The 71,628-nt window shown below is 40.1% G+C and overlaps 3 protein-coding genes across 6 annotated transcripts in view; 1 reads left to right on the forward strand and 2 right to left on the reverse strand.

Moving 5' to 3' along the window:
• Positions 1-6,068: 6,068 nt before the first annotated feature.
• Positions 6,069-19,280, forward strand: rgma (repulsive guidance molecule BMP co-receptor a). Its single transcript, XM_022191332.2, has 4 exons — positions 6,069-7,073; positions 10,902-11,017; positions 12,625-13,142; positions 16,246-19,280. Exons 1-4 carry the CDS (start codon positions 7,060-7,062, stop codon positions 16,948-16,950), a joined length of 1,353 nt encoding a protein of 450 aa, XP_022047024.2. The 5' UTR covers positions 6,069-7,059; the 3' UTR covers positions 16,951-19,280.
• A 3,142-nt stretch (positions 19,281-22,422) lies between these two features.
• chd2 (chromodomain helicase DNA binding protein 2) lies at positions 22,423-51,547 on the reverse strand. Of its 4 annotated transcripts, XM_051952610.1 has the most exons (43): positions 51,398-51,547; positions 49,923-49,989; positions 49,720-49,780; positions 47,245-47,301; positions 43,891-45,835; positions 42,346-42,380; positions 40,186-40,420; positions 38,956-39,042; positions 38,714-38,775; positions 38,125-38,259; positions 36,677-36,847; positions 36,399-36,538; positions 36,069-36,294; positions 35,877-35,977; positions 35,736-35,777; positions 35,432-35,610; positions 35,171-35,295; positions 34,863-35,079; positions 34,693-34,782; positions 34,405-34,595; positions 34,122-34,310; positions 33,828-33,990; positions 33,508-33,660; positions 32,272-32,343; positions 31,759-31,908; positions 31,522-31,670; positions 31,324-31,420; positions 31,158-31,250; positions 30,864-31,037; positions 29,349-29,518; positions 29,197-29,238; positions 28,402-28,541; positions 28,184-28,322; positions 27,921-28,071; positions 27,543-27,665; positions 27,301-27,423; positions 26,713-26,856; positions 26,409-26,525; positions 26,122-26,300; positions 25,939-26,038; positions 25,665-25,857; positions 24,707-24,953; positions 22,423-24,301 (listed from the first exon to the last, which is right to left on the reverse strand). In XM_051952610.1, the coding sequence occupies exons 8-43, from the start codon at positions 39,040-39,042 to the stop codon at positions 24,016-24,018; spliced, it is 5,160 nt and encodes a 1,719-aa protein (XP_051808570.1). In that variant the 5' UTR covers positions 40,186-40,420; positions 42,346-42,380; positions 43,891-45,835; positions 47,245-47,301; positions 49,720-49,780; positions 49,923-49,989; positions 51,398-51,547; the 3' UTR covers positions 22,423-24,015. The 4 variants fall into 4 exon arrangements, with proteins under 4 accessions (XP_051808570.1, XP_022047026.2, XP_022047025.2 ...); XM_022191334.2 differs by lacking the exon at positions 42,346-42,380 and having other exon boundaries at positions 26,713-26,853; XM_022191333.2 differs by lacking the exon at positions 42,346-42,380.
• Positions 51,548-63,363: 11,816 nt separating this feature from the next.
• Positions 63,364-71,628, reverse strand: part of st8sia2 (ST8 alpha-N-acetyl-neuraminide alpha-2,8-sialyltransferase 2) — a 14,553-nt gene continuing 6,288 nt past the window's right edge. The window contains exons 5-6 of the mRNA XM_022191337.2: positions 71,272-71,565; positions 63,364-66,045 (exon numbers count right to left, since the gene is read on the reverse strand). Of these exons, the coding sequence (XP_022047029.1) occupies positions 65,733-66,045; positions 71,272-71,565 (607 nt within the window). The 3' untranslated portion in view covers positions 63,364-65,732. The remainder of the gene's footprint in view (positions 66,046-71,271; positions 71,566-71,628) is intronic.

Here is a 71,628-nt window from a genome sequence, read left to right on the forward strand (position 1 = left end):
TTAGGACACATGATAGCTGCACATAAAAGGTAACCTATTTTACCTAATATATCATTTGTCATATTACTGAATTTTCAACAGCCCAAGGTATCTTTCCTCCTCAGTTTGCTTTGATTGGCACAAATGAGAGGAAATGTAGACAATACTGGGGCAAGTAGCGGCAGACAGACTGGAGCAGACTGTTCATATATTAGTCATTAGAACCACCATTCACTTTCACTGCATCCACATACAAAGAGAGACACAGAATAGCTGCAGCTTGAAATGGAGAGGTCATAAATCAGATGCAAATCATTTCACTTCTATTCCATAGTGAGGGTTGTTACACCAGAGTAGATTTTAAACAGTCATGGAGAAATCCAAACTCAGAGCTTCCTATGCAATTTAAGTAGACTGAAAAAAAAGAAAGATTTTTTGGAATCAGACATATTAGGACTGTGCAGACACATTACGATGAGGTTAAATATGTGGTGACTCCTACTTGAGCTTTAATTAAAGTTACTGGTAAGAGGACCAGCCTGCAAGTTGAGACAGAGAAGATAAAGTCAGCGTGGCCTGAAGGCAACTATGACTCACGGATGTTATTTTGGCTCTGGTATTGGGATTTTTTTTTCTTTTCAAGGGGTGCTCGAGTCTCCTCCTGTTTCACAACTTTTCAGGAGAGCCGCTGTGTTCGAGGCGTTGCCACAAAGATCCGTCAGTAAAACATCAACAGCTTCCATCATCATTCCCCTGTGTAACAAACACCTGACCAAACACCAGATGTGAGCTCCTCTTCTTCCGCTGCAGCTCTGCACCCGTTCAACTTACTGTTAATTAACCTCACTGCACACGCTCCTAAAGCTAAGGCTTCTCCATAACAGATCAAACTTTTATAGCTTGTTCAGCACCAGTGTCTTTTTTTCCTCATTAGGGTCTGATCCAATTAACCTGCCTCAATTACAGCCGATACAAAGAAATTACAGTATCATTTTACATATACATACACAATCGATAACAGCATCATTTAGCCCCGGAGGGAAGGTCCACAGTCTCAGAGGGCTGATATTTATCTCTGAGTCTTTCTCCCTGTAATTAGACATCCAACAGCCCTTCAATTAATCTGAACCCAAAGCGTTGACATTTCCAAATCTCATTAATGAACCGCAGCGCACTTTACAAAGAGGGAGCGGACGAGGCGCAGGGATACGAGCTTGGATGACACGCCACGCTACACAACTGCCGTCTTTTTCCAAATGTTAGGCGGTATCTAAGGGGAAATGGTTCCTCTTTTGGGCCAGCTGAGAGGACAGCATACATCTTAATGAGTTTCAAATTAAACTGTTCGTTCAGCCACCACTGAATTCCACTCTTCAACAATTTTAAAGAGACTATAAATATTTCAGTATGGAAATGATCTCTTTTCTAGGCCCTGAATTGCAAATGCAGTTATTTCCATCACTTCAGGATAAAACTGTGGTCTTGGATGGATTGTTCTACGAGCAACTGACCCATGATAATGGTTTCAAACTGAACTGCTATTTTGATTAGAAATAAAATCTCCTTCACTGATATTGCAGGGAATGGCTGCGAACGTTGCCATCTAATAATTGTCATATTTGCCTGAAATAATGAAAATGAATTGGAGTATTAAAATGTGAAACGGAGCAAGTTGTGAGGTTTGAGGCCATCTCGACTGGGGAGCTTTAAAGTCAATGTGTGTGGTCAGAGTAATAAAGAGAGAGCTCAAAAGCAGCGAGGGCTAAAGGTGCTCCATGAAAACCTGCAAGCCAACTGTGTCTTAATGCTGAATATTTACTGTCTAGAAGCTCAATTTTTGCAAATTCCTCGAATTTTCATCAACATTTTCTGCTGTTATATTGAACGCTGTCCCTTGTGCAGCTCAAAGAAGCCTGTTTCTGTCTCTCAGCAGAGCATGAGGGTTGCAGAGTCATTTTGGGCTGCCAATAATTTGCTCGCACCTGCACCGGCTTTTCGCTGCAGCTATTGTGACAAGACGGGACAAAAGCGAGGGCAGTACGAAGCCCCTGCAGCTGTGCATACATGACAACACTGCAGGACACTAGTAAAGTTCAACAACCAGGCAGAAGAAGGCATGAAAGAGCTGTGAGGAATTCAGACTGGCTGCCTGTTTTCCAAAACGGAATCCTCACACAGTGTTAGCATTCAGTTAGATCTCCCTTTTAGGAGCATTTAGATCTAACACGGTGGGTCAGTTTATTGTGATAGCGTCTATATGTTTCTACTGCGCTCATATTTTTCTCAGTGTTATCATTGTTCTGCATTTACACAGGTCAAGGATGGATACCTTGAGTTTAAATGGAGGGGAAATAGTGGTTTTGACAGGAAGCCATTCAAAGACAGAGTTGTCTTTTACTGTGTCTCTGCTGCACAGAAATACAGTCAGTTAGAAGCATATAGACTAATACAGCAGTGACTGTGAAGAATAAAATGCGTCTCGTAACATAGAGATGTTAGTTTAAAAAATGTTGTATTAATCCATGTAGCCTGATGAATTAATATAATACACAGAAGTTCAGAATTTTAATTATAGTCTACTGAGGGTCAGAATTTTTCCCCTATTGTCTGTGTAAAATGCAAGACAAAAAAAATGGAATAATTGTTTTAACGACAGTGGAGACAAGCGCAGGCACAATGCCAATATTTTCATTTTTTCCACAGCATGGAGTTAAAGCTTATCTAATTCTATATTCATAAACTGAATATATAAATAGCCTTCCACTTTTTTGTGCAGAATTTCAGAGGCAGGAAATTAAAAAGGCATCTGTTTTATTGAGATAAGCCTCAGTTGTCTTCCATGCATTTATGGCATCTTGCATGCAAATGGAGCCATGGCTGCTCACCAGCGTGTTTTTGTCAACCCTGTCAGGTGCTAAATTGTGATGATCACTCACAGTCTAAAACAGTTATCCAATGTTTCTGCCTAAAAATTTGGCTCCATGCGATGTGTCTTTCACTGACATCGGTTCTGTTTAGCGGCAGAGATAATTATTTGTCTAGCAGTCTGTACACACTCTGTCTAGTTTGGTCCATGTCTGGAATTAAGCAGTGTGTATAATTCGCACTGGATAGCAGTCTGGCTTTATAAAGAAAAAAAAAGAGGGGGGGGGATTCACCTTCTCTGCTCCAAATGTGAAAGGAGATTCTATAATGAGGGTTTACACATTCAACTCCCTTCCTCTGTGTGCATGAACAGGCCAATTTGCAAGCTTCCTGCATTCATGCTGTTACAGACCGTGGCAGTAATTCCACACAGTATCTGAGCCCCACATATCACCCCTTAATAGAATTTTTTGAATTCGTGCTCACTCCTTATTACCGAAGACAGTGATGTTGTGTGCACCACCCCTTCTTTTTAAATGCCAATCATGTACATGGAACATTGATCTTAGTCTAGTTGTATTTTCTCAGACTACTAAAGGGACTCTCACTGGTTAACACTGTTCTACTTTCACAGCCTTTCAAAAAAAAAGAAACCTCTGGCAGTAACAAAAGTTCAGTCGTAGCACAAATAACTGCTCTTCAGTCCTGTTTGATGTGGTCAGAATCATAATACAATGCCAGCAACAGTCTATACAACCGGATATGCGTGTATAGCACATGTATGGTCTACAAATGGATATTAGTCCTTGATTAATGATTTTATGGGGTACAATAAAAGCATTGTCTCCTTTAAAAGAACAGGCACTAGTGGACGGTAACAGCAATGAATATTAAAGTGAACAAAGCAGAATCTTTTTTATATAGAATACAAGATGCACACAGTGTTTGCAACACAACAGGTTTCTTCTAAACCCTGCAAGACCAAAATATAGAAAAAAATGGGCAAAAAATAAAATAAAACAAAGCTATATATATATATATATATATATATATATATATATATATATACATATATATTAGGAAATAAAACTAAAAAAGTAAATTTAAATCTATAAATAAATGCCAAATGTATTTTTATAATAATAATATAATATATATTATACAAAAAAACGAGCAAAATTTTTTTTAAAAATCATATATATATATATATATATACACACACATACATATATGTATATAGCTATCTCTCTCTATCACTTTCTCTCTATATATTTTTTTTTGCAAAATATACACTAAAAATATATTCTTAAATAATGTTAATTTTTTCTATATCTGGGTATAGCAGTGGGCTTTACAGGGTTAAATATTTCGCTAAACTGCAGCACAGATCCTTAAATTAAAAATATCTGCTATGATTGCAAACTGTATGGCAGTGAATGGCAATTATTTTCTTCATTACTTGGTCTATTACTGTCAGAAATAAAATTTAAAAATGCACAACACAGTTTCTTACAGCTCAATGAGAAGCCATCAGATGCCTTGTTTTGTCAACCAGAACCTAAAGAAACTTAAGGCAGCAAACGTTTGATGTTTCTGCTAGCGAAACTATTGAAACAATCAATTAATTAGTAAATAAATGGATGCTGTAATGGATTAATTTCTTAATTGTTTACAGCAGTACTACAGGTGAGGGCACAGAGTTGTTAATCAGCTCCACAGGAAACAATGATATTTTAAATGAAGTGAAATCAGGGGAAAATTAGCACGTTTCTGTGAGGTGATATAATAATCACAGGCCAATGGGTGTGTCTCAAACAGTTCTGTCCAATCTTTCAGAGATGTGTGGACACCTGCACCTCCAAAAAAACATTGGATGATCCAATAAGAGCATATGATGCTTACTAATCCATGTGTCACTCTGAAATACTGCAACAGATCCACCCAACATGTGGTCAGTTGCTCAAGGACACTTCTTAATGTACTTTATGCGCCTAGGAGGAAAAAAAATCACCTCAAGCTCTAAAAAAAAAAAAGGTTATTCTCATGAAACCATGACAGAACAGAAAGAAACAGGTACTGGAACTGCTTCTTTCCAACTAAATTCAGTCATTGATTCTCAAGAAGTTTGGATCCAATAGAGGAACATGTGACAATTTGAGGAAGTCATCGGATTGTGAAGCAAGATTTCAGTGCCTCCTCCACATTTGTTGAAATTTCAGCATGTGCTTTGTGATCAGTCATGTTCTTACATGTCTTACGAATCAGTCCGACTACATCTCAAGGTTTGAAAATGAGCGTTTTTAGTGGAATCAAGGGCCTTGTAATCTTTTCTTACATTGGTCTCACAGGTATCTTCTGCTCCCCATAAAGATGTTTCTTCTGTATTTATCTGTATATAGTTTCAGCAGAGGCCACTTTAACCCAAGAGGTCTTTTGTAATGGACTACATCAGAGGCTGCTAAAGGAAATGAGAGACAGCCTCGAGTGTACACGCATCACTGAATGCTTATTTGCTTGCGATAACAGTTACATGCCTGATTGTGTCTGATTTGTTCAGTAAAATGAGGCAGAAACCCATCTGCAGCACACGCTCCCGCACGATCGAAGTGCTTTATTAATCCAATGACATGTAAAGCAGGTCTGTTGTGTTAACTCGCCATAATACCTCAGTGAGGCAGCGTGTGCACCAGCTGTGTTTGAGATGGGGCCAGTATCCGGCACCTCCAAAGCCATTCTTTTCACACTGGGGTGTCACTCTTTCATGTTCTTCTGTTACATCGATGTAAAATATGCTGCCTCTCAGTGGCCATCTGCAGACAGCAGATCCGGGCTGCGGTGGTGTAAACGAGTGGATTACGGGGGTCAGTTTCTTGCTGGACGCGCTGAGGGGGTGATGTAATGTGACAGCTCTGTTCAGCAGCTCCATGCAAATGACATCTACAGCTCCTAATAGAGGGTGAAGCTCACTGGGAAAGGATTCCACAAGCTCTGCATTTTCTTTTTGGTTACATTTTGCAGAATAATTATGAGCCTGGCAGAGAATCCTGGTCATTTTGCTGCTTCAAGTGAGAGAGAAACTGGAGCAGCAGTTGTGTTGTAAGGAGTGCAGGCTTGAAAAGCTTCAGAGGAGGGAGGGAGGGGAGGAAGGGAGGAAGGGAAGGGGGGTTGTGGTGGTATTTTCCTGCATGCAGTCTGATCCTAAAACACAGGTGCAGCCTCCTTGCAGCCCTTGAGCATACCCCAACCCCCTCCTCCTGCCTGCAAAGTGTTTGTCCATCTGATCCTCCATTAAATCCTGATTATTATGGATTTGTCCTGTGATTTGCAAAAGATGAGGGACCAACAAAGGTGATCTGGCTAGGGGGTAGATTGGACAAAAAAAAGGGGCTATTTGTTGGCCATTAATGACACAGTGTTGTTTTTGTGCAGAAATGGGATGCATTGCAGAAAATAAAGCACCACATCCCAGCAACATGGCATTTGATTTAAGTGAAAGCAATGCTGGGTTTAGTTGCATGTGAAAAAAAATAACTGTCAAACTCATTTCTGGCTTGTTTTTCAGCTGCAGCTGCGACCTATTCTGTAAACTCCCCTCTCACCAGAAGCGTCTGAGAGGAGAACTAGTTGGGAAAGGAGGGGATCTGAGATTTGGGGGCTCCCATGCGGCGTCATGCAGAGCCGATCATTGTCTCTCTCACACTTTCTAACTAGCCATTTCACAACATCCACACAGCGGATCGGGCTGTACGCAGCAGCAGCAGATTTACCCCTCAGGGCTTTTCTCTCTCTTCCCCGACGTCGACCATAACCAACTATTTGGATTCGGCACGCGGATGAGGCCAATTACTGGACTTAATCTATCATAATGTCTCCGCTCAGATCGACTGATAGTCAAATGAGTTAAGCAATGGCTGGAGAGATCCGCCGGCTGCGAGAAGAGGCTGTTTAAATGAACTAACAGAAAGAAGAGCACTTTGATTTGCAGACTTTTTTGTTTTGTTTTTTGGAGAAGCTGATCGAGCGGACCATCATGCGCAGACTGGCGGGTTTTACGCACGGAGAGCCGCTGAGCGCGTTTGATTTGGGATTACTGTGACACACTGGTCGTGTTTTTTAAAAGGGGGAGATTTAAAAAACGAAAAAAATATTAGGAGTCTGCTTCCTCTCGCTCCTGTTCGCTGTCCTCCGGGTTCCTGCAGGACTCCAGAGTCGCCCATGCAGTCGCCAAGGTTGGTTTCTTGCATGTTTTGGATTTATTCACCGGTATTGATTGAGTTTATTTTACACAGGAGTGCTTGTCAAACTCTGTGCTCTGATATTTGTCTGTTTTTGAAACCATCTGCTATCCGGACAGAAGGATTTCTGCAATATTAACCACCTTGATCCATTCAGTGTCACAGAAGAAACACCAAATTTCTACACTTTACTCACTCCTTCTAAAAAAAAAATCCTGCAGCTCTATTTTATTTCTACTGTCAGGGTTTATTATTAGTCTACAACCCCCCCAGAAATGCCGTGAATCTGACATGCCATAAAGGATGATCTCCTTCAGAGCCGGGACAAAATGCGCCTGTCGGCTGCAGATTCTCACCTTTTAAATCCTAAAGTGCATGACAGCTATAATTAGACCAATAACCGAGCTGTCCGTAAAGCTCACATTTAATGACAGGTTTGCTTGTCCTCATAATGCCATGTGCGTTTGTGTCATGATTTGAGGTTTCATATCAGAGCTCATAACAAGCGCCATCTGTTGGAAAAGAGGATCAGTCCACATATCCATGCAGAGGAAATAAGAAGAACTGTAGGCTGGAGCACACAGTTTAACAGATGTAACAGCTCACAAGAGGAAATATTATTTACATTCGAACATAATGTCATCAAAATGCCAAAAGTGTGACGGCTGATGTGACAGATTTAGAGCAGCAGACTGTAAAACATGACTGGATTTATGGAGGTGTTTTATTGTTGCGTTATTCCACCTTTACCTGTTACAGCATGTGGAGCACAGCGGATGGCAGATGTGTCTATATGATGTTAAATATTTCCTAATTTTTAGATTCATGTCATGGGAAATTGGGGATCTGTCCAAGCGTACAGATTATACGTAATCAGGTAAAATTAATCAAACATTATGCTAATCAGGGTGCCATCATATTATCATCTGAAAGTGACTTTCTTTATTGCTAAAGACAGCATCTGACAAGAGGTCCTAACTTCATTTTGATTGGTTATGTAGCCTTTATGAGGAGAATTACAGAGATGAAGCTAATTATTTCATTTTATTTTTGATTAATCTAAAAAAATGGCAGAAAATTGTTTACTAAAATGGTGTTCTAGTCTTTTAAATGGCTATCAAAGATGATCCTTTTACATGTGATATTCACACAGTCTTTTTTGGCTCTTTTTTGCTAAGTAAATGATCCTAACAATTTAACTGCTTATCAGAATAGCTGGCAGTTAGTAGCAATCTGTTATGTTAATTGGAATAAATACAACTTTTGGGTTTAAGCAATACATAGATTTGTCCTGAACAAAAAAAAAAAGATCTGGGGCTTTAAATTAAAGCAGATTTTTCATTGATATGCATGAAAAAAAAATCTGTCAAATAATTAGATATCACTGGCCATGATCAATAACTTAAAATCTCTGACATCTTAATGCTAATCTTTAGACGTCATTATAATTTATTGACAGTCATTTATCTGCTTGTTTTCTATAAACAGGTCACAAAAACGACAAATCCACTAAAACATTTAGCGACCTAATCACTGACAGCAATCCTGCAGCTATTACATGAGGGAAAACTATGCAAAAAATGTAAATGACACTACATGTTGCACCCTTGTCACTCCAACAGGTGAATACGTTTGGTGCTTTGTCACATTTGTGTACGGCTGCATTGATTCTGAGGGTTTTCTTCCCCCACGGTCAACCAGCACTCGATAGAGATACCGGCATCAAAGCCTTCAGAGTGTTACGGGGCAATTTCACTCCCGCTGCAGCCACAGTATCTGCACCACAATCCAAAAATATTCCACAATTCATCACAGCATTTCACCGAGCAGCTTATACCTTTCAGCTGCAGTCATTCATTTCAGATGTGAAAAAGCCTGGTACAGTGGAGTAAGTCTGCGCGGGGCCACCCTTGTTGAAAACATGTGTAGGCTCAGACCTCATTGTACATGAACGAATCCATCACCCACGAGAGGGACAGCAACCACAAAGACATTCAGCACTCGATGGAAAAATACTGTACGGCCGGCCACAACCTGAGCGTATGCAGCCGTTTGTCTGCTTGTATTTTGGTTTAAATGGCAGTGAAAGACACCAGCGCTGTGTCATTTGTGCAACTGAAAGATAATCAAAAGAAAGGCGTATTACGACATATGGAGGAGGAGATCAACGCCTGCTCTGCTGGTTATTCACGGAAATGTGCTCAAATCCATTCAATCAACATGCAAGAACATACTCATATAAGAAGTAAAAGCCCAGCTGTGTGAATTTTACCAAAGTAAACAAGCAGCAGTAAAATATTCATTCATTTACTGACATATAAACCATCAAGTATAGTCATTGGCTTTGACTTTCATGTACTTAGGGTAAATCTATACATGCTGGGTGAACTATTGCCACAATTCCATCAATAAACACTTCAATATTTCCATTAAAAACACATGGTTCACACTCTCATTATGTTTTTTTTTCCAGAGATTTCAGTCATTTGCCAACCTGACGATGAGTTTACATCATATAATTACAGACATGTCACACATAGTGAGTGATTAAACATTAAATCTGCTATTGATTTGGGACTAAAGTCAATTTTTAATCAAAATTAAGGACCTCTAAGAAGATTGGAGCTCAAACAATATAAATGAATGGTAAAGGAAAGCGTGTTGATGTCCATAAAACATTGGTTTAACTCACTGTTTCTAAAAGGATGACTATGACTGTTTTAATTATAAACATCTGTCTCAGTAAAGGCAAAAATAAAACTTTAGTTCCTCCAACATGAACGCCTGGATGGCCTTGGTTATCATGTTGTGATATTCAATTCTAATTTGATAGGGTATGTTTTGATGATTGCATTTCTTTGTGGCCCTTTAATACCCAGTGTTTTATATTCCTGAAAGACTATTTGTGATCATTTCATACCCAGAACTGCAACTATTAGTCAGTTAAGCAGTTGAACATCAATAATTGATTGACTCTCAAGGAGAAAAGCCAAATACCCACTTGTTCCACCATGATTAACATTAAGAGGCTGTTTGCTGTTATGATCAAACCAAACAGGGTCAGTGTGGGACTTCATCATGTGTATTTTGTAACTTCTTGTTCCAGGATTTCAACGAAACATTTAAACCCACAACTGCTTTCAATTAAATGGGGATATTTTGAGGTTCAGTGCATCATTTTGTGGATCTGTGGAGATGGAGATTTGGCTTGTATCCACCATTTTAGGTCGATGTGACACCAGACATGTGTTTGTGTCAACTAGCATGAAGCATAGTTGGTAGTTTGTGTGCACTGTTGGTAATTTCCTCTGTTTTGTGTCACATTTGCCCTGTGGAGGCCGTTCGCCTCCCTACTTTCGGCTCATGTTGTGATTGCAGCAGCAGCGGATCAAGCCTTTCTTACCTGTGGCCTTGTGGACTCGTGAAAAGTCGGTCGTTGGGGCGAACAAGTGTGCACATTGAGGTGTAATCTGAGAGTTTGTGAAAGAGGGGGGGTTTCGGGGCAGAACAGGCGGCCGTGATTGGCTCAGTGTGTCCGCTTGGCCCTCCGAGGCTGCTCCTCCTCGACACTCCCCGAACACAAGACGCTGCTGCCGCCCGCTCTCAGCCGTTTGTCCTCCGCCGCCTGCTAGCTAGCTAACCGCCGAGTTAACTTCCACTAACCGGAGAGAGAGCAACCGAACAGCCTCCCACAGGGGCAGTGATGAGAGAACCGGGCTTCACACCTCTTTCATGGACTTTTTCTGTCTTTTCTCCCCAACGAGGACTTTCCGGCTGTAGCTAACTATTCACTTTTTTCCCTCCTTCATCCGATTTGACCAGGGAGAGGAGTAAAGTGCGACCCCGAGCTGGATGGATGGTTATGGGGAAAAGAGGGAGACCCTCGGCGCTTGAAGTGTGCAGAGTTCTCGCCGTGTTTTTCGTACTCTTTCCTGCCGGTAAGACACAATCTTTTTTTTTTTCACTTTTAAAGCAATGTTATGTCGTGGACAGGCGGGTTTCACACCGACACGGTCCAGATACTAGCTGCAGGTTAACTTTAGAAATCACAGCTAACTTTGTTGATTTAAAAAAAAAAAAACTTTGAACAGCAAATTCGCCATATTCGAGCACCATTTTATAGCCGAAATATTTAATTGGCATTACAGTTGAGCTACAGTTACTTATACTGCTTGGAGATTGCAAAATTGCTGCAGAAATCCGCTATTTTGTAAAACAGCGGATAGACGTGCTTAATTCTCATTAGCCGTCACTTGGACTCCCACCAAAATTAATGCAAAAGCGATTAGAATCTACTAGAATACAGAGATTAGAACGATTTGGGAAATAGAGTGCAAACGTAGTTCTGTTTCTATTTACGATGGAGTAAATTTGACTGATTTGTGTAGATTTTATCAGTGTTTTATTATATTATATTAGAGAAAGACCAAGAAATGAGAGGTCCTCTTGGAGCAGCTCTCAAGCCTTGTTTTGTTTTGGGGGATGGGGGCATGTCTCAATATTTCACCTAAAAGCAATCTCTTTTCCAGCCTTTACCTTGGTTAAACTAAGAGTTAAACCACACTAGCATTGCAGTGTTTTATTTTAAAACGACTCCATAAATTTGCAATTGGATAATTATGACTTTTTCCTGTGTGGACACCTCAGCCAGCTCACTTTGCACCCTTGCCAAATCCTTATCAGTTTCCCTCTTAAATCAATTACCATCAAACAACAAAGTGATAATGCGCTGATAGCTGGAGATCAAGATTAGTTTATTGGCATCAATCACATGGTTTGTAAGTGGAGAGGCTGTGTTGGGGGTTGGAGAGAGCGGCGGTGAAGCTTTCAGGAGAAATATTGTTTAAAGTGTGACTTCAAAGTGTTGATATGGTTTCTCCCCCCACCTCCAGACACAGCCCAGTCAAATAAACGCTTTATTAGTCCAAGGTGATACTAGTGAAACGTGGTGTCGCAACAAGGCTTCCTGAGAAATGTTTGAAGAACATTTGTATCAAGAGTTTGCCGGATGTGGCTTTAAAAGCTGGAGAAAGCAATCTGCAGAAAGAAGGCGGTGTTAATTATCAGGAAAGGTGCAGATTAGGATCCTTAATGGTGCTTTTACTTAGATGTAAAATAGAAACCACTGAGCATGAAAGGAAACTACACTTCTCAGCGATAAACAACAAAGCTGCTGTATATCCAGGTGGACCTGAGGGGGTTCAGACTGCTTTATGGAGTTGTTATATCGTGTAAAATGTACAGATTCTAAATGGATATAGATGTTGTTTGTTTTTTCTGCATAAAATTTTGATCAGATGCCAACAAAGTCTCTGGCAAAGCATAAGAATTGGTATGCAAGAACAGTAAGACTACATTTGGCACCACAATCTTTAAAAGTAGTTGTAATGATTGGTAAAGTCTTACATTTAGTGCTTTTAAATGATCATCCATCAAGTGTTTGTGAGGCGTTATCTGTGTGCCTGCGAGTGTCATGTTTCTAGATGACATGGTTGCCTCTGGTTTGCTTCTTTTGTTCAAACCCTATCTTGTTCCTCCCTGACAGTGAGCCTGCAGTGCAAGATCCTCAAGTGCAACTCTGAATTTTGGGCCTCCACCTCGAACACTGGACCGGAGGAGGAGTTCTGCACGGCGCTGCGAGCGTACAACAGCTGCGTACGCCGGACCGCTCGTACCTGCAGGGGTGACTTGACGTACCACTCCGCCCAGCATGGCATAGAGGATTTAATGAGCCAACACAACTGCTCCAAGGAAGGACCGACATCCCAACCACGTGCCCGAACCCCGCTTCCTCCTCCACCGCCGCCGGTCCTCACCGACAGCCAGGAGCGCTCCGACGGCCCAGAGGTGTGCCACTATGAACGCAGTCTTTCACGCAGCACAGCAGCGCCCAACTACACGCACTGCGGCTTCTTCGGAGACCCGCACCTCCGAACGTTTGGTGACGACTTCCAGACGTGTAAAGTGGAGGGAGCCTGGCCACTCATCCACAACAAGTATCTGTCTGTCCAGGTGACCAACACTCCTGTAGTACCAGGTTCCTTCGCCACCGCCACAAGCAAGGTAAGAACCCTTCTAGTCATTCTGCATGCGTATTTATATGATTTAGCCACATAATCAGTCCACTGGGATTGCAGCTAGCAGTTGTTTTCAATATTATTTTTCTAAAAATAGCGATAGAAGCATTTCCTAGAGTCCATTGTGGCATCTTCAGATGTCTTGCAGATGTGTCTGACTCCCAAAATACTCGTGTTGCTGTCACTTAATGCAAAGGAAAGAGCAAATTCCTACACTTGAGAAGCTGGAACTGGGGTCTTTTTTCTTAAAGGAAGCTGACCAAGTAAAGATAGAGTCAGCATTTCTATTCCAATACACCAGGGGTGCCAAACATGCAGCTTGCGGGCCAAAACCGGCCATCCAGAGGGTTCAGTCTGGCCCTCAAAGTGTACAAATTACAGAGAAGACATTAACTGCAGATAGTAAATTTGTAAAACTACAAATTTAAAATAATTTCTACACTATGACAAGTTGTTTGGGTCATAAAGTAGAATATGTTGCTCATTTGCTCCTTTTGTTGTTTTGTGTCCCATTTTTAAAATAATTTGTTGTTTTTGTGTCTGACTTTTGTTGTTTGTTTCATGTATTTGTCGTTTTGTTTCTCGTTTTTGTCATTTTGGGTTTCCTTTTTGTCTCGCTTGTGTTTTTTGTCTTATTTTTGTCATTTTGTGTTTTGCTTTATTCATTGTTTGTCGTTTTGGGTTTTTTTTTGTCTCACTCGTGTTTGTCTACGTTTTTGTCATTTTGTTTCTGGCTTTTGTCATTTTTTTTTGTCTCGTTTGTGTCATTTTTTTGTCTTGTTTGTCGTTTGTCCATTTTTTAAACTTGTGTCAAATTTTTTGTCTCTTTTTTTGTTTTGTTTCATGTCGTTTGTCTAATTTTCTTTTTCATTTTTTCTCGTTTTTGTTATTTTGCATCTCATTTTGTAATATTTTGTCTTGTTTTTGTTGTTTTTTTGTCTTTTTTTGTCTGACCTGTCTGAAAATTCTGGTATTCTAACATAGCTATGGCTCTTTTAATGTTAAATAAACACTGTGGCTTGAATTGATTCACACAAAACTAGCATATTGTATCCATCTTTCTGCCAATATACATTCTTTCTCGTGTACGGTGAGCAAAAAGGGGAGGTGACATGAGGAGAAAGAGGGCCGTGGGAGCTAAGGATGACAGTAAATCTGGTACATGCTAACTATTTAGATATGCCAATTAGCTAAATATCAACACTCTCTCTCCAGAATCACAGAGTTCATGTTTAATTCAGTATTCAAACAAACTTTCTGATGAGTTTTCTGTGGTGGGATTGATTGAGCAGCCAAGCTTTTTGGCTCTTCAATCGACAGAAAATTATTCAGTAGCAATTTTTATGATCAATTAATCATTTATGAAGCAAAAAAAATACCACTTTCTGTTTCCAGCTTCTAAAATCTGCGTGAAATAAATGGATTTAGACTGTTGGTGTGGTAGTGACGGCTATAAAAAGGGTAATTGTTAATGTCCGTAAATGTCAGTGCTACATCAGAATATCATGTTTTTGTACGTGCGAATCTCCTCTTTCATGTGGCCTGAATGTGAGAGCTGCTGTAGTTTGCCTTTCTGTCAAACTGTGGATTCTGGTTAGTGTTTGGATGAGGTCCACAATAACAGACGAAGGAGCATAACCCAGCACAATCGCAAAGATCTTGATAAGCTTTATAAATGATATGTTAGTGTTCTAACAGCAGCTCTGCGTCAGATGTTGACATGAAGCTCCATTTTCACTTGAGCCCAGCCTGACGTTTGAGCTACTTGGAGTGGAGTCCGCAGTGAGCACAGTAAATAGTGTCTCTGCATTAAACTGCAGATATTTGCTCCACATTCTGAGGGATTTTCTTTATCAGCGCTGTTGTCTCGTTTCATGGTACAGTGGTGAGTTTGGATGGCAGCCCTTGAAATTGCTTTCAGTAAAACTCGAGGTTGTAAGACAGAGCTGGCCCAGATTTGGCAAAGTTTCAGCAGCGATGCTTGTGGACCTCAGTCACTTTACAGAGTATCACAGCGAAAGTATTTAGAGGTATAAGAGGACTTTGTCCTTAATCACATTTGTAGAAACTATAATTTTCTGTAATCACGGCTTCCTAATGATATGCTATTAAGCATTTGTGGGTTTTTTTAAGCTTTTAAAGTAATTACATTTTTATATTGCTATTCTTGGAAGCAAATGAGACGGCTTTTTAAAGATCGTGATTCTGGACAAAGGGAAAACAAAGCAGCAGCCAGTGCCACCTGTGCAAACAAGGGCCTTCTGGTAAAAGATCTGCTTTAGCATAGCTCTGTGTTGGTACATTGCTCTTACTACAGCAAATAAAACTGTCTGGTTATTTCCATCTTCATTGTGATGCAGCGATAACGGAGGCCTTTTCTTTTGTTTGTTTTCATTCAGTGTTCAAGATTAGAGCCAGGACAAAAACAGAAGTTAATGAAGGTGGGAAATGTTAGCCGACGGTAGAGGGAACTGAGACAGAACTGGAGCAACAGATGAATTGTCAAGCTAATGGTGTATTCTGTAGACCCCTACCCCCTCGTCCTTTCTCTCAAGTAAGCAGACATCGGAGTCCCTAGGCTGTCCCCGTATCGCTGCTGACAATGGCTCATTGGTGTCCTGATGAAACCAAGCTTACAGAGCCCTGACCAGTCTCACTTAATTAGCTGTAGAGTATATCGCTCTGTCCTGGCCCGACGCCACTCCCTGGAGCATAGTTCTGGGGGTTCACAGGCAGGTTTTTCAGCGCTATGAATGGATCGTCTTTGTGTCTGCAAACTGAGGCCTGATTTTACATGGCCAAGACTCGTGTTTTTTGAGGGCGTTTACCTTGGCCTCCCCCATGTCGAGCCAGCCCTGAAATGCGACACTTAAGTGGGGTGGTGGGGTAGATGGCACACATTGCACCAACTTGTTCTTAATGCAAAAAGTATAAGCACTTCCCTTTTTTAATTCTGATGTTTACATTTGCTGCAGTTTACTAGGATTCAGTGTGCGAGTGGAAAAGCACAGCCACTAATGAGCAAACACATATGATGTTTTACGATGAATGCTAATCAGATTTTTTTTTTTTCCCCACTCCTTCTGCAGCTGACAATCATCTTTAAGAACTTCCAGGAATGTGTGGAGCAGAAGACGTACCACGCAGAGACAGACGAGCTGCCGGCTGCGTTTGCAGATGGCTCCAAGAACGGAGGGGATCGACACGGAGCGAACACCCTGCGCGTGGTGGAGAAGGTTCCTGGGCAGCATGTGGAGATTCAGGCCAGGTACATTGGAACGACCATCGTGGTCCGGCAGGTGGGCCGCTACCTAACCTTTGCCGTGCGAATGCCGGAGGAAGTCGTGAACTCCGTGGAGGAAGGCGATAACCAGGACTTGTACTTGTGTCTGCACGGCTGTCCGGCCAACCAGCGCATCGATTTCAGGAACTTCAGAGCTCGAGCCACGGAGGCCCACAGCGGAGGCAGGAGCAGGAGCAGCACCGGAGCGCACGGCTTCACCTACCAGTCTGCAAAGGCCAAGTGCAAAGAGCGACTCCCAGTAGAGGATCTGTACTTCCACTCCTGTGTGTTTGACCTCCTCTCCTCTGGAGACATAAACTTCACCATGGCAGCCTACTACGCCTTTGAGGATGTAAAAATGCTCCATTCAAACAGCAAGAGATACCACATCTTTGACAGTGATCCTTTAATGAGTAGCGCGGCAAAGAGGGGCAAAGATTTACTTTCAGTCTTCCTCCTCAACCTCCTCGCTTTCTTATTGTGGAGTGAGTGTGGCGGCATTCGTCTATAGTCCCATCACAGCATGGTGTATCCGTCAGTGAGTGTTAGAGTACCATCGCTGCATCACACATCCGCTCCTCTCTTCTGCTCTCATTCTGTGACTTGACCAGTGATTTGCCAGTAGGTCACTCCAACCCAGAGTGGTTTTAGTGATAGTCGTGTCTTGACATCAGTCTAAGGACAAGACGAGTTTGCAGTCCTCCCACCTGTCATCACATGTATTTAGCTGGTTCATAGGACTGGTCTTTGAAGAGAGCAGCGGTGAGAGAGCCCAGCTACCCCAGAGCTCAGGATATCCACCTGGGATTAAATCCCGCATTCTCATCAGGGCTGCATGCCTATGGGAAGCCGGACAAGATGATCTTTTGCAGAAAGAGGAGTTTGCTGATCTCCCTCCCCTGATCCCCACATTGGTGCCAAGCCAGTGAAGCTCTCTGTGGCTCATGTGGCGAAGCGAGAGGACCTGACAGGGGCTTTTGTTAACCTTAGGCCAGAAGCAGCTCTATGTTTGATTAGTTTCCAGCTTTGGAAAAGCCTGAGTCTTTTGGAGGAAGCACTCAGCCAAAAGGATGTCAGAGCAGCGTCTCCAGTTGTCTGCTGTGGAGATTAATGGGTCATATTGTTAGGTTGTGAGTGTGTGTTTGTGTGTGTGGATGTGTGTGCATTAGTACAATATGTGTGCAGAATTCAGCATCTGTGGTTAATTTTGTGTGTTTGTGGGTGCAGAAGTTTCCAGAAAGGAGATAACAAACCTCCAGTGGGAGACATTTCTCCCATGTCTTTGTGTTGCACCCAACATTTCAGAAATAGAAAAGATGACGCTCTCGGGTCTGTTCAAACGGGCTCTGTCAGCCAAGTAGCAAACTCCAAAAGGGAACTGATAAAAATAGTCCTTTTTTCATCCGTGCGTCAACTTCAGTGTCATACAACCTCTTCCCTCCGTTGTCGGAGCTGACATGTTGATCACACAGTGTTTGTGTTTCAAGTCTGTTTTGTGAATGTAGCGAACAGGAAAGCAAAGGAACAAACTTCGTCAAGGGCACTCGAAGCGTTTACAGAATTTAGATCAATCCAGTCAAAGTATGACAACTCTGTGAGATCATTTTGTGAGTCTGAATCTGTTTCCAGTTGAAGCGTGGCGTTAGATCTGTTAGTGCTAGCTGTAATGACATCGCCTCTAGTCGGTTTAGCATTTTCTAGACTTCCAGTGCGCTGACCTGACCGTGGCTTAGTGAGTTAAACGATAAGCATATGTCTGTAGACGTGATTCCATGGCTTAAGTCGTTGCCAAAGAACAAGCCCTTGTGCCAACGTTTTCCCTCACAGCTGAATTTTCATCTTTCAGTCTTAAACGGCTCACATTTAGGCGGTTGTATATAGCTTGTGTTTTGTGGGTGAACTAGCGTTAAAAATTTACAGTAACGCATACTGTAAAAGCAACATTTGTTTCTGTTTTTTCAGTCTCACGTTTGCTTTTCCTGCGTTTCATGATGGCGCCCCTCGCGACGAGAGGTTTTCATTTGAGCTTTGGCTCTCAGCGTCTGTTAGCGTGCAAGTCATCCCTGTAGATACTGTTACTACTGGGGCATAGTCTTCTGGTCATTTATCCTTTACACTGAAGTATTTGGCAGGCCTTACTACTGCTATTTGGAATATGTATTGGTGCAGTTTGACAACAACGAAAAAAAAAAGAGTCCTACAAACAGATGATTGTAACGTTGAATCTTGTGTTAATAGATGTAATTTGTATTGTGTGTTTTACAGTATACGGTTCTACATGTGTAATGTGAGATTGTACATATGTTTTGTGCATCGTTGACTTTAAATTTGTATATTACCAGTTGTGTTTTTTTGAATTTATCACTCCAGTTTTTTGTACATGAGATGTTTTGGTGAATGTGAACCTTTTGATTTGAAAAGGGATATTTTTTTATTTTGTTTTCTTTTGCAAAAACATGAACACCACAGACCAGAATAGTATTTACTGAACAGTGTCCACTTTGATGTTTGTAGAAGAAGTGATGAAATGGTAGTTGTAGATTAAAGTAAAAATTGTAAAGTAAATGAAAGTAAAACCTGTAAAGCAGCCCGCCTTCCCTAGAAAAGAGAATGTAGGAAAAGTGATCTGGGGCGTTCATGTTTTTGAGTTTAAAGCACTTTATGTTTTCTTTTTCATTTAGCTCTTTTTTTTGTTTGACTTGTAATGGTGAAAAAGAATTTTAAAAAAATAGCTGAGTGGGAGATGCCAGAAAGATCAAACTGTGTAAAGCAAATGTGGTCCCACATGCCAGCTGTTTATAATGTAAATTATTTATTGAATAAAAGAAAATGTCTTGTTAATGAGCTGTCTTTCTGTCTCATGTGTGACATGTGAGAGTGAAGGCATTTTTTGAAAATGAGCATGTTTTCTCCTTGGACTTTAAAGAGCTTGACTGCCCCCTGCTGCAGAGATGTAGCAAGGAAAGTGAGCTAATGATACTGAAGAAATGTCCTCAACTTTGACTTGAGGTTTAGAAATTATTTCAGAGCTTCACATAAAGTAATTGAACTTTAAACACACAACACTTTAGATACAGCTTTGGAAATAAACATTGTTTTTATTATAAAACCCATAAAAAGGCTTGTTAAAATGCTATCGCATTGTTCCGTCAGTATTGGGATTACAGTTATTTCTGTAGCTGTTTGTGTCTCTAAATGAATGAGAAAAAAGATTTGTTCACTATATTGCCAAAAGTATTCACTCACCTGCCTTGACTCACATATAAATGTAAGTGACGTCCCATTCCTAATCCATAGGGTTCAGTATGACGTCGGTCCACCCTTTGCAGCTGTAACAGCTTTAACTCTTCTGGGACGGCTGTCCACAAGGTTTAGGAGTGTGTTTATGGGAATTTTTGACCATTCTTCCAGAAGCGCATTTGTGAGGTCACACACTGATGTTGGACCAGAAGGCCTGGCTCTCAGTCTCTGCTCTAATTCATCCCAAAGGTGTTCTATCAGGTTGAGGTCAGAACTCTGTGCAGGCCAGTCAAGTTCATCCACACCAGACTCTGTCATCCATGTCTTTATGGACCTTGCTTTGTGCACTGGTGCACAGTCATGGTGGAAGAGGAAGGGGCCAGCTCTAAACTGTTCCCACAAAGTTGGGAGCATGGAATTGTCCAAAACATCTTGGTATGCTGAAGCATTCAGATTTCCTTTCACTGGAACTAAGGGGCCAAGCCCAGCTCATGAAAAACAAGCCCCCCTCCACCAAACTTTACACTTGGCACAATGCAGTCCGACTATTATGGTTCTCCTGGCAACCGCCAAACCCAGACCGGTCCATCAGATTGCCAGATGGAGAAGCGTCACTCCAGAGAAGGCGTCTCCACTGCTCTAGAGTCCAGTGGCGGCGTGCTTTACATCACTGCATCCGACGCTTTGCAATGAACTTGGTGATGTACGGCTTGGATGCAGCTGCTCGGCCATGGAAACCCATCCCATGAAGCTCTCTGCTGAAGCACTGTTCTTGAGCTAATCTGAAGGCCACATGAAGTTTGAAGGTCTGTCGCGATTGACTCTGCAGAAAGTTGGCCACCTCTTGGCACTATGTGCCTCAGCATCCACTGACCCCGCTCCGTCATTTCACGTGGCCGACCACTTGGTGGCTGAGTTGCTGTTGTTCCCACACACTTCCACTTTCTTATAATATAGCTCATAGTTAGGAGCGAGGAAATGGCACGTCTGGATTTGTGGCACAGGTGGCATCCTATCACAGTTCCACGCTGGAATTCACTGAGCTCCTGAGAGCGACCCATTCTTTCACAAATGTTTGTAAAAGCAGTCTGCATGCCTAGGTGCTTGATTTTATACACCTGTGGCCATGGAAGTGATTGGAACACCTGATTCTGATTATTTGGATGGGTGAGCAAATACTGTTGGCAATATAGGGTATGTAAGAGACCATTTCATGTCATAAGCAGCACTGCACATGCAAAGGCCTAGAGTGGTTTCTTGCTTACATTCAAATTGTAGCACGACTTAGAAGTTGTCAGCTCTCACATAACGCCTAAAACAAAAGAATTATGTGAAGCCACAAAGGCAGCCATCTTGGCACTGATGGAAATTGGCATGAGTAAGAGACAGGTAGCAAAAAAACTGAAGATCTCCAAGACAGTCGTTCATTACACCAATAAAAAACAAGCAGAACATGGTGCCACCAAGTTTCTAGCTGATTCTGTCAGGAAACATCTTTCTACCCACCAGGTGACGGTACACTCATCTATTCCTGTGTCAGGAATTGTCCTCAGACCTCCAGGGACCTTAAAAATGAGTGGACACTGTGGAGGAATGTGACTTGTTCAACAAGGACAGTTGGAAAGCGACTTCTTGAAGTTGGTCTGAAGTCACACAGGCCAGGAAGAAGCCCTTCATCAATGAAAGGCAGAGGAAAGCCTGGTTACTCTTTGCTGGGATCACAAGGCCTGTTGACGATTGGGCTAAGGTTCTCTTCAGTGATCAATCCAGTTTTCAGTTGATGCTCACTCCAGCTAACTTACTGGTCAGGAGGAAGCCTGGAGAAGCTACAATTCAGACTGTCTGCCCCCTACAGTAAAACATGGGGGTGGATCAGTGACAATCTGGGGTTGTTTCAGTATGAGTGGAACAGGGTTAATGAGCCAGGTCATGTACAGGGTGACTCTTGAAAACAGTCTTCTCCCATCAGCTGGAAAAAGTCTTTTCTACCTCCAATGACTGGTAAAGTCATAAAGGTCAGCTAAAGCCTAGATGGAGAACCAGAACATTGGAACCATGCCTTGGCTGCTCAATCACCAGATCTAAATCCAACTGAAAACCTGTAGAAAATCATCAAACACAAAACGGAGAACCACAAGCCCAAAAACAGGAATGGGCTGCAGACAGCAGAACAATGTCAGAAACTGGTGGAGAGCATGCCAAGACACATGGCTGCAGTCATCAGAAACAATGGTTATGGATCAGTACTAACTCCTGTGTGGATCATGTGACTGAAACAGACAGAAAACATGGAATCCTAAAAGCTGTTTTTGGCAGAACAATGCCACAGCTATTGACGTAAGAACATGATTTTGGTTATCAAGAAAACCATAGAAAATGGCTACAAATCAGCTCTTAAATTAAACTCTTATGAGCTATTTTTGTCCAAACAAATGAACCTTTAGAGGTACCAGGCATTAAAATGAACATGAAATTGAAGAAAATAAGGGTGGTCTAATCATTCTTTCCATGATTGTATGACTAGTGTGTAGCTGCTGCCTCTTCTGGTCACTCCTGACTCACAAGAGCACAAACTGCCGTGTTTCTGAGCACCTTTATAAATACCAGCAATTAAAATTTATTGAAAGCTTATAGAGCAATTATATTTTATGCACCTTCACAGAGAAAGGTGATACAATGAAGCAGTTATTATAAATCAGGTGTTTTATCAGGCGGAATTTAACGAAGTCAGCCAAAAGGAAAATGATTTTCATTGTGTAACAAAGTTTATTACATATGTCCAAACATATGTACAGCACATTTCTCATGAAGAGTGGTTTGCCACAAATATAAATTATTTAGACTTTCTTAAAGAACATATGATACAGGAACTGTAGCTTGCTAAAGGTGGAAGAGGAGATGGGCTGTCTGTTCACTTTAACAGGTCGGTTAAGTATCTCGGACACGTCATTACTTCATATTAATGTTTATATTTCCCCCTCAAATCATCAACTCTTTTAGAAATCACAGAACCACACACGAGTAGAATCACATGGTCTCTTCATCTGTTTTTTTTTTTCATTGAGTTGGAGCGCTTTTCTTTAAAATGTGACCACATCCTGCTTGTATCAGCCCTCAGTACTGTCCATGAACCAATATACAGCATGATAATACACACATAAATAAGGCACAAACGGAGAAGCATTAAAGAAAAGAAAGAAAACAGAGGAGGGCCGGAGCAGATTTGGCACAGGAAAAGAGTGACTGAAGGGAATTAACATGATGAAATGTCAACAGCAACTTTCAGATAACCCCCTGAACAACAGCACAACCATCTGTGAATCAGAAATAATGCCAAACCATCGATTAGGAAAGAAAGAGTTTCTGTCACCTAGCTTTTTTCAGATGCAACTGAGACTTTGCATGAGATGGGTGGACTAACAAAACTACACCCAAGTACCTTGATAATACTGAAAGGCTAAAATAAAGGATAGTTTTTAAGAGTAGTGTTATGAACTTTTGCACAAGTTGTCGCAATAAATACTGCTTACAAAGCTTCCAATTCATTGGGCCCACAAAGAGGAAAGTGGTTAAAGTGAACAGAGTAATGACTTATACAGCTACACAATTACAGAAATCATGATTATCTGTACACATGAGAAATGTGAATTTGTTAAAACCATTATCGAACATTCTGCTGAGTTTATAGAAGAGAGATACTGGCTTGTTCGATCATTCAGATCCCCCCCCCCCCACATGGTTGAACTCCAGGATTCGGTTCAGCTACATGTTCAAGACAAACACTTTGAAGGTGCAGATGATAACACATTACACATTCTATTGTATTGAAATCTTCTAATGACATCATTTGCAAGACTTAAAGCTAAACACAAAAACTAATGTTCATGTCATGGTTCCTTTGGGAATAATCCCATACATTTACCATTCAAAAAGGCCAAAACCTTCAGGCACTTTTAGGATTGAGATCAGTCACCAGGTCACGTATCCTAAATGTTCCGTATATAATAGTCCATGGGACTAAGCATCCGGAAGTGTTCCACTCAGTCTTACCATGATCAACTGATGAGTCAGTTCATTAAATAAAGATGCATGTTTTAGTTTGTCTTTTTTCATCTTGAAGACAGAAGGAAACGCCCTTCTTTCTTCCTTCAGGGCACAAATCATTTGCAGCCACAGTCACTGGGAGGAAAAGAGCAAAATAGTTTGGTTTTGCTGGTAAAGAAGGTACACGTTGATTCCCTTTTCAACTGTGAGCTTATAATTGGCGAGTCCAGACTTGTCCATCAGCAGCAGCGTGTGGCTCTGACCCTGGACCAAACACTCACATCAGTTTTTTTTATGTTTTTCTGTTGTTCCAGTTTGGGTCTGCCATGGTGTTGGGCTCTACGGGTCGCTCCAGGGGAGAGCGGGAGTCCTGGGGAGACTTCTGAGTCTGCGGGGAGCGAGGGTCCAACAGCGGGGGCGGTTTGTCGGGGTGGAAGGGCCGGCCGTAGTGCTCGGGCCCCGGTGGACCTGCTGGTCTGTGGTCCGGCATCCTCCTGAAGTCCTGGATGGGGCCTTCTCTTCCATGGTGGTAGTTGGGACGGAAATCATCAGGACGTCTTCTTTTGGGGTCCGGATGCCTGAAATACCATCATCGCAGATTATATTTTTTAAAATAAGTCATACCACCATGGTTCTGATAGTATTTAAAAATAAGTTTAGCATTGTCCTTATGTTCTTATTTGGTACAGAAACAACCTAACTGGCATACTTGTAGGAACATGTCAGAATTCTGGAAACTCTAAATGTACATCATGATGTTGTGCATTATACTGGTTTATGATTTGCTGTGCTTTATCCAGACAATGATGTGGCTCCCACTATCTTTATTCTATTATTCAGCTGTAAGATTATTTTTAGTAACATCAGAGATCTATTTGCTGACTCACGCAGTCTTATTGTTTAATAGTGGAAGTGTGTCACATGGTGATACTCTCTATACATCTGTCTGGGCACAAGAGAGACAGTGTTTTTAAAAAACTCACCGGTCATAGTAGGGTCGATGCCCCCTGTGGTCCCGGTCGTTGCTGTACTGGTCATACGGCCTTTTTCGAGGGGAGTTGTTGTTGCGGTAACTGCCTGAGCTGCGATACGAGTCTCCATGAGGGCGTCGGTCACCATAGTGATCCTTGTAGCGATGAGGGTCGTACGGATGATGCCGGTCTCCCTGCCACGACTGGTTGCTGTTACCTGGATAGCTGTGTTTACGGTCTCTCTGCCAGTCTCCTCGATCTGCCAGAAAAACATCAAACGGTTATTACTGATGACCAGTGTTTGGTATTTCTAGTTTAAATGGTTTAAACGTAATATACCGCTCGGGCTGGCCCAAATAGAAATTTCTAAGCTCCAGATATTCGGCCCCGATTAACGACGAACATGCGAATATTCGGAATACCGAACACGCCACATCGTCCGACGTTAGAAAAACTATCAAAATGTTAGTTGCAAAACAAAGTGACTGTAAATTAAATGTCACCATTTTCTGCTGAGAAGCCATATTTTACTCAGCTGCAACCAACAGTCATGTGACACAAATTCAAAGCCGTTTTGGCTGAACTGCAGGTTGCGCTTCCACACAGCAGACAGAAGCATGGACACAAATTACAATGTATGCAGTAAAATGTCTATCGTATGCAGAGTCACTGTTTTTGGGACACTTGGAAAAAGTGGTGCATCTGGCTCTAGATTTTTCCAATTTTTGCAAAACTAGTAATTATTCAAGCTTCATTAATTTCTCTTTCATTATTTTTGGCAATACAACTTTGTTATACGGCACAAAAACCATCATTTAGTTGTGTTTATTTCTAGCTATGGTTGTGGTGTTTCCATAGAAGTGCAGGACTTTAAGTCAGTAAAAGATGAACACATAGTGAATAAACAGGAGTGTATGATGCAAAAAAACTGGCTGGGGTTCAGTGGGTAAAAGGAAATCTATCCACGTACCATCGTTGCCAAAGTGCCGCTTGTTGGCTGCGTTGTAGGGTTCTCTGTGGTGTCCGTGGAGTCCTGGCTGGTTCGGGTGAGGTCCAGGTTTGGAGGATGGCTGAGTACCCAGCGAGTCTCGACTGGAACCAGAGGGTTCTGGTCTGAATGATTTTACTCTCCCCGTGGCATCCTCCTTCTTCTTCTGCTCCTTCTGAAAATGTCACGGGATCATTTCAGTGTTCCATACATGAATCAGATTACGTTCTCTGCCTGACACCTCTCACCAGCTTACCTCTTCCTCATGCGATCGCTTCTTTTGTGCCATTTTGTAAAGCTTATGCAGCTTCCTTGCACCAAACTCTGTAAACTTCGACACAAATATCCAGAGGTTTCTGCCAAAGAAATGACACAAAATAATTATTAAAAAGGAGATGATCATGTTTCCTTTCACAAAGATGTTATTTAATCATCTTACCGTCGCCATATTTTAACATGTTCGGGGTCGCTGTAAGCTTTAAGGCACTCTGTGATTCGGTCTCCAATCTTCAGTAGGCATGTGCGAGTGTGCTGGAGCTGCTCCTGGTCAGAAAGACCCTCGTCCGGTTTGTCCAGCTGCTTCAGGGCCTTTTTCACCGGCCTCATGCGCTCCTTACACTGGACACAAAAACAGACAAGATTATTGGAGAGCATTACTTATTGTTTTCGGATAAGCATCAATTCCTCTGGCTTAATTGTTACACCAGACTTAGAAAAGAAGCTCACGATGCTGAAAGTCTCCTGGTCAAGTTCGTCATCCTCCTTTCCTTCAATGGGAACAGGTTCAGACCCAGCAGTAATGTGAACCGGACCTTGAGGCTTCTTCCCTTTGGCTCCTTTAGCCTGAAAGACAAAAACATACACAGACATTAACACCTATACCAGCTTATTTACAGGACAGACTGGTAAAAGATCATGACGTTCTAGCTATATTCCTAATTTTTAATGCTATTATCATGCACAGCCTTTTGTCCATGTAAATTAAGAGCAATGCACGTATGTTCAGGCCACGAGTAATGTTCTGAAATACCTTTTCTTTTCTGGGCTTGGACCCCTTCTTCTCTTTGTCCCCGTCCTTCTCCTTTTTAGGAGTTCCCTGCTTTTCTTTGTTTTCTTTGTTATCCTTTTTCTTTTGTCTCTTCTTGACAGGGGACTTTTCTGTTCCATCATCCTGCTTAAGCCAATGAAAATACGGCGTAGGTTAAACAATGCAACAGCAGGTCACACAATGAGGAGACGGTCAAATACTGCACTGGTGTTTTGCACGCTAATCAAGAGCACGATTCTATACAGATAAAGCTGAATTATGCTTCTTTGTTTAGGTGTTGCGGTACTTTTTACTGGAAGCACTGCAGCTAAAAAGTCTTTGCAATCACAAGATAAAACTTGTTTGTCAAAGTATTTTTTTTAGTTCAATTGCACTTGAAAGAGGTAAGAGAAAATGCAATGCAGCCTTAAGAGACCAAAGATATCGCTTTTAGTCTCCATCCATACCTGCAGCCAATTGTAGGAACCATTTTTCTAGGAAGAGCATATAAGCGACAACATCCTGCAACATAATTCAGTCTTTTCCCTTTAGACTACAATGAGACCCCACAGAGCCCATGGTATATCTGACCTTGACCTCGCCCTCTTCTGACGGATTGTCCGACAGGCGGGGGGAGGAGATGTCATTCCCTTGCTCATCTTTGAGAATCTTGCTCTCCTTTTTCACCCGAGGCTTCCTCTTCTTCACTTTGACCTTGGAGGAAAAAACAAACCGACGTATGAGCTTGGCTGAAGGTAGGCCCCTTTGTGTACATTGTGTGCAAATGCAAACTCCAGTACGGATGGAATACTCCGTGATTAATAGCGGCATACCTCCTCCCCCGTTTTCGACAGATCTGCGCTGTCTTGTTCTTTTTTAAGCAGCTTGAGAAGATACTCAGCTCTTGCCTGCAACTGCTTGGCCTGAGGTTTCTTGCTTGGGTCATCTGGAAGAATCTGTGGAGAAGTTTGTGATTGTTAGACGGTTTCATTCGTCTTAAAAATACGAATGCACTCTTCACACATTCATTTGAGAAGTTATTTATAAAATCTTTTCAAAATACCTTGACATGCCAGTTTAGGTGAAAATGCTTATAATGCAAGTATTCATAACTGTGGGCTCATGATATTGCATTTTATTGTTCGTCAATGTTCCTCTTTATTTAAGCACCATTTTTACTTCAGTGTGGAGGGTAAATACTAGATATTTGCCTTATCAGCGAGCTTCAGGTCGGGATCCGTCTTGATCAGGTCCCAGTTGCTGAAGCCGTGCTCGTAGATGCCGAGTAAAAGCTGAATGTCATCCTGCAGGTCCCAGTCAACATCAAAGTGAGCTACTTTCACCCTGCACGTCAGCTTGAATCTGTGGGAAATGGGGTTGTCAAATTTCATCTACAACACAAGCTTTTTTTTGAGCATTCTGAGAAAGAAAACTGCTCTTTCTCGTATAAATATAACGCGCAGTGGTATCTTACTTATTTCTCTCAGCGGGGTTGGAGGGCACCGCTTTGTGCAGAGGTTCAAACTCCTCCTCATGCTGGATGATGGTCTTGGCATTGACCTGCACTCCTGAGATCTTGATATTTATTCCTCGCCGTTTCCCAGGACCTTTGGCTGGAAGAATGACAGGCATCATTTTCGGTTCTAAAAACACTGTATTTTTATTCTCCCTAAGCAAGCACAAGCAAAATACCTTCAACTGGGTTTTCTTTCAGGTTTTCTTCGTGCTCCTGCACTGCAGCGACACAGCTGGTATGAATCAGTTCACCAAGTCTCTTCAGGTCTGCTATGGATTTGTCCACCAGCTCAGAGTCTCGGGCAATGGCCTCCAACCTGGACACAAGATGCACAATTTGGAAGAAGTGCTTGAATAGAAACCAAAACAGCTCATAGTTCAGGAATCAAATGATATTTACAGAATATTTTCCTGATTTAACCCTTTAAGCTTCAGTCAATTCCAGCCATTTTCAGTACAAAAAAATCGCTAATATTCTATTTGTAAATAAAAAATATGATGAGAAGTACAGGGAATATTGGACGCGCATCGCGAGGTGCATTTCCTTGAAAACGACTGATTCGTGGATTTTATACCGACTTCAGGACATGTTTTGGACAAAATAGTTTACTGGCTTGTGTCATCTGGATGTAAAAGGTTGGATTATGGCCGTTTTTTGTGGAATATTTTCATCTGTGTGTAATAATGAACCCGGAAATGTGAGTCGCGCTGTGTGCTTTGAAGCCGTGTATAGAGAACGGATGGATGGATATTCGCTTTTTGTCGGACAAATGTGTTTATATTACCCGCTGTGGTAATCACATCTGAAAGTGGTTTATACCGGCGGATTCATGAGAATCTAAGCTTTCCATCGGCGTATAGTGTTTGTATAATCGCGTTTGCAGCCATCGGACATTCTTGAAATTCCTACGCAAATTAGTAAGTGCACTGCCGGCGGGACACTGAAGTTTAACGGGTTAATAACATGCTTACCGTTCAAGTGGAGATCCAAATTTCTTGTATGCCTTGATGAACCTGTTGATAAGATCAGAAATAAGTTCCTTTTGTTGTTGTGAAAGCACATTTAGAAATACAACTGAATCTAATGAATTTCTCAAAAACTGTCAAACAGGAACAGCGTTTACCTGCGGATCTCGGCATCAGTGAAACCCTCCACGTTGTTTTTACGAGCTCTAGGTCTGCCTCTCTTCTTTGGCTTCTTGTCATCGTCGCTATCATCGGTCTCGCTTTCAGAGCCTGAGGATCGGTGCTTCAGCTTGGAGCCCACGTCACTGTCACTATCATTGGCCTGAGCCTGAAACACAAAGGAGCGACACTTTAAGAAAACAAAACGGCTTGATTCAAAAACTGAGCAGCTGCTACGAGAGGTATGTGTTTTTCAGAATCAATAGTCTTCTGTTGTGTAACTGGAATTAACAAAGTTTCTTTAAAAGAACAACACACTGTCTGCGCAACTTTCAAGGTTAATCTGATTAGTTTCTTATAGCTGATAAACAAGTGCACAGAAATAAATACACTGCCTACTCTGACTGTAAAAATTTGGATCGTGAGGTGTAGCAAGACAGAAATTTGGGACTGAAACTCCTGTTGTATGTATGTGCATGAAATGTGTGTATACGACTCGCTAAGTTGAGAGAAAATCCAACAGAAATTGGTGCTCGAAATGAAGAAATAAATCATCATAGTTATCAGGCGCCTCTCCTGTGGAACCTGCTCCCTGTTTGGGTTCGGGAGGCAGACACCCTCTCTATTTTTAAGACCAGGATTAAAACGTTTCTTTTTGACAAATCTTATAGTTGGGGCTGACTGGGTGACCCACAGGGGTTCGGCTTGTGTCTTCATTGCACAGCTGACTCCCTCTTGGACGTCCCTTCGTTCTGCCTCTAGTCATGCTGCTATAGGCCTAGGCTGCTGGGGGACTTTTCTTGACGCACTGAGCCCTTCTCTATCTACCTTTACATTTAATATGTATACCGTTATTGCAGCACATTCACTCTGTTTCCCCCTGTGCTATTTCTCCGAGTGTCCCTGGTCCCAGAGCTGGATGCTTCAGATCTGCGGTCGATGTTCCACCAGCTGGTCCAGTCTCCACCATGTCCACTGTGGGATGCTGCTGCTGACCTTCCTCCAGCCCTCTGCTTCCAACTCCCTTTTTCCACCAGTCAACTCTGCATCGCCTTCACTATACTGTTATGCTAACTTACATACTGTTTGAATTTTACTGCTAGTTATATATGGAGTATGTTTAATGTCAGAGCCGTACATCATCAGAGTAAACTATGAGTCAGTTTTCAATGTTAGCTTATACTTTGTCTGTGTCACATATCCTGTCATATATGTATCCAAATGTGTGTTGTGTTTTCCTTGCTTTCCCACCCCTCCCTCTTCTCCCATCCCTCCCCCTTGCCCTCTTCTGTCCTTCTCAACCCGCCCGGCCAGCAGGTAGATGGGTCCCCCCTATATAGAGCCGGGTTCTGCTCGAGGTTTCTTCCCTGTTAAAAGGGTGTTTTTCCTTGCCACTGTCACCTTTGGGCTTGCTCTGGGGGTCAGGCATATGGGTTCTGTAAAGCGTCTTGAGACGAGTTGACTGTAATTGATGTTATATAAATAAAATTGAATTGAATTGAATTGAATCTTACTCGCTTGTTAGAGCTCCTGCTTCTGGGCAGCATGAAGATGTCCTCCATCTCCCGCTGTTTCTCCTCCTCCTCAATTTTGCGGCGCTGCTCCTCAGGAATGATATTGTCCCATTCCCGGATCGGTTTCTCCTCAAACTCTGGGGCGGTCTCTTCCATGCTGGAGAAATTGGCCACCTGCAGCGAGAGGCAGAATGGAGAGAGAAGGAAAGAAAATCAGTGGTTGAAAGACGAGGAAACCTGGATTCTTGTCCATGTAAATGTGAGCAAAACAAAGCAGTTACAGCTTGCAAGTACCTTAAACTGTGACAGAAGTTCATCTGTAGCACTGGAGCCTTGATCACTTTCTCTTGTTTCAGCCAATCTCAAGATCTCATCAATATCCATCTCCTACAAGAACAAAAAGTCTGGTTAATTTTTCCCAAATATGTAACAAAATGTTTCCATGCATATGAGATGGTACCTGTGGTTCAGACTCCTCCCCTTCTGCCTCTTTGAAAAGCTCTTCTGCACCAAACTTGAGAATAGCAGTGAGTTCTTCTTTATTGAACGGGTTTGAACTGTTCAAAAAAAAAAAAAAAAAGCAGCATACCAAGAACTTTAGCATCTAAATGTGCAAACAAAGCCTCATCAGCTAGACTCATTGCATTTTCAGACTTACTTTGTGGTTCCTGAGTTGCTGTCCAGAACAGTTCGACCAGTGGTGTCCATTCTCTGAATGACAAGATGGTCCAGAACCATCTTCTTCTTCGCCCTCTCAATGATGTCCTCCTCTACTGTTCCTTTGGTGACGAGTCGGTAGATATTTACCTATAAAGGAAAAGCATGGATATAGTTTCACGCAACAACCTTAACGGCTTAACTGCACCTACAACCATGACTTCCAGCCGTAGATTACCTGCTTCTTCTGGCCGATCCTGTGAGCCCTCGCCTGTGCCTGCAAGTCATTTTGAGGGTTCCAGTCAGAGTCGAAGATGACTACAGTGTCCGCTGAGGCCAAGTTAATACCTAAACCTCCTGCTCTGGTGGACAACAGGAAGCAGAAGTCCTAGAAAGCAGATGAAACGCAAAAATGATCAACATTAATTAACAGATTTCATGAATTGGTAGAGGAACAGACTTGCCTTGACGTAATCTTGTTATTTGACCCCTTTTGCTTCATTTATCAAATACAGTTCCCCCCGCTAATGCTCTCAGAGTCATCCAAAATCCAAGACGACCATGTTTACAAGATAGCATCAGCCTTTGCTTTAAGTGCTATTTGTAACCTCCAAGTGACTAAGCAACTGTGTGATGTGCATTTGGCAATATTATAATACTACTGTAGCTTAAAAATATATTTACAGGTACATAAAACTCCCACAGTTGCAGACTCCATTAGCATCAGGTAGTTGTGTTAAAGTATACATACCTCTGAGCCTTCTGCATTAAAGTGGTCAAGTGCTTGCTTTCGGATTTCTCCCTTTATAGAGCCGTCCAACCGCTGAAGAGGAGAGGGGGCAAAAAGAAAGAATTACCCTTTGAAGGTTTCCTGCACATCTGCTATAACCTCTGCATCACTCCGCTGTACATGCCATCACACCCCGTCTATACGTTCAGAGCGGCCACAACAACCCAATGCAGAGTAAGTCAGCAAAAACAACCCGAGTGGTGTGACTTGCAGGAGTCCGGCTGGTCGTCAGCAGAAAATAACTTGTTGATATAAATAAACACTTGAACTCTAAGCCTGGCGGACTATGTGTGCAACAAGACTGACATCCGATCCTCGTCCGACTCTAATCCGCCCAGCGCGACCGTCCGAAAAGGCCCTTCAGTCCTCACACCAACAAAAACAACAGTAAAATCAGAAGCGTGCCTCTATCTAGTCATGTAGCTGGCTTCATGTGGAATCCAGTGGAAGTATGATTATCATCAACAGAGACAGGGTGAGGGCATCATTGAAGTTATAGCTTGAAATTCAGGTATTTCCATTTATGCAACAGGCTTTCTTGATCTCAAATTCTTTTATATTTAGCGGGAAAGTGTGTCTCTGAGAGGTACACGGAGTAACCAGAAATCATTACATATTGTTTTGTATATGAATCCTGTTGTAATATGCACTGCTGAAACTCAAGATCTTACCAAGTCTATTTGTCTCACTTTTAGTCAAAAAGTCTCATCCTACTCAATTTAAGATAAATCCACTTAACAAGTGACATTTCAGCAAGATGGAGGGACTTGTTTTAAGACAAGGCATCTTAAATTTCTTAAGTCAAACAGTTTTGAAATTATCTTCTTTTGAGTTGTATTTCACAACAACACTCAAAATAAGTTTAACACATCTCAAATTAGGAGGTTACATAAAGGAAAAGTCTATTTTAGAGTGAAAATTGCTATTTTTTTTAGCATGTCTGGCTTATTTTAAGACACCTAAGCTTGATAATTCTGGTAAAATAGACCTTAAAATAAGTTTCCCCAGCTAATTTTAAGATCACAATAGTCTAAATATCACATCTTATTTCAAGAAATCTTACCAAGCCATTTTTCACTTGTTCTATTGGCAGATTTTTTTCACTTATTTGAAGGTAAAAGTTCCTTGAAATAAGCTTGTTTTGAGAGGGGCATTTTTTTCCAGTGTGAATACAACCCCAAGTTGCACAAACCTCACCTGGAATGGGTATCGTTTCTTGGCGAGATACTCAGCCAGAATGTCCAACATCCTGACCATCTGAGAGAAGATCAGGACCCTGTTTCCTCTTTCTCTCAGTCTCGTCAGCAGCTTGTCCAGCAGAACCAGCTTCCCGCTGCCTCTCACTAACCCCTAAAAACACACAGAAAGGTGTGAATGAGGAAATACCGATCGGCACTGAGCAATCTGTAAAAGCAGTCGCGTTTTCCTCATTGTTAAACTGCAGCTCCTTTCCTTCGCAGAGCCGAGTTATCCTGAGGTGACGCTCTGAGCTGAGGAGGGTTCGTAAGGAGACGTACCTGCAGGTGTTCCTGTTGTGTTTCAGCGTCACCGTCCTCAGGCTGTTTAATCAGGAAACTATGGTTGCAGCACTTTTTAAGCTCCATTACGATGTTCAGGAAGCCGGAAGAGCTGCCTCGGGTGCCCTTGGCGAGAGCTTTGTAATTCCTCGTTAAAATCCACCTGGAAAAATTCAGGAACAAATTAAGTTAATGGGGAGGAAAAATGCAGCTACTGTTCGTGTGATTCATACGAAAGATGGATGAGATAAAAATGCCAAAAAGGATAGTAATTTAAAAAAAAAAAAATCATACTTGTAAAACTGCTTCTGCTGTGCGGTCATGTCTACACGGAGGATTTGTTCCACCTTGGCTGGGAGCGATTTTTCCACATCTTTCTTGACACGTCGGAGCAGGAAAGGCTCAAGGACTTTGTGAAGACTCTGATAACCATTATCCCTTCCTTTCCCGTGTTCATCCTCAAAATCCTCCCAGGAGTGAAACCTGCAGCGCACAATAGATATTACAAACGTCACTCGTGTCACACCGGAATTAAAACTGATTTAGTGGAATTTTTAACGTCTAAACCGGGACGTACTTGTCAGGCATGAGGAAGTGTAACAGTGACCAGAGCTCTTTGAGGGAGTTCTGCAGCGGAGTGCCAGTAATGAGAAGTCTATGATTAGATCTGAACTCCATTAACGTTTTATACAGCAGGGAGTCATCATTCTTCAGCCTGTGAGCTTCATCCACGCCCAGGAACGCCCAGTTAATGTTCCCCAGCACACCCTGGAGTCAAACGTTAAAACGCTGTAATTGATCGACTCTCCTCAGGCACACAAACATGATGGAATTAAAATAGAAACGCAGCTGTGAAGAAGTCTACCTTGTCTTTAAGTAGAATCTCATAAGTGGTTAGTAGTGCATTAAAACGGATTCTTTTGGTTTGATGGTTCACCCACTCGTAGTCACGGATCTAAACAGAACAGGAGGAGCAGTTCAAATTTATGTAACCAATTCTGGAGATGCCAAAGAACAGTAGGTAATTCAACGTACTGTTTTCCTGCTCATGACGTCACCAAGGTAGACCACCACATTCATGTCTGGAGCCCAGGTGTCAAACTCCCTCTGCCAGGAGGTGAGTGTGGACAGAGGCACCACCAGTAGGAAGGGCCCATAGAGCTGATGTTGGTGGAAGAGGTAAGACAGGAAGGAGATTGTCTGGATGGTCTTTCCCAGGCCCATCTCATCAGCCAGGATAACACTATTGCACCTACAGAGGAAGGAGAACAAATAGTTATTTTACTTGCTTATACAGTCAATTATGAGTCTTTTGGAAATTATTGTAATTATTAATGCAATACCTGCACCAGGAGTGAGCCAGCCAGTTCAAGCCATCCAGCTGATAATCTCTCAGTTGAAGATTCTCATCACCAATATATGACGGTTGTTTCTTCAGTGCCACAAACCTTGGCCTTTGCTTTAATACCTGAAAACAACAGTAATAAACTCCTTCAGTTAACAGGGACATAAATATATTTTACAATTATATCAAATAAAAAGGAAAAGACAAAAAATAAACAAGAAAGATCCACCATTTTGGGTCAGTTTCATTGGATTCCTACCTTGCACTCTTTAGAGGGGACAGTTTTACTGGAGTTACGGTTCGTGAAGCTGTCTATGCAGTGCTGGAACTTCTTTCTGACCAAAGCTCCGTCTTCCCAGCTGCACTCGGAGTAGGGCAAACCCATCCACTTGCATAGGTACTCAGGTTCATTGGAGGATGGAGTCTTATGACTATGAGCTGTTTAAAAAGCAAACAAAATATTAAACAAATGATTGCTTCAAAAGTTCAAAAAGTGCAGGAAAACTGTAGTAAGTACACATTGTGATGGACAGTGATGATCAAAACTCCAAACAGGGACTTACAGGGGAAGTCAGAGGATCCTGGTGTCTTCCCTGTTTTTGTTGCTGTCGATAATAAAATTCATTTTAGTACAGTCTTAGAGCAAAACGCAACAGTATCTTTAAAAAAGGAGTGACAACAGCAAGTACAAAATGACTTCTTACCGATGATACGCTCCACAATCTGAAACTGCTTGTTCAAGTCAGCAGTGAGCTCCTGCTGACAATTATGAAACTCTACATCCTCAGGTGACGCCTTCCTCAACCTGCAAACAGGATCAGGATTAACAGTCAAAGTTCTGGAGAGATGCACATATGCAAAATAAAATGTGGATTCGAAGACAAAAAGATCTTCACCATGAATTCAGCTCATCGTTTTTCTTTTTGAAGTTGTCCAGTTTCTTCAGTCCCTTGACCTTTTGCTGCGTCAGAGAGTCCATGCTCTCCCAGGTGTTGTGGATGTAGGACCAGCCCTTCCACTTGATCAGATACTGAGTCTCCCCTTCATCGTTCTCGGGGTCAAAACCTTCAGAAGGGTCCCCGTTTTCTTCCACAGCATACACAGTAGTGGTAGCCCCAGTAGCTAGATGAACCAGAAAAAGAAGTGTTTCAGACTGCAGATTGCACTGAATGTGTTTTGGTGGATGTGGTTTTCAAAACGGTGAGAGACGAGGGAAAATGTATCACCTCCTTTTTTGCCTGTCCTGGTGTCCATGACTTTCTCGATGGTCTCGCTGTCATCATCCTGCTGCTCCTCACCAGCATCCCCCGTCATTTCAATCAGGTCATCAGAGTCCGTTTCAAAGTCATGTTGGTCCTCTTTATAACTGGAACACAACAGAACAATTGTGAAAACTTTTTCATAATGCCCTTTGCAATAAAAACTCTGGATAAAACTAAAACAAATGTTTCTGCCTATTAAGCGCATGGAAATTTATGTTCCAAAAATGGGTTTAGAAATATACCTTTTGACTTTTGTGGCACCTCTTCTTCGGGTCTGCCTCTTTGGAGTGTCTTCCTCATCGTCGTCGTCGTCATCGTCGTCGTCGTCATCTTCTTCTGCCGATGACTCCTGTCTCCTGGACTTTCTTCCCTTTTGAGACAGCTGCTTTTTGACTGTTGATTTGCTCTGAGGTCTGCAAAACACAGAGTTAAGCAAAGAAAAACAAAAGCCACTTAGAGATAAGTAGCTACATTTCTGGCTCATTAATTCTTTTCACACTTCTTTCGGTTCCTGGCTGTCCAACGGCTGACTGTCAAACCTAAATGCCAGAGTGCAGCCTACGCCCTGAGACAGAGCAGAGCACATTTTTGACCGATTTGAGAAAATAACTGTAACTGACATTTTAAAAACTCAGAAATGCCATAAATTAAAGACTCAGACCTGCTGCAGCATTTAGGTTCAAAAACAAAGCAAAGGGAAAATACACAGCTCAGCCACAACAACAAAACCACTGACAGGTGACGCGAAAAACATTGATTATCTTGTTACATTAGCGACTGTCAAGGGGTTCCATATAATGGGCACAGAGTAAACAGTCAGTTCTTGAAGCAGACGTGTTGGAAGCAGGAAACACGGGCCAAAATTGTGACGGGTAGACAACAGAATTACTGCGTGTCCAAAACAGCAAGTCTTGTGGGTTGTTTTCAGTGTACTTTGGCTAGGACTTATTAAAGTGGTCCAAAGAAGGACAAAGGAAGAATCAGTGGCAGGATCATTAATGTTTACGGCTCACTGACAAGTGTGGGGAGAATAGCTTCCCACAGAGTAACTACTGTTGCGTAAATTACTGAAAACCCTAATGCTAGATAAGATAAGAGGTGTCAGAATACACAGTTCAGCAGAGCTTGCTGCTAAGGGGGAAAAATGGCATAAGAACACACTTTGGGAAAAAGGCAAGCCAATGAAGGCAGAAACCTTGGGTCCTTGTATTTATGTGAATGCTATTTTGGCACAAATCACTAAACGTTGCTTCAGACCCTTCATGGCAACAGGATTTCCTGGTGGGAGCAGCATCTTTTGGTGAATAATGCTTCTTGTCACGCTGTAAAAAATGTTCAGGAATGGTTTGAGGAATATTTCCAAGAGCTCAAGATGGTGACTTGACCTCCAACTTCCCCAGATCTCAAACCAATTAAGCATCTGTGGGAAAAACAAATCCAATCACCTTGCAACTTCCAGGATTTAAAGGATCTTGTGCTAACATTTGGTGCCAGATATCAAAGCACACCTTCACAGGCTTGTAGAGTCATGCTTTGGCGGCACGACATGGACGTTCACAATATTAGTCAGGTGGTTTTAATGTTGTGACTCATCACTGTATGTAATCAAACAACTGTTCACACAATATGGAATGATTTGGAGATGACCAGTGGGTAGCTGTCTGATGGCCAGGCTTCGCTACACTCTTACCTTCTAGCAGGAAGTCGTCTGGATCTAACTTTTTTCTCTTCCTGCTCACTGTCTGTACTGTCGGAAGCCTCCTCCTCCTCCTCCTCATCCTCCTCCTCCTCTTCATCATTTGAGTCATCATCTTTCCAGATATTTCTTACAACAAAGAAATGCCACAAGTTCACCCTCAAGGCCCATCACTGCTATTTTACCAATTTAAATTTCATTGAAATACCGGCCATAGGGTGTTCAGCACAACCCAATTTAAATCAGGGGAAGCCCACTGATCTGACCAATCAGTTTTGATTTAAATATAGCACATCACCTGGCTGAAACTAACTTAGCCCAATCTGAGACAAACAGATACCCATTTATAAATACGCATTAAATGATAGGATTGACAACATGAACACAGACTGGCAGCAGAATGACACAAACAGGCATGAACTGCATAAACTCTACTGTATGGATCAAGTGTTGTAAAAGAAAATTCTTATTGATCAAGGAGTTCAGTGCAAGTGTCTCATGGCAGACCTCAGATAAATAATAATAAATAAATGAATATGATAAAACAGTCAATCACAATCATATTCACAATCCTCATACTTACTCCTTTTTCTTAGCTCGTGATGTTTTTCTTTTAGGGCTCTCGCTCTCTGAATCACTGCTACCCTGTAATACAGCGAGAACAGCAGACAAACCTTTCAGCCGAGTTTCAACATTAAATGCAGCAGTGCTTTATATTATCCACTCGGTGGCGCAACTGGCTTGTTTATAGGCGCTGACACCACTGCAGATAATCGTACTGAATCTTTAATGTTTCTTTGTTCGCCTTCATTCCCATCCGCTTACCCCAGCTCCAATGTTCAGACGAGCCGGCTCCTGTCTGCTGCGATTTGACCTCCTAACACCATAAACATCTGGATGTTCCTCCCACATCTGCAAACAAAGAGCCGCTTATAAAAGAGGAGCCTTTGGCTTTTCGCATCACCATACTGATTTGGCATGTCCCAGTTCTGTTCTACAATCTAATTTGCAAGTCTAGAGACCAGAGTGCTGCTATTGTTCCATAATGTGCTGATGTTTGTCTCAACTGATTATTTGTTTGGTCTATAAAATAACAGGCATCAATGACAAGTGACCCAGTTTCCCAAAGATGATTGTGACATTTTCACTTTTACTGTTTCGTCCAAAAAAAAAAAAACTGTTTAAAAAAAACAAACAAACAAACTCAAAGATATTCAGTTCACATGCATTAAAAAATGATGCCATCTTGATCATGTGGCCTTTGAAAAAGAGGTTTTGATGTCAAAGGACTTAATAGTTAAATAAAAAGTTAAATTAATATATAAATTGTAGTAAAAATTCACAGCTGAGAAGCTACACAGTAACTGGAGTATGGGGGGGGGGCATTTATTTGTCGTTTTTCTATTTCTCAGCCGATCAATAATTGTATCAACTATTGCAGTTCCAATGTTCTACATACTAATTGTAATAGTATCCTTCTTGACAATTAGTAAAGAAAAACTTATACTCTTTACAGTTTCATGCAAGCAGCAATTGTGCATAATGTGTGGAAATAAAAGGTCAATTAACAGTGCAGCTCTTAACTGCCAAAGCATGTTCATTTTTTAAAGATTGAGTGCTTCCAATTTGGTTTCCTCGAGCCATAATTGTTTTGCAGCTGAGCAGTGCCTCTTTATGCGCTGCATTATGGAACGATAAAACACAGCGCCTCACTTCAAGGTCAAGTGTTTCTCTGTATGCATCATTATTACCCAAGTGTTTTTTTCTTTAATTTGATGACTTTTTTCACTTTTTAGTGAACACACTACATACTCTTAACTTGCTGTAGGATGCAGCATGAAGCAGGGACAGAAGTAGAGAATGACACAGATAAAGGACAGTATGGATAAGGTAAACTTCCATAACTAATGATTTACCAACTAGTGTCACACCTCTATAATCACATTAAGAGTCCAATTACTCAAATAAAGTCAACTCAATCACCACTGACATAGGGCAGGAGCTGTAATTTCATTTAGACACAGTAAACCCCCACAGAAGTTCAGTGACTTTTACCTTCTTCACATCCGCCAGGCGCTCCTTCTTTCTAACTGGCTTGTCTTTGACCTCTGCTGTGGTTTGCTGTGACTTGGACCCTGCAGACTCGCTCCCTGACTCTGAGTGACTCTCTGACTCTGAGGAGCTGTTTGACTCTGAGTTGTGGGATCGCCTCCTCTCACTGCCATGCTCGCTCTCGGACTGACTTCCTGACTCCGATGCAGAGCGGTTGGATTCTTCTGAGGCTGAATTGCTAAAGGAACAAGAAAATGTTCATTCCTTTTGATTTTGCAGTGCATATGTTAAGCTACTGCTTATAGAAACATGTACACCCAAAATGGTAAACAACATATTTAAAAAAAAATGAGTTGACAGTGACAGCAACTTAAAAATGTCTTCAAACTCAAAGCACACAGTCACTTGGTCATGGAGAAGAGCTTGATGGTGTGAGTAATTTGAGACTCTCAGATGAGAGGAAACCGAAACCTTGTTACATCATGTTCTTCACTTCGCTAACAGTCCTATAACCTCATTCTCTCTGCAGCACCCAAATCCAATTACCATCATTCTACACAAGCGTCAAGTTTATAGACCTGCTTTCACTGCTAAAATTAGTTAAAACTGGGTCCTCTTTTCTAACATTTAAATATGTAAGAGTTGTGAAACAATTAGAATTACTACAATACATAACACATATGACACGTGCACTCTGCATTTTAAGTTACATCATCATTAAGACCGACACTTATTTTGCAGGAATAAAAATGGAATTGATTGATCAATCAATATCAAACAATGAGTCCAGTACCTTGACAATTGTTTCCAAATCCTTTTAGCAAAAAGATCTTTAAAGAAACTTGTGACCCCTCATTACAGGTTAGGGCCACTTCTAAACAGTAGTTGTGATCAGCTTAACAAAACCTTATGTTTTTCTTCCCAGATTGTTTTATTTCAAAGGATTTTTAGAGGTACAAGTGTTCGTTTATCAGTAAGAGGAACCTGTCTGACAAATTAAAGAAAGAGGCATGTAAGCATTTTAATCATTTCATCAGATTTATCTGATCTTATTTATCAAACCAGGTTAGCAGAGATTTGCTTCATTTCGTTCTAAAATTAAAGTCACAAGAAGCTTTACATGTTTTTGGGACTCCTCTGATAATACATAAGAAAGACTATTTACTGCTGCTATGAAGTTCACTTTATTACAAATTAATCAATTGTTTATGCAATAAATAAAAGGAACAGTATAAATTAAAAATACGTGACTAAATCATCAGTAGATAAAATATATTGCTGAGGCTTCCTCGGCATGCATTATATTTTTTGGACACATGGGGTCGCTAGTCATTAAACCCATTGGGAATAAATCTGCAGGAATCTCTGCCTTACATTGATACTGTAAAATGTAAGGGTTTGTGCCTCATAAAAAAAATCTAATTTGTATACAAACCTTGTGACTATTTTATCTGTCAAGCACCATTACTTTTATTGTGAAACTTACAACAGCTCAAATTCATTACTAAGTGTATAAATTATAGCTGTATCTATATTTTACAATTGTTAACACTACGGGTATATTGCTGAAGGGAAGCCTGAATTAATTAGTCTCCTTAAATTGTGATTAAAAACAACTCGTTACTAAATTTTACACTCTGTACCTCCTGCTGCTTCAGTGACCAACCTCGGAAGTACATAGCTCCATCCGCTTTAAGGGAGGTCAAAGTGGGAGGAACCAAACAAAATCTCGAATTACTATTGGCTGGCTTGTTGCTAGGTGGCAATTTAACCAATCACAGCGCAGTGTGCAGGCTGTCTGAGGTCTAAACTCTTCCTGTTCCTCCTCTGTGTAGTTCTGAGCAGAGTTTTAATACAGATAAGTGAGCAAGCTGGGCACACAAAGCAAGGGCCATTTTGTGACTCAGGAGAGTATGTAAATAGCACTTTAGTGACATATATTGTTACATAAAGTCATCAGATTTTAAGCTGCTCTTTCTGCTCCTCTTTCTGCCCTCCCTACTCAGTTATCAGTGTAAAAAGTTAGGCTGTCATCATTGGAGAGGACATATTTCACTCAGCTAAAAACACTAAAATGGCTGCCACAAGATCACACAAAAAAACTACAAGTGTGATGTAACCTGCTGCAGTGTACAGTCTGTAAAATGCTGTGGCGGTGATTACCTGCATTTAGTATCCAAACTTCTCTGTGTCTTTATCTAAAAACACAACAGTCTATTGTGATCAGGCTGTATTATTTGCTGTGACAACATGACAGCAATTCTAACACTGAAAACTTAAGCTGAGAAACAGCATTTAAGCAATAAATACAAACATCTTCTCTTTCAAATAATGGCCAGTCACGTATGTTGTTTCTGCAATTCTAAATTGTCCTGACACCATGCAAATGATTTGATGTGATGATATCTTTATTGATGAAAATATATTTCCACTGACTTTGATAAATGAAGATTTAGATATCTGAAGATGATTAAAAAAAAACACACTTGCAACTGTTAACATTTTACAATAAGAAAAGCAGACAATATTATAAAAAAAATCTTCAAATTAAAGTGGCCACAGGCCTGTAAAAGCTACCTGTAAAGTCATTTAAAGACAGCCACATTTAATTGGAAACTAATATAATTTAGCTGCAACATACACAAGAATAAGACAAGTTCAAAACAAGTCCTTCAGTTAACACATCCATCTTTATATATCCATGTAACATAAATTAGTACAACATGTGTCTTTTAAACTTTTCAGATAAGAGTGTATTTATGCAATAAGGATCATTACTGGATATAACATGCTGCATTTCAAGCAAAGAGAAATCATTCAATTAGCCTAATAATCATAAATAACCATTGTGATCAGACAAAATGTTAACATTAAGTCTGTCAATTGGAAACAGCACCTCAATCCAAAAGTAAAAGTAATCTCTTCCTGAAAAACAAAAGCTAAAGGTTATATTGTTCTTGTACGCTGTAATCCTGTGAACTAGGACATAATTTTATAACACACAAAAGTAAAGAAGTTTTAAGTTTTACTAACTCTGTAAAATAAGACAAAATTGCATACAATCAATAAAATGTTAACAATTAAGGGCTTTAATGAGGATAAATAACCAAGCATAAAGAAACAGGACTTTTTAACAAAAAAAAACTTTGTAACTTGGTCAAAACTTTTTAGCACATGTTAATATAAAAAGTAAAAGATCGATACAAAAAAAATAAAGTGTTCAGCTCCATAAACTATCGACAAAGCATGTTACATAAAACAAATCCAAAACACTGGATATATTGGCGTCCATAGGTAACACCAAAACAATGCATTGTGTCTGAAATAAAATCCAAACAACGTTGTTAAAATGGTGCATTGCAGTACCAACTAGTAAGACAAGGTCATATAACATTATAGCAAGAGGACATGAAACATAGGTGACAAATTATTTGCAACATAATACAGGACAAATGAGTTTTCCTGGGGTCTAACACGTACATCTTCTGGGCAATGATCTCTTAACACAGGCCTGAAACCTCAGTATTGAGTGTAAGAAATGGTAGGAAAAATCAGGGTGTGGCTATTAAACAATAGCAAGGTCATTCATGACACTGGTGCACTTCTTCAAAAGCACACAACAAATGTAACACAGGTGATCAACCATGCTTGACAAGGTAAACAATCAAACCAGATATGAAAAAGGTTAAAAAAGTATAAGGATCATACCTTGATGCATTGCTCTGAGCCGATCCTTCATCCTCTTGTTTTTTGCTTTTATTCTTCATCATCGTAGTATCCTGAAAATCTGATGGGATGATCGTTTGTCCAGGTATTTACAGTCAAAAAGTTAAGAGGAAGCATGAACTATCATACAAGTCCCACAAGATTGCCTTTGCTCAGGTGGCAGTTAAAACCCAGGCGGTGCGACACGAGTGAAGAAAAAGGCATTAAATCGAAAGATTTGAAGCTCATTATTTACATCGCTAGTTTAAATAATGCTAAAAAATGACAGGTGCTGTTACAATAAGTTAAATATCCGCCGTGTCTTTCAATATTGTTCACGGATCAAGCCGCATGCCGTTAATTCTAACTGCGTCATCAGATGAAGCATTAGAAAAATAATATTTAAGGATGAGAAAATCAGTAAACTAAGCACCACACAATGTAAACATAGCAATTCAATGTGAAGAAAGGTGCTAGTCTGTAAATGAACTATTAGATTCTCGTTCGCTCTATCGCAGTTTAAATATTTATCCGAGTCGAATAAAAAATAAACTGTAATAAAACAATAACTTAATAAATTACAAAAAATAACAGTGTCGTTTCGAAAAAAAAAGCTTGTAGGCCTTTGCAGTCTTCATCCACTGTCAGAGCGACAGAGGCGAGCAGCACACTAAAAATGGAGGCGCGCCATGGCTGCCAGAGCCCAGTATGGAAAACAACGACAAGCACTCCCCCAGCACAGTCGGCTCTTACGGCTCACAAAATCAGCCCAAAAACCGCACAAAACGCGTATATTCCCGTCAAAACAGCGATCGCACGACCACAGCTCTCAATTTTTCATCGGAATCAAGCGGTTCGAGTCGAAAAACAGGCAAGAGAAACGTCTGACGAAAGCCCATGGCACCCTTCCCAAGGCTCAGCCGCCATCTAGAGCTCCTTCCCTGCTCTGAAAGCTTTGCCTTTGATTGACGTTATTTCCATTTACCCCACACTCAGGTGATGTGTAAGTCCCACCCCTTTTATTATGTTTAAAATTTGCGTTTATATAAACTTGCATACATTTTCAGCCCCAGGACAGACGCCTCAAAGTGGAACCTTTGTTCTCATATGTTAAAAGGTAAAAAAAAAAAAAACTGAGAGGCTGTAAAGTATATATTTTGCACCAATTGCATCACTTCCTACTCAGACAGGAAGAAGGACAGCCAGGAGCCATTTTAGAAAGCCTTTGGAAACCATTTTTGTTCTGGGCAAAACTCATTTTAACTGCCCCCAGTGCATCTTGCACAAATAAATAACTGTTTTTGAATTAGTAAAGGTTTTCCAGAGGAACTCGTTAAAGCACAAACTTGCTTTTTCATTGATGACTTTCTGCTTTATCTCGTCAATCTAGGTAAAACTTTTAATTTTATAGCAACAACAGATAAAAAAGATTCATCAAACCAGTACAAAGCTTAAGCACTTAAACTGACTCTTAAATTAATGGGTAAACCTTGATTATTAATGACACGAAGTCAGTTTAAAACCAAAATTAATTTCTTGTATGGATTAGCTAAAATATTAAAACTACCTTCTGAGCTTACGCACTTCAGCATTCATCGAAATATTTCGCCAAATGTGCGCTTGTGATAGCTAATGAAACAAAGCCAGGGGAAAAAATATACCAGGACATACACTTTATTTAAAACAACATTTGAATATCAAATGTACAAAGGCGGATTTTGTGTTTCCCAGAAAAACAATGCAATTTTTTTAACGAGTCCACTATACAGCCAGAGACGGTGTTCCAGAGTCCATTGTTGTCGTAAAAAAAAATAATGAAAATCCAAACGTCAAAGTCCACTCAGAAAAAGGTTTCATCTTGTCAAAATTTGGCTAACCGCCAAATCGCTTGTCATCTTCGCGTTAAACAACGCTGTCTCCACTTCAGCAATATCCAGTTGAATGGGGTCTTGATAGGATAAAAAAAGAAGGAAGAATTGTAAGCCCACAGTGCAACTGAAATGAGTAATGATTCACTGTCCAGCAGTTAAAGACGGCATGCTAAACTAGACTAAAACTACGACAGTTTAGTAACATAAGTGGATAGCTTCCAGTTGCGTTAGCGAGCATTGCGCAAGGGCATGTTATTTTGAAATAAGAGCATTCATTAGAATGCACAATTGTTTAAAAAAAAAAGTGAGACTTGAGCACTAAATTGCTATTCCTATGAGCTGTGATTAAAAGGCTTCATGTCATCATAAGATACGAAATGCATACTACACATTTGAGTTTAATAATCAGTTTTGTAACTGTTTATCAGTTTAGGTTCAAAGCTGCGGAAATGTTGTAGTGCCAAATGTTGTTTTAAATGCTATTAAGACATGCATTACAAATTTTTATGGATGATGCTAAATAGATTTGCGTTATGCTTCCATATGGGAGCTGTTAGCATTAAGTTATACAGTAAGAAGTGCGACAAGCTGTCATGGTAACGTTTGTACTGTCAATTTTTTGTAGGGCTCTGAAAAGATATGTTGTGTAACAAAAACCAAAGTAACCAGAAAAATGGAATCTGGGCTGAATAAATGTTCCGACAGTTCGCAAAAAATTCATCAACCGACCACCAGGGGTACAATGAGTCTAGAGTTGAACTTAAGACACATCATGCATTATGTGGAAAAATTATGCAACAGCAGTAATGTTGAAGCAAATTAAGATCAAAACAACAACACTAGTTTGTGGGCAAAATAATCCATTGTCCATAATCCATTGCCTGAATTGACAAAGTGACAACCAGAGTAACCAAATACATGACCAACAGAGGGACAACACAGTCACATCCAATAACTTAACAAAGCAACAGCTCAAACAATAGTAATTTTCATGGATTCACTGTTCAACAGCAAATCAATAACATGGTATTGACCTTGTTTTAGCAGGTTTTCAATACAGAACAAAAACTGATATAGATCTTGGCAAAAATGGAGCGTATAGCAACTTGTGGAAGAATGTGGCTTTTTTCTATGAAGTGCCAACAGGAGGCAGTACAGCCAATGTCCACCAAGATAGCTTATATTTAATCAATAACAAAAGTAGCCAAATAGCATTGTTATGCATGTACTGCCAGATGTTTCTGAATGCATCTTTTGTTAATGCACTATTTGTGCAATGTCTTTTGCTAGCCTTTTACAGCTAAAATTGAACATCAGCAATAAATATTCCACAGACATGAGGTAAATTCTGCTGACAATGGCAATGTGGTATCCTTAACCTATTCAAATATAGGGAGCATATAATCTCCAGAAAGACAAACTGTCTAATCAATATTTTAGTAAGCATGTGGAAAATAAGTACTCAATTCAAATATGAGAAACTTACAGAGCTGTCTTCTTTTTCTTCAAAACCGGAAAATCTTCTCACCAGTCCAAGTCTCAGCTATGGAAGAAAAAAAGGAACAATGAATGATATCCACCTAACAGACAGCACATAAGATCCACACACAGTTTGAAAAAAAATTAACCACTGAGTGTAGCTGGCTTAAAGTAGTTGGAAGTGTTTTAGTTTTCTGATGTTAATTGCAACTGACTGATGTAACATATATTGACTCAGAGAAAATGTTTAATACTGCAACTTTCCTGATCTCTGTCAATATTTTAGGTTAAAAGTGTCTCCCAGAGCTTTACACTTGAACTATTATTCCTCTGTCACTACAAACACATAACAAATAATTAGATCTGATGAGAGCCTGCAACAGACTTTTCAATGCAGATACTGATTTTCTGCAGGCTGAAAGGGAATGCGGACTGTAGTGTGTTCCTTTGTATTCTTCTTAGTGGATTTCTAATCTTGTCTTTTGGATGCAAGGACTCCTGTCTGTCTACAACTCTCTCCTACACTTATGAGACATGAAAAAATGATGTATTTCAAAGAGGAGTCAAAAAGTTGCATTTCTGTCTTTAGAACAATTTGTTACATCATTTTTGTTTCGTTAAGCAGTTTCAGTGGAAAATATCTAGTGATCCATCTTGACCACTTATGTTTCTCTTACTTATGACTGATTAATGCAATAATTCTGATGATGCTAAATAGTTACATTATTGGCTTTGAGTGTTGATCACATCAAGGAGGTAGGTCTTGTTTAGTGCTATAAAGAAATCCATATTGGTGCAATCCCAAACTTCATTTAGGATTTTTTTTTTATTATATCACAAGTTAATATGTTTCTTCTATTTGGAAAAGGACTTTTTACATTAGACTTTTTACATTGTTAAAGTAATTGCAATGTCATTCTTTTGGCAGTAAATTACATTCCGGTTGCCAATACCTCTAAAAGCACTGATTATACTGTCACTTTAATTTGGCTGACATTGAGGTTTTTCTCAAGTGTCCTACATCAAAAGCAGTTTCATAAGGAAATTGTGAACAGTGTGCATATAGATACTATTGAAATTATTTTTGACAAGATTGTTTTCATGATGTCCTCATTAAAGCAAGATTAAAATTGTTTTTCTAAAGTACAACTGTATAGACAAATTAGCAAAAAGCTCTTTTCTGATTACCCTTGCCAAATGTCACCAGTCTGTGACCGTACAAAACTTAATCAAGAAATGTAAATGTGATCCAATTTTGACTGTTTGCGCCAGTTGCCAAACTACTGACAGCCATAGGAGTATGAACCAAAAAAAATGTGTGTCTGATGTGACTCCAGGTGTACGTAATTAACATTAATCGAGCCAAAGGTGTAGCATTAAAGTTGTGGTTTTGTTCAAATACAATTCTAAAACCAAGATGTAATTTCCAAAGATCTCAAATGGCAAAATGATAAAACCTGGCACATTACTGCACAAAAGAGTTTGCATTGGCCCATCACTTCACACTGAGGTCAGTGAAGCATGATCTGAAGCATTTCTTGGGATCGCAAACCAAACGCAGGTCTTGCTTATGTACCATAGTGAGTGTCATCAGTGTCAACGTCTTCAATATGACTGACGTAAGTGCGAGATAACTGCCGGTTATTTTAATTGCAAAAGATACTGCTATGACAAAAATGAATGAATATAAACACTTTAAGTGCTTAATTGCGTAGCTAGCTATTTGAAAGTCCATAACAGACATATTACAAATATCCATCCATCCATTCTCTATACACCGCTTTATCCTCATTAGGGTCATGGGGGGGTGCTGGAGCCTATCCCAGCTGACTCGGGCAAAGGCAGGGGAAACCCTGGACAGATTGCATATTACAAATATGTTTTCTGAAAATAACTAAAAGTAAATTACGATAAAACACGATGTGGTCTCTCTTTCAGTCAACAGAACAGATTTCAGACGAAATGGTCACTTTGAAGAGAATTTCTGGGCGTATCTTACGATTTAAATCACATTTCAGCAACATGTTTGCTAATTGTATTTTGTTTTAAAATGTCAAGATGGCTTGAGAGTTAAGGTATATACAATACAAAACAATGACTTTAATTTACATATCTGTTCAGTGTACTTTAGTTTAAGTCAAATGAAAATAACTTCAAATTAACAACGCATCGTATCCCCTGGGGCCAGGTATCAGATCACCCATACATTTCTAATTTATGTGCGCATCTGTGCTTCATCGTACACTAGGGGGCAGAAAGTCCTCCCTACAGTTGTGTAATGACACATAGCATTATTTCATCATAATGACATTATGTGATAACGTGAAAGCAAAAACGCACTATTTCCTGTGCCGTTTATTCAGTTAAACTTGTACAGTCAGTAAAAACAGACAATACGATTGGACATAAATTACGAGATCAATGAATGTAACATACAAGGAATCTGCTAAAGACATTCAATCTTTCGTAAATTGATACTTACAAATCCGCACTGGAGCGTGAATCACACGAATTCTTCATTTCATGGTGGCTAAATGTCAACCCTTTAAAATAGAAAAATAACAGATCAGAAAGGAATGGCAACAACAGCACACCCTACTGGCTGCATGTATGTAGCAGTAAAGACAAAGAAACTGGTATGGCTGCAAAAAACTGCTTGAAGTGGTAAAGCAAAAAAACGCATACCATTTAGCTTAGGTGAAACGACTTCCTTTCTTCCTTGACGCAATTCGAAAAACATCGAGGGAAATTCCTGCAAAACACGAAACGTGATTATTGTCATTATTGTTTGTCGCAATCAACAAAATCATAACTTACGTTGGCATACAAACCACTCATAAATAGGTAGTTTGTTTTAAATATTTTTTAAAGATTATTTTTGGTACTGGTTAAGAGCTCATTAACATGTAAATAAAGTAATAAATAAGTAGTTCCATGTTTAGACATGCAAATGTAATTTTTTTTGCATGTCTTAGTGCTTTAAAATGCAACTAAATTTGTCCTCAACAGTAACATCCATTTGAGAATAGCTTTAAGAGGACATTTTGTTATGTGCAGGGTGGTACTAATCCTTTGGATTTAACAATAAAGTCTAAGACACAAATATCTATTATTGAAGCCTATATATCATCTGTTCTTGTTATGTGTAGTGTTTTCCTATATATGTGGATAAATCAGCAACCTCGTCCATCAGACCGAGATATTGAGATGATTTTATTTCTTTATTAAATTTTAATAGTGTTTAGAATTTCCTCAAATTCACAGACTTGTAGTAAGGCTTTCTAACATAAAAATCTTTTATGCATGTATTGCAGGTGTAATTTGACTTGAAAGACAAAATATATGTAAATATTTAAATTACTTCTCCATTCAGTACCTCAAAGGGTTAAAAGCCAACACCCTATTTTGTATTTCGAAGTATATCTAAGCTTTTATAACATACAGAACCTTTATTGGACAATTATATTATTAAGTATAGTCTATGTATGATGTCTACAATGAAAGAATTGCTGTCAGTAGTCACATTTTAAGCATTTTGACAACTTATCACATTTTATATAAACTATTTATAAATTATAAGTATTAAGCCTATAATGCTTGCTTAAATCTTGTCTCAAACTACATTTGTACACTTTCTGCAGAGATAGTGTCCAAAATCGTCGATTTTTAAGTATTTTTTGATTTGCAATTCGATGAAAAATGTAAAAAAAACGAACAGACTGAAAATAAACAAAAATATGCTTCAGCTTGTTGTGTTGATGTCAATCAGTCTCGATACGACGTTTAAAAAACGAAACATTTGCTCATTTTTGTTGTTTTTGTCGAGCAAATTCAGACAAGGGCATTTGCCCTTTCAAGGACAAAGCAAATTTTAAATGCGTAGGTTGAAATAACTCCAAACAGGTCGAGAACAAATATACATGTCCAGATATGAACTAAGTTAACTGAAAACATAGCTCCTAAACATGCAAAATCTATCGAGTAAAACACAATTATTTGCTATTTGCAGCCTGTAAACCGTTTTGTCTGTTCTTCGCTGACAACACACCATGGCCATTTTTACAACACTGCGTCTAACTGTCGTTCTTTCCACCATATTGCCATACACGCCTGGTTCGTATTTTTCAGCTATTAACGTATCATTACTCGTAAGTTCTTACCCATTTCCCAGGCCATGTCTATCCCCCGTCGTCTGCCATGGTCGGAGTCGCATTTTGGGGCGATTTTCGTCGTTTTGGTGGGACTTTGAGTCGCATCTTTCCGCCTAGCCTTCTCTCCGTCCTCGACGCCTTGCTCCTCTGCTGCGTGTGTCCTCCCCTCTGCTCTGCCTGAGCTGATATCCTTCAGCGGCTCTGCCCACTTTCCTCTCAACGTAAGCCAAACTCCACTCCTCTACAGCCCCATCTAGCTAGCGCTAGGATCATACCGACCATGAAACTACAAAAACTTTTCTTAACTGAACCCAAACCTTACACTTTTTTAAAAACCTCTAAGCGATAGGTATCTTTAACTAAGCGTTATTATATTGTCTTTTTGGGCGAAATAAAGTAGCTACACATAACTAGCAGTTGTCAATTTAGCCTGTCAAATAAAGCTAAATTTGGATGTTAGTATTGTATACAAATAGCTGTATGACCTGCTGATATATTAGAAAATATGTGTTTTTGTATAAACATACTGACACCAATGTGGCATTGTGAGTGGTACTAATTTGTAAAGCCAATATAAAAACAGGGCTAGCTAAACAACTAGCACTTCAAGTGCTAAATCACATTTCTCTTGCTAATGGTCTGCTACCTTATCTGGTATATACACAAATAGACATATGTAGTGTGTAATACCCTGTGTTCTGCCTAATATGTAGAAGCTTTTTCTACCGGGTGGGATTAAAAAATAGTTTGTTGCAGGAACATATTAATAGAAATCAATACATTTTAGTTTGTTATCATATGAACTCAGCCAGTGACACCAGTTCACAGAAATTGAGTGATTGAGGTCATGCTCCACTCCTTTTAATAGTAAGATATTCCATTAATAGTATGGCCAAATGTTATTTTTTTCAAACTCAGAGTGTATGCTTGCATGTGATTTGTAAAAGTGGGACTGGAATGCAGCTTTGAGGTTAGACCTGTTTGAAGAAAAGCAACCAAACATAAGCACATGTTTCAGATGCTTGACAGATCTTAACTGAAAAAGGGTGGCTACAAACACAATCAAAAGTCCAATGAGAACAACCATAGCTGGTAAACTTGGGTTGTTCAGTCAGAGCAGCCTTTGTTGGGCAGTCTGTGCAGTCTGTGGTATGTTCTCCACCCCCATCACTGACCAATGAGCTGTTTCACACCACAGCGCATGCTCTCTGTGGTGGAAGATTTCTTTAAAAAGATCCTCGGCCTAGCAACAGGAGTGCCTTGCAGAAGCATTACGAATCCAAAAGTGAATCTAACACAGCCTTATACTGACTGACTAGTTGGGTGCTTGGTGTGGCTTCTGCCTTTATCAGGTTGTGTGTAGGAATCTTCAAATTTACAAATTGAGAATTGAATGATAAGGCTGTGTTTAAATTAACTGCCTTGAGAACATTATTGCTAAAGATGCTGTACTAAAGTAAAAGTGAATGAATTCCTGCTTAACTTACCTGAATAATTGCATTTTTACAATGTGCTTGATATAATGGTACTGTAGTTTTACGAGAACTTAACAGAAGCAGCTGTAAACAAAAGTGTTACTAATGTACAGGTGGCCATTGCCTGTATATGTGCATTCTTTAGTTAGTAATGAGCACAGAGAGCTTAACGGGTATTGCGTTTACAATAGTGTCGTACCACTTGCTGTCAAACAAAAATACACTGTGATTTCAGTCTAATCTGCAGCATGCATGACACATTTTTATGTCAAAATGTGAAGACTAAAACGCATTTGTTCTCTAAAGGAACAAGTACTCCTGTTTCAGAAGGGTGTGCCTTACATGTTGCAAAAACAGCACCGACAAGAGGCAGGATTGCACATTCATGGGTGTTCACTTACTTGCTGAGGCGTTTACACAGAGTGTTATCTTACTCTGCAAATATCCTTTGACTCAAGAAGAAGGTTGTCTTTGTTTTCATGTTTGATTTTCTCCGAGCAAGACAAATGGCTCTGTATGCTGGTGTGGCTATGCTGTACAGCAAACAACGTCTAACATTCCACTGGTCAAATTGAGCACGTTAACACGAAATCATGTTTCAAGCTCTTTTTGTTTGAAGGGACAAGAGAATCAAGTTTGAAAATCGGCACCACGATAACATTCTTAAATTGCATTTTAAATATTTTCCCACCTGAAGCTGAAGTGTAACATACATAACTGTGTTGTACTGCAGTCACAACCTGAGCTGTTTTTCTGTGCAAAGGTGAGGCCTTCCTCTCTGAATGTAACAACACTCCTCAGCTAAAGACTTGTAGCACCCCTTGTAAAAACAAAGTCATGCTTCACAGGATGAATGTCCCCTCAGTGAGCACTGACTCTCCATGCAAAATCAAGATATGGAAATGGTGCTGCCACCTCATGGCATACTGACTGTCTTTTTTGTGTGCATGATGTTGTATGTTCCTAACCAAGAAGCCCATTTAACATCTTAACATACCTATTCTAGTGGGAAATGTCAGCTACCGAATGCTTTATCTCTTGAGCAGTGTTACAGATCCCAGAGGTGTTCTCAAATTAATCTGTGCTGAATGTTGAAACTTGGCCGCTAGAAGATAAAGCTTGCTCCATTATAATTTCGTGCTGCCATCTGGTGGACTTTGATGCGATCGAATAGCTGTCACATACAGCTGTATGGTAAAAGGCCAGAGCTCCCACTACCAGCTGTACAGAAATAAGCCCAGACATCAAAACAGGCAAACTAAACAGACTGGCTTCTGTTTTTGTCTTTTTTAATCTAAAAGAAGCTCCAATAGGTTGGAGTAATGTTACATTTATTTGATACACAGCCCATCTATCGAACATAGTTTAAAGTATGTGTACCCACTAGCAATCAGAGGGGTTATTTCTAGAAAGAAACTTACATGTTTGTCCATTTTTACATTTAATCTGATGAAAATAGACATTAAAAAGCCATAGAAATTGTGTCTGTTGTAAGGGTGATACTTAAGCAAAAATTTATTTTGCACTTAGATTTGATTTAAACAGTTGTTACCTTCACTGATCCACTAACTGCTTATCACTTCCTTGTCAGGTTAACATTTTCCCTGGAAGCTACGGTCGTGACCCAACAGTCTGCTGCCCTTGGGAAATGGTGTCTGCTGTCTCCCATGGGTAAATGCTGCCTTCAGATGCTGTCGGAAATTTCTAAACTGCAAACGAGCCCAAATGTGCTGCAAAAGTGGTAAGATAAGTTTAAAAAGCCTGTGAAACACATATAAAAAAGATGTAACAGCCCATTGTCAGCCTCCTATGCACTGTGTTGAAAAATGTAAATAGAAAATAAAATAAAATAGCTGAGTGGCATTGTTTCTGAATAGGTTTAATCCACAACATTTTTGTTTTATGTAACATAGAAACACACATTTAGCATTTTTATTTAGTCTGGATGCCTAGATTTTGCTGCTTTTATAAAAAAGATTGACCATTGAGCCTCATATCTGGGAAAAATTGAAAAACCATGCATATCATGGCAGTCTTGAATTTCTAGTGACACGTATAACTCAATTTCTTCTGATGGAATTATTGAAATGCATGCTTTTTTGTCACAGAAAGCAAACATGCATTTTTGTATTTAAAAAAATCTATAAAATCATTTGTAGGTTTATTATAGGTCCTCTGGAAATATAACAAGATGTGCAGGGACATAAATATACATACAGCAATTCTCGGGTCTAGGTTCTTGGTTAAATGCCCTTTATCCATTTTCCTCTCAACTAGGCACCTTTGATAGCGGTCAACAAGCTTCTAGTTGTATCTTTGACCACTTCTCTTGACAGAATTGATGCAGTTGAGCTAAGGTTGTTGGCTTTTTGACACAGACTTGTTTCTTTAGCATAGTCCACAGATTCTAGTCCTATTTAACTGTTTCTGTACCACTTTTGATGTGTGTTTAGTGTCATTGTCTTGCTGGAACATGAATGCCCAACCTTCTTACTGATGATTTAAGGTTTTCCTGAACAATGTGGAGGTAATCCTCCTTCTCCATTATTCAGTTTACTTTGTGTAAATCGGCAGTTCCACTTGCACCAAAACAGCCCCAGAGTGTGATACTACCACCACCATGCATGATGGGTGCTCTTGTAGTTAAAGGTCGATGTGTCCACATGACCTATTTTTTGTTTCATCTGATCATGCTACTTTCCTCCAGAAGCATTTTTCTTCTTCCTTGTGATCCAGCAGCTAACTTCAGTTGAGCTTCAGGGTGCTGTTTTTAGGACAAAGGGTTTCTTCTTGTACAGCAGCCTCTCAGCTCATGGCGAGATAAAGCACATTTGGACTGTGGACACGGAAAACTGTTTACTCCGTGTTCCAGCAGCCTTTTGGTGATTCTCGGTTGACTCTTGACCTTCTTGACTAATCGCCTCTCAGCAGGGGATAACTTGTGTTTTATTCCTGATCATGGCAGTGACACAAGTGTATCATGCATCTTATAGCTACAAACACTTGTTTGCACGGATGACTGCGGGATCTGTAGCTGCCATGAAATGACTCCAGGTGCATTTTTCTGACTTGTTCTTGTCAATGATTTGCTTTCTGTAAGCTTTGCTGAGCCCCTTACACTTTCCTATTGTAATGTTTGTGGCTGAGACTAATGAGTGTTTCAGATGGGCCCTATTTAAATTTGCTCACCCTGCACATATGTATGTATTTCTTGACGTGCATTTGTTAATATGCCCCCCAGAAAAATGAATAAGTCTTTGGTCGAGCTACTTCAGAACAGACAGAAGGCACCTGACAAACATAATGACACCTAAAAACTTGTACACAGTTGTAAATATAACAATTCAAAAGCATAAGCTTCCTTGGAAAAGTCTATGATAAAAAAACAAACAACTCAGCTACATGCCGCCACTTTGTATCAGGATATGAATTGTTAAATATTTTCACATCACTGAGTAAAGGTCTGTTTGCAAAGACAGCCTCTATTTAGGTAATAATAATGATGGCAATAATCGTTATTTATTGAGCCCTTTTCAAAATCCAAGTTGGAAAGTGCTTCACAAGACAGCAAAATATAACAGAGAAGTCATAAAGTCATCGGAATAAAAGACAGAGTAATATTGAAAGAAATACAGTTTAAAGGAAATTAAAACTCAAATAAAATCAGGCAAGGCTAGCTATCTGATAAAAGCATCTTTTAAGATACTTAAAAGAGATCACTGAGTCAGTCGACCTGATTTCCTAAGGCAGACTTTTTTAAAGCCTCGGGGCATCAACTGCAAAAGCTCTGTCCTTTTTAATTTTCAGCCTGGCCCCTGGAGCAGATAAAAGACCTCTGGGTGAGGTTCTCTAAGTGTGTACCGGTGAATACAGTACTTTAAGAGTAATAGAGGAGAGAGGCCAAAAAGTTATCAGTAAAATCTTAAAATCTGCCTTAAAACCTACTGGGAGTCAGTGTGAAGAGAGTAAAACAGGAAAGCAGTGAGCGTGTGTGTTGATTCTGGTAAAAAATAGGTGTGGGGTGAGTTTTCCTAAAATGGGTCACCTGACAAATGGGGACAGTTAAACTATGCAATGACGATCTTTTTATGGAATACTGAAAATCTCCCAAAACCCGTGAAAAGGCATTTGACAAACATAAAAAGTTCACATGGTATGATGCCATTAAAGTGGGCGTCAGCAGACACACTCACAGAACTGTGGTAACTGAAATGACGTAGTGTTCTAGCAGTAAACATACAGCTTATAAACAACTGAAAAAGTGGATAATTAGGCATTAGAATTACTAAGATTAAATTCTCTATTCTTTTTGCCCTTTTAAAAAAATGCACTTTTCGTGTCCCTTTTTGCCAGTTGCGTTCTGTAAAAACTGGACACTCAGACACTATCAAAATGGGACACTGCTCTCAGTTATTTTGATTGGAAAACAATGTTTTTAAGGAACACGAAATATGTCCTAAAATGAAATCAGTTTGTCTAACCGGATCAAATAAAGTGTCTCTTAAATGTGTTGTCAGCTGGTTTGCTGGAATGAAGCTAAGAAGAGCAAGCATAGCCGTATTTTAGTTAGCCTAGCTACATGGAGACATTTGACCTCCTCTAGATGTGCATAATAATTGAAATAAATATATGAATATCTTTAAGTGAATGAGTAAGTTCACTTTCATGGCCATGTTGGCTTTATAAAATTATTTTGATAGCCTCATCTGAAGAAAAGAAAAAACAGCGTGACAAAGTTCATTTTAATGGTTCAAAAAACTTTATTAATTGTTTTGTATTTTTACCATATTTGAGGACATTCAAATGTTGTCATTATTAATCCTTTACTTGTTGCCCCTCTCCCCCACTCCTCTATTACAGACATTGACTCTGTGTTACATTAACACAGAGCTTTTAATTTGGACTGTTGTCGTCCTTTTGCACATTTCAAGTTGTTTACATGACATACTTTCTAACGCTGCACATTATCAGGCAATTATTTTGCACATTCCTTCTCCCTGGAAATATTTCTATTACTTTGTACAACTTTTGACACTTTCTTCTTAATTCTTCGGCAAGGAACGCGGCAGGGTTATGGCAGGGTGACATTAGGTGTACATTTGTCTGTTTGTTTTTCTGTGCACAACATTACTCTAAAACAGAAAAACGGATTTGGATGAAATTTTCAGGGAAGGTCAGAAATGACACAAGGACCACCTGATTAGATTTTGGCAGTGATCCGGCTTATAGTCTGAATGCATGGATTTGTTAAAGATTTCTGTATTATTGCGAGTTAGCGGCATGGCGAACGCTACACCAGTTGCCTGCTGATGATAACATGATTGCAATCCTAGTACAAATCCACCATTGCGGACTTATTGGGACTTATCCATCACAAATGATACGACTGAGCAAGACTTGCTTTACTTTGTTTTTTCTAATCTTCATATTAGTGTTTACTGCTATGCACTAAAACCCCAAGTCAAATTCTTATTTTGTGATAGCTTTCTTGGCAGTCAAACTGTGTCTGATTGTGATAATGAAAATATAAATTGTTCCTAAATTGGACATCTTATCCTGGGTTTTCTGGGTTTGTTTTTTTTATTAGAGATAGGGATGTCATATTATCGCCCCAATATTGGCATAAAAATGTAATATCAGTCAATATCTTTGTTGTAAAATTAGGCATAATGTGTTAATTCCACGACAGGAGATATGTGATGTTCCCTAACATTAGTTAAATAGCCCACATACATCAGTATCGATTGATATCGGAATCGGAAATTGAGAGTTGGACATATCTGTCATATGGATTATTGGCACGCACAAAAAAGCCAATATCGGACATCTCTAATTAAAGCACGTTTCAGTAAGCAGTAGCTGCCAAAGCATGCACCTGAAGCTTCCAGCATCCTTTTTGTAACGACGTGGACCTGAAGGAGTCGGGAATTCCGAGGCGGCCCTGAAGGCATCAGCAGCCCACATAATGCTCGTGTGGAGCAGCAGGAACAGAAGGCCATCCTGCACGGCTCCTCGGAGGCGGATAATCCTCATCTGCACACCAAGTCCTCCCTCAGTCAGGAAGGAATCGCTGGAACTCACCTCCAGGGAGACACGTTTCGGAAGCAAATGCGAGAAACGAGCAAGAAGCGCGTCTCTGAGAGAAGCTGGAATCAGTAGAGAAATGGATGTTTGCGCGTCACGTTGTGTTTATTGTGTAAATAGGAGAATCTGATAAGCCGATTCTCTATAATGTGACAGCTGCTGTCGCATTTCATATAACTGGGAGAAACTATTGAAGCATCCTTCTTGCGTTTTTTAAAATTATTATTATCATTATTATTCCAGCACAATGGTGACCTGCAATCTGGTTTTAACTTTCATTGCTGCGACTCTTTGGCGGGTCAGTGGCGAACCGCTCACTATTTCATCTGCGACGCAATTAAATTCAACCTCATCCTCCATCATCAGCCACGATGAACTGACACATAATATGACAGATTCTGCCGTGGGATCCCGGATTTCATCTCTGATGGCGCATCTTCCAACTCTGAAAAACATTGTTATTTTCATCTGCGTGCTAACAGCTGCTCTCATCACATGCCTGGTCATCAAAGTGATCAGGTAGGTGCACATGTTTCCGTTGGACCTTTATGGTATTATGAGGCTTATAATTAACAATGGTGCAGTCACATTGCTGCTTGAGGTTTCATTAGTGTTGTGGGAAATGAACCGATGAGGAGCATGTGCTTGTTTGGCTCCTGGTCAGGAACAGGAAAAGATCTGGGCCTATAAATTGTCTGGGAGGGCAGGGTAGGGATTTCTCACGTACTACTTGACTAAGCAGTAATCTAACAAGAAAGTGCTCGATGTAGGTTATTTTTAGTCTTATGTGCCTGTGACCTCAATCTAATAAGTGGATAATGTCAAATATGCTTAGAAACATTTCCAAAACATTTGCAGTCATTACATAGAAAGTTGTTGTGGGTGTCCAATTTGATACTGAGGCAGAAAACGATCTATATTCAGTTAGAACCTAGTGGAAGATGCTACAATAGCTCAGTTTGTTGTCCTCAAGTTAACTGCAAAATTATTTTTTTGTGATTTATCAATGAATCAGTCTATAGCCTGTCAGCAACTAGTAGTAAATATTCACCATAGCGGCATACTTTGCTGCCCTCAAATTGCTTGGCAAAGGTATTTATAAAATACCTTTAATAAGCATGAACCACAGGATATTTGGCATGTTGGTTTTATAAATTATTAAATGATTAGTTAATTTTCAACCAGTTCAATAATGATTTCAGCAGCAAAACATTATTCAGTAGGGACTATACTAACTCCCAGGTCTGAGGATTATCAGTTATAATTAAAAAAAATCCAAATTTTCCTGTTTTTTCAGCTCCATCTGACCAATCTAAGCAGTGTGATTTTATTTCTCTTGTTCATCAGATCTTACGTTTGACAATTTTACTTCCCACAGATCTGGCAGACGAATCAGGAAAACACGAAAATATGATATAATAACGACACCTGCAGAGCGAGTGGAGATGGCCCCTCTTAACGAGGAGAACGACGACGAGGATGACTCAACCCTCTTTGATGTCAAATACAGGTCTGTTCTTTTTAGATTACTCCAACTATGAGAAGGTCATGCACACTATTTCATGTTAGAAAAGTCTTTTGGAGATGATAGGCTGATGATTCTGTGTGTGCAGTGGAGATACTGATTACTATGGAGTGTGATAAAGATAGATACTTTATTAATCCCGAGGGAAATTCAAGAAGTATTCAGTAACACAAACGACAGCCCACCACTGTACAGCAATATATTTATGTCCTTAGAGAAATGTTCTTGTGTTTTTGTAAGGGTTTGGCTCTATTTAGCAGAACTTAAAACATGAATGTAGATTTTTTTTTAAACTGAAGCCTTCTTCAGCATTTGCACACTCACAACCTCTACGCACATCTCGTTTTTCTATCAAAGTCATGACGTGTTTGAACCTTGATTTGCTTATGTAAAGCAAAAGTTTAACTCTGGTTTGACTATGAAACTTTGCAGGATAACAAACGCAGTTTTAGCAGAGATAAATTACCTTGTTACTAAGCAGCTGTAGCCCTTCTTGCTTTTAATAGACACTTACTCCATTTAATTTCAACTACAAAAAACTAAAGCAGGAAGCTGCTAAACAAAGCCACACTGAAAGAGTAGTAGTATTAAAGTGTGCATGTAAAACATATTTGAATGGCTTGTTCTTCTAAAAGAAACATGCTATTTTGAATAAAACACTTTTAAATCTACTCCAGTGTTGATTTAAGGTTTCACCCTTCCGTGCTTTCTATTGTTCTTTAACACAACCACTTCCTCAAAGGAAAATGTGACGTCCTGTTTACCTGACAGTCTTGAATTCCAAGTAAGACAGCACACTGTGGGAAAACGTACTTCCTCCTCCCCACATGCTCGGTATCGACACATCAAAATTTGCGAAGTAACTCTGACTTTCTGCTTTCCTTGCAGGTGAATGCCAGCACGGACATCAATATTTGATGACTCCAGTTTTGCCTGAGACAGCTCAAGTGATTTCCTGTACTTTTGTGTTGCCAAGTCTTTCCATATCAGGAACTTGTGCTGCTTGTGCATGGCATGTATCTGTGTTTTAAATGAGTGACACAGTACGGATATCATTGTTTGCTGCTTTGCTGATGCTGCTATCATGTGGCCCCAGTAATGAACCCAATTACTTTTAATAATAGAGATGAGGCACCTTCATGGATTCACTCAACAATCAGACTTGTCAGTAGTTTACAGTTTAATCTTCTCCATAACAACTGATTGTATGGAAATACAGTTTTCTGTTTTTAATCATTTAGATATATTTTCTACACACTGAGGAGTTTATAACTAATGTCAAAATATGGATATGTTTTTATTATAGTGCAGGATTAATCACACTTAGTGATTTAAGTAAATATGTAATCTTTAAATTACTGCTTGGTGGCACTGCAGACCATCATTTGCATAATATGCTCATAAGCAACAGATATTTGCAGAGAATCCTTTCTTCAACTGTAATATTTGCAGACAATACAGAATCAAATGAGTGAAACACAGTAATTGATATTTTTTAACTAAACCAAATATTATCTCTATCCGCTAACCACTTTATTGTGCATATATACTGTTAAAGGTTTCGCGTCTTTACGTATGAAGTGAGCGTATATTTTTTTACAGTCTCATTTCGCTGCTATATCAGCCGGGGTTTTCCAATCTGACTAAAAGCTCAAAGATTACTGTCTGGATATATTTGTAAGATATTTATAGAATACATCACTTTACTATGAATGTGAATGCTGTAATCTGTCGTGGTCACGTTTGTCGAGTCACGTGACAGTTTCATTTAATCTAGTAACCGCTAAAGTATCAACAGCAGGTTTAATGGCAGCAGTATTTAGTTTTTAAAACAATATAATGTCTCAACTAAAAATGATCATCAAAAATTCATTCTTTGTATGATAGTAAATGAACCATTATGTAAAGTCTCCCACTATAATATCCATTAATGACTATTGATTCTTCTTATAAAATGTGATTTTCCTGGTTCCAGGTGTATTAAATGTACTATTTTAGATGCAGTGGTGTGCGCAGAAAGACAAACCAGTACAAACTGCCATATATAATATCACAGTGTATATTGTGGAAATGTTTTCACAGTTAAATTTCAAAAAGTTGATCCTTAACATTAGTGGTAAATCACTATTAAAACATGAAGAACCATTTGTCATACATGTTTAATTCAGATACTAACCTACCAAAATGTCTGATTCAACATCAATAAAAGGAGCAGCAGAAGAATTTACAAGCCTTCTGTGTCTCCGTCTGCACAATAACTGTAATTAGAATGTTTGAAGACCAAGGCAGAATGGACACAGATTAGGTTTCTGCAGCGAATGTGAGTGTGGTCGTCGCAGGTGACCTTCTGTTTTAATCCAAACTGTCATTCGATAGTGCACCGAGCTCTCCAGGTGCAGCTGTCCGCCCCGTTTAATAAGAAAATAAGAAACTGCAGTGACCAATCTTGTGCAACCTGTTCAACTCTATTTTTCTTTTCTTTTCTTTTTTTTTTTTTTTAGAAGGAACATTGTGCTTTTTTCTTTGTTCAAGCCAAAGTTATGGACTTTTTCAGAGGACTGAATATCTTTATTGTCACTGTTTAGTAGAAAGAAGGATGCAGGGTTGAGTGTGAATGTCTGACAATATTATCCATAGAATCACATGTAAAACTTTTAAACATATTTTTGATATGATGTCTTTATCTTAGGCAGACTGTTAGTTATTTCCTGTGTACTCCGTCAGACTATATGTCCACTGCTTATTTCAGTATTGTGACATGTTTTATTTTGGTCTTTCACTGTATGTACAGAAGACTGCAGATCATTTTTTTTAATGTCACCTTTGGCAGTGATGCATATTTTATTTTCAGTTGTGTGTTAAATTGTGGAAAAAAAACACCCCAGCACATATAAAAATGCTAATTGTGGACTTTTATTAGAACAGAATCATCCGCTACAGAAAGTTACTCTTGTAAAATACATCAAAGTCATTGTGGTAGCTGTGAAGACTGTAGCTAATTTCCCTAATGCCACATTTAAACCAAAAAAAACGCTGAATGTTCAAACTGTTTTGGAAGTCGACGGAAAACAAGTCTCTGCTTGGTTTCTGACACAGATGTTTTGTGTACCCACGGCTGTTTCCTCAGTTTCCATTTCTTTGAAACACTACTGAAATAAAACCACTTCCTTTGAAGTGTTAAATAATTTTAAGAGAGAGCTTGGAAATGTGTTTTTTTCTTCCCGTTTTCATCTATTGTGTATTTTCTGCCATTGAGAAGTACATTCACATTGTCATAACTGCACAGTTGAAATGTCCATGAGTCAGACTGAGTATTTGAACAAAAAAATTCAAGATATTCTCAAGTTGTATCCATTAAAACAAGACAAGCATGCAAAAACTTATGCGTTTGCCGGAATATAGACATTAAACAGATGTTAACATACAGTACACATGAGAAAACATGAGATCAAACTACACAACACGATCCACACAGCTTCACAGCAGCAACTACATGACAGAAAGGTTTCAAAACTGTGGCGAATTCCAGATTTCTGGTTTAATTAACTTAATAAAGTTACAGCCACAGAATGTTTCTACTTTTGCCAAGCGCAGACGAGCTTTGACAAATAAACCTTTCATTGCTTCAGATTACTGACGTCTCTGGTAGAACTTTCATGTCTATTCTTAACTTAATTGGCGTCGTAATAAGGCCAACATGCAAGTCAACATTCGCATCTCGTCAAAACAACACTTTTGTGGACAAATCACATGGCTGGGAGCGCATGAGAGGCTACTTGTTTAGCTGCAGAGCTTTTGGCATATTTCAAATGCTTCTGGTAATTTTTGTTAACACAGGGGCATTTAGTTGCAGAAAAATACCCAAAGCATTTGGCAGGAAGCTCAGTGTCAGAACAACTAACCGAAGTGGAGCTTGAGGTACAAAAATATAATCCAATTAAGATGTTTTGGTTTGAAAGATCAGTCTGGTATTGGCTTTTAAATTAAAGACATTTTTCCTGACAACAGCTACTTAAAAACAAGCCTGCAGACTGAAAATAAAACTGAATTTTTTGCACATGCTGTTTGTGTATTAATTCATAACCAAGTTTGAGAGAGGCTGCTATAAAGACAATCAGTTTTTCTGTCTTCCTCACACCATGAAGTATAACTTAAGTAAACTCTGAACATTTTCACTCGTGAGCATGTGAATGGTCCACTTTTAAATGGGAAAAAATGATTGATTATAGGCACAAAATAGTGGCAGCTTTAACTAAATCCACAAATATCTGCGTCCTCCTACTGTAGTGGTTAAATACTAATCCAAACACGCTGTAGGTGTAAGTGTAATTCAAACATCATTTCTAGTGAACAAAGGCATACAAGTTTCCAGCTCTTCCTCCTCTCAGTGTTATTGCACTGAAACCATTGTTAATTGTGACTAGGACTTAATTTAAAGCACATTATGGGGCTCCTTTAGTACAAATACATTCATTTAAAAAAAAGCAAAACGCTTTCTTAACACCATCGTACGACTACAGCCTGACATTTGCAGTGCAGGAACAGGGCTGGTGCTTTTTGAAGGAAAGTTTACAAAGTGAGTTCACTGTAGGCTACGTCTAGGTAAACATTCATATGTGAACAGCTGGCACACTTCTTTATCTCCGCAGCCGTTGAACTCGACTCAACATGCTTCCACTCCTTTGTTTGGTTCTCAAGGTGACCTGACTGTCACGTGGTTTCAGTGGGCGTTTCTTGAATTTTTGCTTGTGAGTTACCTGCTCTAACACCAATGAAGGTACTTTATAAGAAGCTACAAAAAGCATAAAACGTTCTCTATCAGAAGAAATGTTATCACAAGTTGAACGAGTCTTTTAGAAGATCCAAAAAAGTGTTCCTCAGTTTAAGAGCAAAATGTTGGTCAGCTTCTTTCATCGCAGTTCTCCCTGATTATTAAGTGCTTCCATCTTGCGGCCTGACCAACGACTCGCATTCACATCATCAATTCAGCAGCCCTTCATGCTGTTGACACGCTGCATAATTCACCACGCGACCTTAATGGAGCCCTATCATATCATAAGCTGGGAGCATTAACTGCTGTCCCATTACTAATATCGTAAAGAATGGTCTCACTGTTTGAACGGAAACGTACCGACCAAGTGAGAAAATGTTCACTCCAGTTCCTGAAAATAAGTTTCACAAAAGTAGTCGTAACAAGAAAAAAAAAAGTCTTTGCTCTGTTCAGTCAAGAGTGCCGTTTCCATGGAGATCTCCCATCCAGCTATTTGCTCTGAACCTCCTCCTGCAGTTTCTGCATCACATCGCAGGTCCCAGTGTGGAGCCGCAGCGCCCCCTGTCTGTGCAACGCGCTCAAGGTCCTGAACTCCAGGGGCATGGTGTGAGGGCTGGAGCTGGAGGTGTACTCGTACTTCAGGGTGTCGTAGTAGTGGTATTTCACCGGTTTGCCGTGCGGGTCGAGAGGGAAGGGCCAGAAGCCGTAGAGGTGGATCTCCTCACAGAAGCGGGTGGCCATGGTGTACATGAGGAGGCCGGTGGTCGGACGTTTTATGTGAACGTTGTTGGTCAGCCAGTACCTGTAGACAGAGACAAGCAAGGTGCTATTAGCAGCAGTCGCTTAGATGGATGAAAAATTCAAGGTCTCTGCAGCTCTTTTCTAGTGGGCAAAGTGAAAACAGTTTCAGCATCACTTGTTTGATTCTCCTGCTGCGTTTTTAGATTAACCCTCGTGTTGTCCTGCGGGTCAAAATTGACCCATTTTAAAGTTTGAAAATGTGGAAAAAAAACACGTTTTCATAGTAATACTTCTGATGTCCACATTTTCAACATTTTTGGTAAATTTTTGAACATTTTTGGTGAAAAAAAAGAAATGTTAAAAAAAGTCTCTTAAAAACATTCACAAAAAAATCGACCTAAATCCAGCGAATTTCACTGGATTTAGGTTGATTTTTTGTTAATGTTCTTAAAGAAAATAGCAAAAGTGTTACTGCTATATATGTAATCACTTTAGATATTTTTAGGATTTTTTTGAATATTTTTACTCATTTTTTGAAAACATTTACAAGAATTTTCTTGCTAAATTTGAGGGATTTTTTTTTTTAAATAAAAGTTTTAGGGAAACCTTTTAAGGAATTATTGGAATTTTCTTCCTGAAGGTTTTTGCAATTTTTCAGAAATTTGGGGATTTTTTTTACAGAATTTTTTTTTTTTCAGACAAGGAAACAATATTTTTTGGTGCCCGTAAATGAAGACAGCAGGAGGGTTAAGTCACATATAGAATGCATTGAAACATGCTGAGAGGAGCTGATTCCTGCGGCACACAAGCAAAAGCCTAGAGCTGTTTCTGTGTTGTACAACAACAAACCGACCCTTAAGGATGTCTATTCATAAAATCTCTTCCACTTCCAGCTTCTTGATTAATCCAAAGTCACTCTGATGGAAAAATTAATAGTTGCAGTAATTTATCAAGCAAAACCAGCAAACATTCTCTTGTTACAGCTTCTCAAATGTGAGGATTTGCCTTGCACACTAATTGTCTCTGAGTTTTTTCAGTGCAGACTGCCACAAATATGCCACTTGAAGACTGAAAATTTAGTGATTAATCAACAGAGTGATACCAATAATAATTGCAACTTGCAGTGCCGTTCTCAGTAATATTCTTCACACGTTTGCAATTTAAAACAAAAACAGATCTTAAATCTAGTGCTTTTTTTTGATACAAGCACCATCTGTAGAGGAAACAAACACTCAGACACTCCTGAAGTAATGGAAATTGCTCTGTGGGAAAAAAAAAGAAGTCTCTCACCACAGCGGCAGAGCTTTTACTGTGTGTCTCTTAAGAAAAAAATAACTCCAGAAGGCTTAATTTGACGATAAATTACTCGTTCAGGTTGACGGTTTCTGCTGCGTGTTTGTTGAGCACATGTTCTTTTACTGCCTCTGCTTTTCTTTTTTCTTTTTTTATACAAAATACACAACAGACTGGAGCTGCTCAGCACAACTGTTGTCTTCTCCTTTAGTTGACCGAGGAGCTCCTATGACAGTGACATGCCACATGCCTCCCTGGGGAGCGGCTCTGGGGACAGATGGTCAGCCATTCGCTTGCCCTAACTTCATTTTCCCTTTCAGTCACTCGCCCATTTGTCCAGCCTCGAGGCCATCGCTGCCTCTCTCTCCTCTAACACCCTCTGTGGTTACTGTGGAAGGTTGTGTTGAGATGCAGAGGTTGTGCTATTTAAAGCGGCTCATGGGTCACGCAGGTCGAACAGTGGGCAAGTTTATAGTCCGGTCAAATACAGCAGCAGATAATAAGCGTCCTAACAACCAGAAAAAATGATCCAATTATCAACAAAATAGTCTGAGGTGACATTTGGTTGGAGTGAATATGAGCAGATCCTTTGTCCTCTACTGCTCACTATGGGGATTTAAAGTTCAGCTTCACTGAGAAAAGGTCAGGAGGAGACTCTACTATAAAGACAAATGTTACATCTCTGATAAAATTCAAGCTAAATGATTTAACTTTGCAACAGATTGACCTCACAGTCTGTTAGCGACAAAACCCATGGCCAGTTGCAATACCGAGAGCTAGTTGGAGCATACAAAATGGCATAATTTGGTCAGTGACCAGCGGTGGTTGTTAGGCTTTTAACGAGGCAGGAAATCTCCAGAGCGGAGTCTGGTCGTGTTGAGAGAAGCGAGGACTGCAAGATAATGAAAACTTGCATCGAAGGATTGTAGAAAAGCCTGAAGGCAGCTGAGGATGTATCGGACACATACGCAACACACAGTCCTAGTAAAAGAATCGCTCACTATCTTTAAAATAAATCAACATCAACAATGAATAAATAAACCAGCCTCTCAACAACAGAACTAACAAATAACATTCTGCAGTTAATTTAAGCTTAAGGCAAACTGATCTTCTCACAAGCTCACATTTTCCTCAAGCAGGGTTGAAAATGCTGACTGTGAGTCACGCTGAGCTGAGAACTAACACCTGGTGACAGCAATCAGACTCAGACTACACCTCAATTAAAGGAGCAGCTCTGGGAATTGTAAAAACGTGCACATTTGTTCTCTTGCCGGCAATTAGATGAGTAGATCGACATCATGAACAACATGACGTCCGTCTTCCCAGCACTTTCAAGCGGCATCTCTGCTGCGGTTGCCTGGCAATCTCACGGTGACGACAGGACTCACTGCAATCTGCTGTTCTTCACTAAGATAAAGTCAAAGCATGTGAGTGCTGCCCAGTGGTCCACCGCTGTCTGCAACCCACTGCTATTTCCTTTAATTCCACCGTGAGGTTGGCACTTGTGGTTTGATTTAGATCATTGACTGTATGGAAAAGATGGAAACAGAATATAGATCTAAACAGTGATGCCAGTGCAGAAGTGTCTGACACGTCTATTGTAACAGCCAGCAGGGGGCGACTCCTGAGGTCTGATTTTATAGAAGTCTGTGAGAATATAACCCTACTTCTCCTTTCATTTATTAGCTCTGTAAACGTTTCCTTGATTGGTTTTTGGTCTCAGTGACTAGTTTCAGGCTTTTTGTAATATAACATGGTGTTAATTTCGTACGTTATGGTCCCATTTAGAATGAAATAGATGACAAAGAAGGGCATATTTAAGGTCACGGTTACATTTTGATTGTTCTTTCATTGTCCAATCTGGTCTCTAGAAACCAACACTGCGATGGTCAAGTGCCAGATTTCATACTTTACAATGGTATTACCAGTGATGAGAATAACGGCATTAAAATAAACGTCGTTACTAACGGCGTTACTTTTTTCAGTAACGGGTAATCTAACTGATTACTTTCTCTACCGTTACAACGCTGTTACTGTTACCAACACGTCGTTTATGCGGTACTTTATTGAAGCTGTCATCCGACTTATCTTTTTTTTCCTCCTTTGGTGATGGTGGGAAGGGAGGGGCGCGATAACTGCCTTCATAATGATGATTGGCTAAGGTAGAGTAAGATTTCATATTCAGCCAACCAGAGACATCAGGTGGGCGGGTGCTGCTTTACACACAAACCCAGCAGCACATAGCAGCACACATACAAACACAAACTACGATGAGATGGCGAGTCCGGAGTTGAGAGGAAAGACGGCGTTTTCAAGATGGAAATACAGACACTACTTCAACCTCATCGAGGTAAAAGGCAAAAATGTACATGTTGAGTGTACATTATGTCGTCCCAGAGTAAAGAGTTTGTCAACGTCCAATACAAGCAATTCAAATTTAATGAAGCACCTCTTGACTGCACACGCTTCTACTACGCTAGTGGCTAAAAATATCGTTGACCCCGCTAATGATGGCAAGCCAGGTGCTGTTAACGTGAGCTCCGCCAACGAAGGACACGGAGCCACGCCGTCCGAGCAGCCAAAGCTGGATTTTTCTGCCCCAGCTCCACAGAAACTTGTGACACAGACGGAACTTAACGAACTGTTAGGCCGTTATGTTGTTGAAAACATGCTGCCGATGTTTTTGCTGTTCCATTCTGTGCACCTGGCTTATGAAACCCGCTCTGGGTGGGGAGGTATGTGTTTTTAAACTTAAAAGAAAAAAGTAACGTAATAATTACTTTCCCTGGTAACTAGTTACTTTCATAGTGGAGTAACTCAATTACTAACTCAGTTACTTTTTTGGAGAAGTAATGAGTAACTATAACTAATTACTTTTTTAAAGTAACGTGCCCAACACTGGGTATTACACAAACCAAAAGGTGGCATCCCATTTGTTATATCTATTCTTTTACATTTTTTTTTTAGCTTTTAGCTGACGCACTGCGGCATTTAATTAGAGCCCCAACAAGCCGCTAGCACCTTGTTATATTAAACACAAGATACGAGCTTCAGAGGTGTCGGTAGGTTTATTTTGAACTTTGGACTGGAAGCCGTTTGCTTTTCGCTTCAGATCTCTATACTAACCTCTACTTTGCTCCTGCTTCCACTTAACACACAACAGAGCTGCGTTTTCATGGAATTATCAAGCAAATTGGAAGCAAACTTTTCAAACGTCATAAAAATGAAACAAGAATTGGACATGTTTCTATTGACTGCTGTAGGCCAAATAAATCACACTAAGAAATGCTATCAGGAAGTTGCAATATAAGCTACATAACAGATGGATGTACTAAACAGACTACAAGAAGTCAGAAACAAAAGCAGTCATTTGCCAACGGCTAAAAAAAACTCATAGAAGAAGATGAAACAAGCAAAACTATGTCTGTATGAGAGAAAAATGAGAGAAGTATTTGGAATTCATGTCAGCTGGTATTGGACATGTTTCATGCTGTCTGGAGGCAAAGACATAGCTGATAAGTCTTATGACTTAAATGCTCACTCTGTCCAAAATCATTCAAAAAAAAGTGCTCCCCATTCATGCACATGAAAATAAGAGATGGAAACGACTCATGAGAGCAGAATCGATTTCCTCATCGAGCTCTCAGCAAAAGAGCAAATAAGCATATTTTCCAAAATGTCAGACAGTCTGTTCAGGAGACAGAGACGTTAACAATTGATTCTAGCAAGCCAATAAAGCACAAAGTAGACCCATTTAAAAGGAAAACACACATTTTACACATTTGATAAGGTGACTGGAAGTGCCTGCTGAGTGAGAAGCGAGAGTAGCTTTCTCCCACCGGCTGCCCCTGGTGACCTGCTGTAATACTCGGTTTAATAATAGCCTCATAGGTTGCAGATTAGAGCCAGCCGAGCCCTCGATTATGCTGCTCGCAGGTGTTCTTATGAGACGCAGCGCACCAGGAGCAGCAGCTGTGCCCGATCTGCGTCTTACCCTCTGACGGCGTGGAGGAGGCGCAGCGACGGGAAGGCAGTGCGAACGTCCACGGTGTGCAGCAGGATGAGACGAAGGGCCCACTCCACCCGCTCCTCTCCACCTTTAGCCATGAAGGCCGGGATCCACAGCACGCTGCCGCTGAGGCTCCGGAGACGCTGCAAAAAACGCTCCGTCCACTCCTCGCTGACCAGGTCCTGGAAGGCCCGCTGGACCACCGAGGGGTTCATGGTCACCAGGTTGGTCCGCCGGCCAACATCCCGAGAGTAGTCGTCCACTGGCGCCAGGTTACACCTTTACGAGTACAAGGTTGTCGATTAGATAGATAGATAGATAGATACTTTAATAATCCCGAAG

Source organism: Acanthochromis polyacanthus, chromosome 8 (genome assembly GCF_021347895.1).
Source record: "Acanthochromis polyacanthus isolate Apoly-LR-REF ecotype Palm Island chromosome 8, KAUST_Apoly_ChrSc, whole genome shotgun sequence".
Taxonomy (NCBI): domain Eukaryota; kingdom Metazoa; phylum Chordata; class Actinopteri; family Pomacentridae; genus Acanthochromis; species Acanthochromis polyacanthus.

Excerpts from the sequence above, each read along its gene's own strand:
- rgma (XM_022191332.2), top strand. Across the intron at positions 11,018-12,624 it reads TTTCGTACTCTTTCCTGCCG|TGAGCCTGCAGTGCAAGATC; the intron begins GTAAGACACAAT and ends CCTCCCTGACAG. Across the intron at positions 13,143-16,245 it reads TCGCCACCGCCACAAGCAAG|CTGACAATCATCTTTAAGAA; the intron begins GTAAGAACCCTT and ends CTCCTTCTGCAG.
- chd2 (XM_022191333.2), bottom strand. The coding sequence starts at position 43,952 with ATGATGAAGAATAAAAGCAAAAAACAAGAGGATGAAGGATCGGCTCAG. Across the intron at positions 31,251-31,323 it reads GGGAGGAGTCTGAACCACAG|GAGATGGATATTGATGAGAT; the intron begins GTACCATCTCAT and ends TTGTTCTTGTAG. Across the intron at positions 28,072-28,183 it reads AACCCCGCTGAGAGAAATAA|ATTCAAGCTGACGTGCAGGG; the intron begins GTAAGATACCAC and ends CATTTCCCACAG.